The following is a 72,089-nucleotide window of genomic DNA, read 5'->3' as shown; positions in this document are numbered from 1 at the left end:
ATGAATAACTTGAACTCTCCTGAATAATTTTTCTTTTTTGACCAGGAAATAGATGTGGAGGTAGCTTCCCTGTAACCAAATAGTTAGCAATATCTGCATACCAAGGAGTCTTATTAGTTACTACAAACAAATAGTCATCTGGAAACTTATCCTCTACAGGAGAATCTTCGTTAGTATTTTGGATTCTAGACAAGAAATCAGCTACTGTATTTTGTTTCCCTGGTCTATCCAACACAGTAATATTGAATTCTTGTAAGAGTGAGAGCCATCTTGTAACTCTGCCATTAGTAACATGTTTATTCATGAGATATCTAATTGCAGAATGATCAGTATGGACAAAAGTTTCATGGCCGATTATATAGTGTCTAAACTTATTGATTGCATGAACAACAACTAAGAACTCTTTCTTAGTCACAGTATAGTTTAACTCAGTGGGAGTCAAATTTTTACTGGTGTAGTAAATGGCATAAGGAACTAAATCCTTTTGTCCCAACACAACTCCTAGAGCTGTATATGAAGCATTTGTGGAAATATGGAAAGGAAGTTTCCAATTCAGACCTCTCAAAATGGGTGCTTCAGATATTCTTGTTTTAAAAGTTTCAAATGCAGATTGACAATCAGGATCCCATTTGAATTCACAATCTTTTTTAAGTAATTTGAAGAGTGGAGATGTTATTTTGGTGAAGTTTTCAATAAATCTTCTATAGTATCCAGTAAATCCAACAAAACTTCTAACTTCTTTTTGACAATTTGGAATAGGCAACTTGGAGATGACTTCAACTTTTGATCTATCAACTTTAATCCCATCTCTTGAAATATGATGTCCTAAAACAATCCCTTCAGTAAACATCATAAAGCATTTTTCATGACTTAATGATAGGTTTGTTTATTTACATCTTATAAGGACTTTTTCCAAATTCTCTAATGCCTCTTCAAACAAATTACCATAAACTGTAAAATCATCCATATAAACCTCTACACAATCATGGATTAGATCGGAAAAAATTCCTAGTACTGCCCTTTGAAATGTTGCGGGTGCATTACATAATCCAAAAGGAATTACTCGGTAAGAAAAAGTTCCCCATGGACAGGTAAATGTGGTCTTGTCCTGATCTTCAAGTGCTACCTGAATTTGATTGTAACCACTAAAACCATCCAAAAATGAAAAATACTCTTTGCCTGCTAAAGTATCTAATGCTTGATCGATAAAGGGTAAAGGAAAGTGATCCTTCAAAGTTGCTTTGTTCAATTCTCTGTAATCAATGCATACCCTCCATTTACCATTATTTTTAGGTACTATAACCAAAGGAGAAACCCATCGGCTATCTGAAATTGGATAAACGAAGTTCACATTAAGTAACTTTTGGAGCTCTTCTTTCACTATCTCCCTAAGGTTTGGATTCATCCTTCTCTGAGGTTGTCTGATTGGTCTATTGTTTTCCTCAATGTATATGTGATGAATGCAAGTCTTAGGGTCAATACCTTTCATATTGGTATACTCCCATGCAAATGCAGTAGAATGTTTTTGCAAGATTTTGGTTAGTTCTTCCTGTTGTGATCTTTCCAAATTTTTGTTGATATTAAATGTTTTCCTTGGAAAGATCTCAATGGCGGAACTACCAAATTCTTCCATAGAGAAAAGAGACATTTGTCTAGATGATAGATACTCAATGTCAGAATCTAACTGAAATTGTGTGTGGTCATATTCTGAAGATGTTTCAAAATTTTCTAATGTGTTCAGAATTTGACTATCTTCACTAACTTCAGAAATGGTAAAGACGGGTTGTTTAGTATCTTCATCATCAATCCACTCATTATCTCCTATTTCTGTAATTGCTTTTGCTGGAGGATACAGATTGAATTTCTTTGTCGAATTACCATCAGAAATATACATATCCCCAGACCTACGACTGATGAAAGCATCGGCTGTGGCTAGCCAAGGTCTTCCTAAGATGAGAGGATGTCCTCCTAAATTACTCTTGGGAGTTAAAATCATGAAATCCACTGGATATTCCCAAGAGTCTAAAGAGACTGAAATGTCTTCTAATACACCATCTGGTTTAATAATTGATCGATCTGCAAGTTGCAGTAAGGTAGGTGTAAAGAGAAGATTAGGAAGTTTCAGCTGTTCCATAGTCTGTCTACTCATAATGTTGATAGCAGCCCCTAAATCAATTAAAGTATTTGGAATTTTAACCCCATTGATATGTGTTTTGACAATTGGACTACCAGAATCTACATACTTCTGCATAGTAATTTTTCCCATCATGATGTCTGCAATTTTTCCTACCAAGTGGATTCTTCTTGTGTCTCTAGGTTTCCTTCCTGGTCTTTTAAGACTCAACTCCTTTATTGTTTTTGCTAGAATAGGAATCTCTTTAATGGCTTGTAACAAGGGAATCATGATACAGACATTCTTCAATTCATCTAGAAAATCATAGTCAGGCAACAAGATTTGTTTTTCCACCCCTTTTTCAATTTGTAATCTTTCAGGAAAAGGAGGTGTGGATGAAGATGCAGGTTGCTCAACTATAGGAGTTGTGGGGGTTAGCTCTTTTTCTTTTTCTTTCTGAGTGTTTGGGTTTTGAAGAGATGCTTTAGAACCCTTATTAGCTTCAAGAGATTCTTCCTCAGAAATGCTTTGATTTTGAGCATATATAGAAGGTTTATCTAGAATTCTACCAGATCTGAGTTGTACATCATTGAGAGGAACAATCATATAGGCAGGAAATTGTTGACCTTCTATCATGTAAGCATTTTGAGGGTTTTTATTATTTGGGTTTGGCAATGGCTGAGAAGGAAGCTGATTTGACTTCTGTTGGAATGGAAGCAAGAGTTGAGAATTTGGGTTTTGTTGAGAGAGTTGTTGTTGTTGAAATGGCAATGATAGTTGTGGGTTTTGATTTGGAAGTTGTGGAGCTTGTTGGTTTTGAAAAGATGGAGGATATTGATAAAATTGAGAAAATCTCCCATAAGGATTTTTCATACCTTGTACCCATGATTGAAAAGGATTTTGAGGTTGGGACCAAGGTTGTTGCCAAGGATTCCAATTTGGTGGGGGTTGAAAGCTGATAGAGTTGTTAAACCCTTGATTTTGTTGCCCCTGCCAAGGTCTCCTTGCAACAAAACAGAGAGACTCAATTGTATTTGGATCTTCTTGAAAGACAGCTTTGAGCCCAGGAATTGAAGGACAATCCTTGGTCTCATGATTTTCTGAACAAATCGCACATGTTTCTACAACTTTTGCATCCAAGGGACATTCCCTGAGAGCATGTTTTTTTCTACATTTTGGGCAAAATATGGCTAAAGCTTCAACTTCTGCTTTCTGCTTATTGTGGATCTTAAGAGTGTCTAGTTGCTCACTAAGACTCCCTAAGATATCAGTTTTGAATTCATCAAGAATGTTGCCAATCTCAGCCCTACTTACTGATCCAGTTGCAGATTTGTTTGCTCTGATGAGAGAAGGATCTCTAGGCCCTTTTCCAGTTTTAGATTTTCCTCTTGAATGATGGACACACAGTTCTGCTATGTCATGAAGTGGAAGTTGAGATATGTCTCCTTTTCCCATCATGTTCAAAATATCTATCCATTCATCTCTAATGGCTTTTAATAGAAGGGCTTTCAAGGTCTCCTCATCTAAGTTAGTCATTTTTTCTCTTTTCAGATTGTATTGGAATCTTTCAAGTAAATCCTCCAAGTTTTCATCTTCTTTTTGTACCATTTTAAATACTTCATCCTTGTGGTTGGTAGGCATACAATAATCCATGTATCTATCCAAAAATGTTTGTTTCATATCATTCCAAGTCCTAATGGGTTGAGTGAGTAATCCCATGAACCATTTCAAAGCAGCTCCTTTCAATGTTGAAGGAAACAATTTGAGTTTTTGAGAGTCTTCTAGATAATCATAGGTTCGACACACGACCTCAAACTCAAATAGAAATTTTTCAGGATCTTCATTTCATAACCCATGAAATTTTGGGAGGACAGATGGTGAAATATTTTTCATTGTTGCTCGAGAATCCTCGTCGACTATAGGAAATCCAAATGAGTTATCTCCATCCCTATTTCCCCCATTGTTACCTCTACCTCCTCCATTATTCCCTCCTCCCCTCCTCTACCTCTTCCTCTACCAAATCCATTAACTCCCTCTTCTGTCATGGCAGTTTTCTCAGAGATTTCAGAGTCCTCTGGTTCCTCTACTAATGGCGAATGAGGAGGAATTTCTCCCTCTTCTTCCTCAGATGATTCTACTTCTTCAATTACATTGTGTCTCCCTGTAAAAGAAAAGAAAGGATCTTTTCCTAATTCAGATTTGATGGATGGTGAGGAAGAGTCTCCTAACTCAACTGTTGTCTCTTGAATTCCAGGAATCCTAGGGCTAGGAGTATAGGTTGGAGATGATGGAGGTGTCTATTGCCTATTCCTTGAGGTAGAAGGAGTTTTAAAAATCGAACTCTTGGCTCTAGCTAAAAACCTTCCCCTAGAATCTCTTGCTCTATGCATGTCATTTTTTATTTTTCTTCAAGTCGGCCTAATAATTCTCTTTCTGATCTTCCAGGTCACTCTAGGTGCAAGAAGAGAGCATACTCAAGAAACTATTAAACCAATAGCTTTCTCTTTTCTGGTCCTCCAGATCACACTAAGTGCAAGAGGAGAGCATACTTTGAGAGGTTATCAATTTTCCTTCCTTGAAATTTTCTTGTTTTTTTTTTTTTTTAAGAAATTGGCTACCTAATTTCACTTCCCCGGAAACGACGCCAAAATATTTGGTCAATTTAGTGTGTTATAAATTGCTATTTAAAATGTCAATCCGAGATTCGTAAACTGACGAAATGAAGTGTACTATATGTACAAGATAACCATTTCCTTAGTCTTTTGTCGTTTTTGAGTTTTCTTTTAGTTTTTTTTTGGATTTATTTTTCCCTAATGTGTGATGGCAAAAATGAAAGTTAGTATGGATGGTAATGGTGGTTTCTACAGTGATTTTACCAAACTTAAAAGTGTTCAAAAAGAAAGCTTTAAAACAACTGTAATGAAATCAATTCTTAAGAGGAAGTAAATGTATCAAACAATGAACTAATGACAATGGCCCAGTATCCTTGTTGTTGAATGAAAAAGAAAGTAAAAACTGAACTTAAAGCAACTCAAACTAAAAGAAAAGCAACTAATTCACACTACTTCAACTCTTCTGATCCTTTACCCTTCAGCTCAATCTACTTTGTGGGAAGCAATCATGAACAAGTTAAGCAATATGATATCTAAATGACAACAAATTAAATTGCATAAAGGAAACTAATCACACTACTTCAACTCTTCTGATCCTTTACCCTTCAGCTCATTCTACCTTGTGGGAAGCAATCATGAACAATTTTAAGCAATATGATATCTAAATGGCAAGAAATTAAATTGCATAAAGGAAACTAATCACACTACTTCAACTCTTCTGATCCTTTACCCTTCAGCTCAATCTACCTTATGGGAAGCAATCATGAATAAGTTTAAGCAATATGATAATTAAATCACACTACAATAAGTAATATTCTGATTCCTTACTAATAGAGTCACTTGACTATAGAAAGAAACCATAAACAAATGAGTAGTATGATGTCTAAGTAGCAGAAAATAAATAAGCAAAACACAATTTGAAAAAGGACAGTGCTGGAATTAAACTTTAGAAAATGAAAATTAGCAGGAAGGACAAGATGATCTCATATGTCAATAGTTATCAAAAAGATGAAAATTTGCCCGGGCTGCCTAAGAAAACCTGCAGAAAAGCATTGATCAGCTGACAGCTATAAGGAAAACAGAAGTGAAAATGTAAACAGCAGTGGATTAAAAACATCAAAACAACATGTTATATACAAGCTAATGATTATGAAAACAGAAACATAATAAAATCAAATGAAAACTATACAGGGCTTTAGTGCACAGGGGCCCTCTGCCACCTCAGCCAGTCAACGAACAGTCACAAGATTGAACTCAGGAAAGTAATCTTCTCATGTATTAAAGCAACAACAACATATATAAAACAAAGTACAGTGGGGTGATAATAGCAACAGCTCAAAAATTACATCGCAAAAGCTTCTCCACAGCGTTCATCAACGCGCTATTTATAATGAAAAAGTGCTGAAACTAACTAACTGAATCCTATGCTATTAACTGCGTTGCCAGAGACACGTAGATCTCCTCAGCCGAGATCTAGCGTAATGGTCATCATATCTATTAAATCTTCGGAGTGGTAGCTGTTGGATTCAGGTTACAAGGATGATCTCCAGGTGTGCCGATGTCTCCATGGGCTGAGGACTATGCCACGTAAACTTTCACGTGCTCAAAACAGAGACGTGCCACTGCTAAATTCCTTGGTTGACTTTGCCTTTGACCCTTGTTGACCGTGACCTTCTATGGATGATTTGGCTGATTTGAAGGGACACGTTCCATGTACCCGTCACCTGTAGCTTTCCCATGTGGCTCGTTTCTTCATAGGACACTTGTAGCATAGCTTTTAACAAAATAGCTGCAGAATCCTGTGCTGGCTGCAAAAACCTGTGCTGGCTGCGGAAACTGACAAGTTTCCGCAGCTCCCTGAACAAAAATCTAAACCAAACAACAGTCATAAGCATAGTTATAAAACCATGTCAAAAGCTCTTTTTAGACTATAATGCAATGATTTAACAACTTGATGGATGAAGTAAGTGGAAAATGAAGGCTGAGAGGGTGTATAGGAAGGTGCCGGTTAGAGGCTCAACAATGTATTGGAACAAAAGAAAGGATTTGGAGGCTACCATGGTGCATTTGTCTTGTGTGGTGGCTTAATTTTTACATGAAATAATATTGTTTATAATGTATTTTCATGATTTTCTTGTTATTATAGGCCTTTGAAGAGGTATTGTGTTAATTTTACAATGTTTTATGCTTGAAACAATCACTTATTACAATTATTCTTCAATTAGAAATCACTTTATCCAATAAATATATCCTTCCAACAACAATAAAAAAATCTGGATATAAAGGTAAACCAAATGAATAATAGAATATAGCCAAGAACAATAGAGACACATTAATTTGGTGAAAGACCAGGGAAAAAACCCCACAAGGGGGAAAACCCTTTCCAATTTCTTCTTCTATTAGATTATCATCAAATATTCAGAAGAGAGATACAATTTACACGTACATCTAGAATGAGTCTAAGGGTCAAACCCTTGACTAACCAATTCAACTATACAATATCTAATCCAAAATTAGGAACATAGTCAAATATTGTTAAAATTGAAATTTGTAACTTCCAATTGTTCAAAATGTAACTAGTTTTAGTATTCATTATTGCTATTATACTCATTTCAATATGAATCCTATGTAACAAACAAAATAAGCAAATAAAAAATTATTAATATTAAAGCACGAGTTTCATGCTTCTTATTAATGGTATTTTAGGTCAAAGCATGTACTTCATGATTATATGGTTTTTTATCTCTTCAAATTTATTGTCATGAGTCAAAATAGTCAACATAATGTTTATAAGACTCTTCGCAGCAAAATGTAATTGGGAAAATAATTATTTTTGAGTCATGATAGTCTTGGAAACTCCAAAAGCAAAACCAAGCCCTAGCAACTTCAAGTCACCCTACATGAGGGAATTTGACCCCTTGGAAAGGCTACATAAAGGAGGAGAGTGATCTCATTTATCACTCACTCACCAAGAAGTTTGATCTCAAGGAAAAATTTTGATATATAGTTATGAAACTAGCTCACAAAAAGATAGAAAACATAGATCAACACCTTAGAAATGAGCCCCTTCAAGGGGCTAACCTCCTTTACCTTACACAAATGAACATTTATTGGATTATTCAAACGATTAAACCTCATTTATATATATAAGAGTATAAGGGGTCACGATATAATCAAAGACGACATAACAATAATAATATAATGGAAAAACAACAACAATGGTGGGCTTCTATGGGGTACACTAATAACAATATGGGAATAATAATGAGGGAATCACTAGTATTATAGGGACCTAACATGCCCCTCTCCTTAAAAAAAGTGTTTTCCTCAATGCTTGAGTAGTTCTGGATGCTTCTATATAAAATTCTCAACCTCCCATGTCGAATCTTTAGCAGGTAAGTTCTTCCACTTGATGAGATACTCTGAAATGATCGATTTGGTAGCTGTCAAGTTCTTGTTTATGTGAATTCTTCAGGTTCCAATATGATTTTCGTTCCTTGTCAAGTATTAGAAATATTGTTTGAACTCAGAGCTTTTCACCTATAACCCTCTTTAAACATGAAACATTGAAAACTGGGTGCACTTTGGAAGCTACAGGAAGCTCCAATTTGTATGCCATAGTACCAATCTTTTGCAACACCTTGTATGGACCATAATACATTAGTGATAATTTATTAGCCTTCTTAGTTTACTTAAGGGGAATTTTTTTATATGGTTGTAGCCATAGGAATGCCCAGTCACCTACATAAAAAATTCTTTTGTTGCGATGTTCATATGCCTGTTGTTTCATTCTATTCTATGCCAAAGTGAGGTTATCCTTTAAGAGTTGAAGAACTTGTTGTTGATGCTCGATGTGATCTTCAACTGCTTGAACCTTAGAATTTAGAATTTTCTCTTAAATATGATGTGATGGATGGTGGATGATATCCATAAAGTGCCATAAATGGGGTCATTTTTTCTGCAGTATGGAAGGAACTGTTATACCAGCATTCAGTGAGAGGCAACCATTTGACCCATTTTGTCTGTTTATCAAAGACAAAGAAACAAAATATCCTTCAAAACATTTGTTTACTATCTCAGTTCTCCCATAAGATTGAGGATGATAATATGAGCTATGAGCTAATTGAGTACAGAGACAAGAAAATAATTGTCCAAAAATTTCCAGTGAAAATGGAATCTTTGTCACTTACAATAATTTTTCGGTTTCCGTGTAGCTTTTGAATTGTTTCCATAAATGCAATAGAAACTGTATTGGATTTAAATGGATGAGATAATGCACAAAAGTGTGCTTACTTGGTAAGTATGTCAACTACCACAATGATGACATTCTTTCCTTCGGACTTTGGTAAACCTGTGAAAACATCCATTGAAACCTCCTCCAAACGTTGGCTTGGAGTGGATAAAGGTTGTAATAGACGTGGGGTCTTAATTGTTTCAACTTTATTTTGTTGGAAAAACAAACATTTTGCCTAAAAATTTTAATACCTGATTTAAGGCCATCCCAAAAGAATTCCTTCTTAACCCTGTCGTAAGTTTTTAAAAATCTTGAGTGTCATCCTAAGGGAGAAGTGTGCAATTCTATAAGAATCTTTTATTTGATTTGGGAATTTTTACATAGGTATAAGTGATATTTGTACCATAATGAATCATTTTCCATCTAAATGTATCAGATGTACTGGGATCTTGTTGTAACTTTTGAATGAGTGCCCACAATTCTTCTTCATTGTTCCATTCATACATTGCTTCGTTTATCCAATTTAGTTGGATAATAGAAATTGTGAAAAGCAATGGTTCCACATCCTCATCCTTTCTTGAGAGTGCATCTGCACAACATTTTTCTTACCTTTTTTCTAGATGACTTCAAAGTCATAACCCAAGATCTTTGTGACCAATTTTTCATTCTCTTTTGAAGATAATCTTTGTTCTCAAAATTATTTAATACTATCATGATTTTTTTTACCTTGAAGTGTCTTCCCATTACGTAGGGTCACCATTTCTTAAGTTCATGTAGTATTGGCAAAATTTCCTTCTCATAAATAGCTTTGTGTAAATACTTTCCTTTGATTGGACAACTTTCAAAAGTAATAGCTCTTTTTTCTTCCATTAAAACAACACCAATTCCATTTCCTAATGCATCACATTCCACAATAAAGGTTTTTTGGAGTCTGGCGTAGCTAAGACTGGTGCTTGGCACGTTGCCTCTTTAAGATGCTTAAAAGCCTTTGTTGATTCTGGAGTCCTTGAAAATGCATCTTTCTAAAAGGTGCTGCTATTCTCCCATAATTCTTAACAAACTTGCCATAATACCTCGTCAACCTGACAAATCCTCACAGATGCTTTATGGCTATGGGGATTTTCCATTCCTTAATGGGTTTAATTTTGTTAGGGTCTACCTTGACACCTTCATGAGATACAATATGACCTAGATATTCCACCTCTTCTACTCCAAAGAAACACTTCGATCTTTTTGCATATAATTGTTTCTCCTCCAATAGTTTGAGCACCCTCTCAACATGTTGAACATGATCCTTCCAAGATTTGTTGTAGATTAATATATTGTCAAAAAATACTAACACAAATTTTCTAAGGAAGGATCTGAAAATTGAATTCATCAAAGCTTGAAATGTAGAAGGTGAATTGGTAAGGCCAAAAGGCATGACCAGAAATTCATAATGACCCTCATGAGTTCTAAATGTTGTTTTTAGAATGTCTTCAATCTTCATTCTTATTTGATGATATCCTAAACGAAGATCCAACTTGGTGAAGTAAATTGATCCATGCAATTCATCAATGACAGGAATGGGAAATTTCTCTTTAATAGTGATCTTGATGAGATCCCTATAATCAAGGCACATGTGCCATGATCCATCCTTCTTGTCCACCAATACTACTGGAGCAGAGAAAGAACTTTGACTAGGTCAAATTATACCATCCTCTAGCATTTCGACAACCATATGTTCAATTTCACTCTTTTCGGTGTAGGGATATATGTAAGGACTGATGTTTGGAGGAACACTTCTTGGAATCAAATGAATAGCGTCATCACAATCACAAATAGCTGGCAGGCCTTTCGGAGTCTCAAATACCTTGGAATGATTGCCTAATATTTTTTGGAGTTCTAGAGAAATAAATGAATTCGTTGTGGAAAGCTCTAGTGAACATAATTGTGCAATTACACCTTGTCTTTCTTTCTTTAGAATCTTTGTCATTCCATTACAGCTGATTATCTTTCCTGGTTTCCCTACGATACTTGTTGATTCAAATTCCTTTCCTTCTTAAAAGAATTTCATGAAAAGCTCTTGAAAATTGAAATCTATTGTACCCAAGGATTGTAGCCATTAGACTCCTCGTACAACATCAGCACCACCCATTGGAATGGAAAGCATTAGGTTATTCAACACATATTCTCCCATGGATAGCTTGATATTATGGAACTTTCTTGAGAAATTTATGGTTCCTCTACTTTCAACCATCACTTGACACACTAATGCTAGATATAAGAAGCAATTCAATTACTTGGCTATCTTACAATATATAAAATTATTGGTACTACCCGAATCAATCAACATTATTAGATTTTTCTTGTTAACATGTATTTATATCTTGATAGTTTGAGGAGCGGTAATTCTAACCAATGCATTATAAGATATGGTCAAATTCATTTCTTCATTCTCTAGGGTTTTTTCTCGGTGTATATCCTCTTCTTTTGACATTTCTTATTCATTTTCTTCCTCCTGTTCACAATCTATGTAAAATAATTTCTTCTAAGCACACTTATGACCTTGATTGCATTTGCTATCATGACTGTAACAAAGCCCTTTTGATTTTTTTTCTCCCAATTTTTGTCATGTCAACCTTGTAGTTTATGGAAGGCTAGGGGAAACACCACTTCAATCTTTATAGTTGTGAGTGGTAGGCTTCTTTGTTGCCATAATTTTTCTTTCCATTTTTCTTTGCAACCTGAATGCCTTCTCCAATGAAGCAATATCCCAAAGGCAAACCTCATGTTGGATGTTATCCTTTAAAGTCCCTATGAACACATCAATCCGATGCTCCTCTGGAATATCTTTTACCCTTATATTCAATTTTGGAAGTCCTCATTGTGCTCCATCATTGAACCCTTTTGTTTGAGATTTATCAATTGGCTAAAAAATGTGTTGCTTTTTATATCCTCATAATGCGCTATGATTTCTTCCATAAATATTGCCCAAGTGATAATTTGTTTACGAGAGCAAAGCCATCGATACCATACAAATTGATATGGTTCCAAATATAAAGTTGCAATGCATACCTTTTTGTGTTTTTTGCATATTATGGGGATCAAAATGTTACTCCATCTGTAGTATCCATGTTACAGGATCCTTGCCATCAAAATTCCTCATATCGATCTTTGAAACAATGTGGGTCTTCAATCCAATGTTAGAGTCTCTGACATCATAATTAACATTTCTTTTGTTCTCATCATGAGTTTCCTTTACTACCCTTTCACCATTAATAGAAATTTCTTGTAGCAACTTTGTAAAATTTGTCTTCAAATCTTCCATTTTTCCTTCCATCTTAGCTTCTACATCATTTATCTTAGCTTCCATCCCTATATTTAAACCATCCACCATATCTTCCATGTCATTCGTCTTTGCTTCCATGTCATTCATCCTTGCTTCCACGTCATTCATCTTCGCTTCCATGCCTTTCTTTAAACCATGCATCTTATCTTCCATGCCTTTCTTTAAACTGTCCATCTTAGCTTCTGGTAATTTTTGTGAGAGTGAATTTTGTCGCAGTTGGTCTCATAATTTTCTTATATCATGTTTCATTTCTTCCTCTTCTTCATGATTCATGCTAGATATTTTAGGTTTCTTAATAGGTGTTTCCATTTTCTTTCTTCGAGGCATCAATTAAGGATAATTATGATCCACTATGCCCTTTGAATTCCTTCAAACTAATTTTTCAAACCAAACTTATGCAAAATTTAAAACACGACTACACACATTTTTCACTTTGTGTGAGCTCGATATTGAATCTGACATATCTCTAAAATTGTGGATCTCCAAGGTCTGAAATTGAAAACTGTGCTAGCCCTTTGAGTCCTCTTTCCAACTCTAGCAGTATGATCAAAATTACATTGTCAAAGAAAGAGTTATGCCAAATATCCCATTAAGACCTGATTATACACATTTTCAGTAGAGCGCACTTGTATGACGTGCCACGTGTCACTATTTCAACCTTCAGAGCTGAAAACAATGCACAAAAAACTACAGTCTATCCTATTTCTGTAAATTCTTATGAAATTTCAATTTGATACTAATAGAAAAGGTTATGATGATTTTTCCAAGTTTAACTATTTGGGATGTAATTCGGGAGCCTTCAAAAACCCTAACAACCTTAGATCATATCTCTGAAAATATAGCGAGGCAAGATTTGAAATTTGGATATTAGGATCATCTAGATTTTGGCTCAAATGGGTTTTGTTTTTAGCTTATCAAACATCACAGAAAAAAATATAGCGAAAATAGCATGATGGTCTGTTTGGAGCAGTGAAACCCTAGAATCCAAAGCTCTGATACAAAATATTATGAAACTAGCTCACAAAAAGATAGAAAACATAGATCAACGCCTTATAAATCAACCTCTTCGAGGGGACAACCTCCTTTAGCTTACACAAATGAATGATTCAAATGACTAAACCTCCTTTCTATAAATAGGAGTCTAAGGGGTCACAATATAATCAAAGCTGACATAACAATAATAATATAAGGGCACACAAATAACAATAGTGGGCTTCTATGGGGCACACTAATAACAATATGGGGACAATAGGGGCACAATAATAACAATAAGGGCTACAATGAAAATAATAATGATGGACTCACTAGTCTTATACGGACCTAACATATATACATGGCAAGAAATAATACAACAAGAAATAAGATATAGAAGAAGAAGAAGAATTTTTGTTATGAAACCAGCTCATAAAGAGATAGAAAAGACAGATCAATGCCTTAGAATTCAGCCTCTTCGAGGAGGCAACCTCCTTTACATTACACAAATGAACAATTCTTGGTCAATACAAATGACAAGACCTCCTTTCTATGTATAGGAGTCTCAGGTGTCATAATATAATCAGAGACGACATAACAATAATAATGTAAGGGCACCATAATAACAATAGTGGGCTTCTATGGGGCATAATAATAACAATATGGGGACTACATGGGCACAACAATATAATAAGGGGGTTGCACTAATAACAATAAGGGTTTACACTAGTATTATAGGGACCTAACATACCCCTCTCCTTCAAAAAGTGTTGTCCTCAACGCTTGAGTAGTTATGGATGCTTCAGTATAAAATTCTTGTCCTCCCATGTGGACTCTTCAGCAGCTATGTTCTTTCACATGATGAGATACTCTGAAATTGATCGATTTCATTACTATCGGGTTCTTGTTTTTGTGACTGCTCTAGGTTCTAATATGATTTTTCCTTCCTTGAAATATTTTTTGAACTGGGATCTTCTCATTATGTAAGGTCACCATTTATTAAGTGCATGCAGTCTTGCCAACATTTCTTCTCATAAATAGCTTTGTGTAAATACCTTCCTTTGATTGGATGACTTTCAAAAGCAATGGGTCTTTCTTCTTGCATTAAAACATCACCAATTCCATTTCCTAATGCATCATATTCAACAATAAAGGTTTTTGTGAAGTCTGGTGTAGCTAAGACCGGTGCTTGGCACATTGCCTCTTTAAGATATTCAAAGTCCTTCATTGCTTCTAGAGTCCATGGAAATGCATCTTTCTTCAATAATGTTGTTTTCAAAAAGTCTTCAGTCTTCATTCTTATTTGATGATATCCTAAACGAAGATCCAACTTGGTGAAGTAAATTAATCCATGCAATTCATCCAATACTTCTTCAATGATAGGAATGAGAAATTTATCTTTAATAGTGAGTTTGCTGAGCTCTCTATAATCCGAAAACATGTGCCATGACCCATCCTTCTTGTGCATCAATACTATTGGAGTAGAGAAAGAAATTTCACTAGGTTGAATTATACTAGCCTCTAGCATTTCTACAACCATACATTCAATTTCACTCTTTTGGGCATAGGGTTATCCGTAAGGTCTGATGTTTTGAGGAACACTTCTTGGAATCAAATGAATAGAATGATCATGATCACAAATAGGTGGCAGACCTTTGGGAGTCTCCAATACCTTGGAATGGTTGCCCAATATTTTTTGGAGATCTGGAGAAATAGATGAATTCGCTGTGGGAAGCTCTAGCAAACATAATTGTGCAATTACACCTCATTTTTCTTTCTTTAGAAGCTTTGTCATTCCATTACAGATGATTATCTTTCCCATTTTCCCTACGATACTCATTAATTCAAATTCCTTTCCTTCTTAACAAAATTTCATGAAAAGCTCTTGAAAATTGAAATCAATTGTACCCGAGGATTGTAGCCATTGGACACCTAGTATAACATCAGCACCGTGCATTGGAAGGGAAAGAATTAGGCTATTCAATACATATTCTGCCATGGACAGCTTAATATTATGGCACTTTCAAGAGAAATTTATCATTCCTCCACTTGCAACCATCACTTGACACACTGGTGCTAGATATAGGAAGAAATTGAATTCCTTGGCTATCTTACAATGAATAAAATTATGGGTACTGCCCGAATCAATCAACACTATTACCTTTGTCTTCTTGACATGTCCTTCTATCTTGATAGTTTGAGGAGTGATAATTTTGGCCAATGAATTACAAGATATGGTCAGATTCATTTCTTCTTTCTCGATGTGATCTTTCACTTCTTGAACCTTTTTCTTCTTGATATGTCCTTCTATCTTGATAGTTTCAGGAGTGGTAATTCTTTCCAATGCTTTACAATATATGGTTGGATTTATTTCTTCTTTCCCTGGTGTTGGTTCTTGGTGTATATCCTCTTCTTTTTATGTTTCTTGATCCTTTTATTCCTCCTCTTCACAATCTATGTAAAATAATTTCTTCTCAGCATACTTATGACCTTTATTTTATTTGTTATCACAATTGTAACAAAGTCCTTTTGCTCTTTTTTCTTCCAGTTGTTGTGGTGTCAAACTTGTAGGTTGTGGAAGGCTAGGAGAAACAAAACTTGCATATTTGTAGTTGTGAGGGGTAGACTTCCTTGTTGCCATAATTTTTCTTTCCACTTTTCTTGCCAACCTGAATGCCTTCTCCAATGAATTAGGTTCCCAAAGATGAGCCTCATGTTGAATTTTATCCTTTAAAGTCCCTATGGAGACATCAATCCTCAGCTTCTTTGGAATATCATTTTCCCTTATATTCAATTTTTAAAAGTCTTGAATGTGCTCTGCCATTGAACAGTTTTGTTTAATATTTATCGATTAGCTAAAGAAGGTGCTTCTCTTCGTATCCTCATAATGTGCTATCATTTCCTCCATGAAAATTGACCACATAACAAGTGGTTTCCGAGAAAAAAACCCTTTATACCATAAGAATTGATCCGTTTCTAAATATGATGTAATACATACCTTTTGTAACAGTGGCACCTCATGTAGACCAAAATATTGCTCCATCTGTAGTATCCAATTTACTAGATCCTTGCCATCAAACTTCCTCATATCACCTTTTCTTGATTTAAGGAGCTCGATCTTGAAATGACTGTAACTCTGTAATTTCAGATCACCAAGTTTTGAAATTACGTCTTGCAGTATCCCTCTAAGTGCTCTTTCTAACCCCACAAGTCTGATCAAGATTATATTCTACAAGGAAGAGTTATGTCAAATTTCCCACGATGACCTGATTATAGACTATATTGTTTCAATCTTAGGACCTAAAGTCGATAAAAAAAACTATATTGTTTCCTCTTTCTGTCACTTCTTACACAATTTTGATCCGATGCTCAGAGAGAAAGATATGGCAATTTTCCCAAGGTCACTTGTGTAGGATGTAATTCAGGATCCTGCAGAAACCCTAAATTTCTTGGACTGTATCTCTACAATAGTGAAACAAGATCTAACATTCGGGTCCAAGCTTCACAGAAATCTTGGCTCAAATGCGTTTTAATTTTAGGGTCTTAACCTTCACATAAAAACAATTATAGCGAAAAGTCCAGGATGACTTGTTTGAGATAGAATTCTGGAGTTTTAAAAAACCCTAACTTCCTCAGATCATATCTCTGAAAATATAGTGAGAGAAGATCTAAAATTTTGACTTGTGGTGTAGAACGATTTCATATCAAATGGGTTTTTGTTTTAGCTTCTGAAACTTTGTAGCGAAGAAGTTATAGCAAAAATTCCATGATGACCTGTTCGGAGCAACAAAACCCTAGAATCTAAACCTCTGATACCAAATGTTATGAAACTAGCTCACAAAGAGATAGAAAAGAGAGATGAACACCTTAGAATTCAGCCTATTCAAGGGGAAGCCTCCTTTACATTACACAAATTAATAATTCTCGGATGATACAAATGACAAGACCTCCTTTCTATATATAGGAGTCTAAGGGGTCATACTATAATCAAAGCCGACATAACAATAATAATGTAAGGCCACAATAATAAAAATAATGGGCTTCTATGGGGCATAATAATAACAATATGGGGACTACATGGGAACAAAAATATAATAAGGGGGTTGTACTAATAAAAATAAGGGTTTACACTAGTAGTATAAGGACCTAACATTTTTTTGGGCTATTACTCTCTCGCATGTGTGAAATTCTAGTGTTTTTATAGTGGAAAAGCAGTTTGAAATTACATATCTGAGTTGCAGGAGGATGAATTGTAGTATCTTTTTGCTGGAATGAATAACACACTATTATGACCTCCTTAACATTTGGAGGAGATATCTTACTCAAGGAAGGTCTCAAGACGAAGTTGGATTAAGGTTTTCACACTTCTTATAGGGCAAAACTAGTAGTATTGAAGTTGGGAGGTCAAAGTTACAACTTGAAGTGGGTTGGTGCTAGATCAAGGAAGTACTTGTTGAAAGGGATGACTTGGTAATTGAAGGAGGAATTTGTATAGGTTTGGATCTTTGTTGTATCATTGGAAGCAAACTCTATAAGAAGAGAAGAGTTTTCTCGATTTTCCCCTTGTAGGGGTTTTGCCCTGGATAATCACCTACCTTTTGTGTCCTTTTTCATTATTGTTTCTATTCTGAATATTTTTTGGATCAAAATATCTAAATGAATAACACAAGAAGAATAATTATGTTAAGAATAAATTATTAAGGCTAAGGAAAAATTGATATAGTAAGCTGCAACTTAGCATTTTCCAACATGGAATCGAAGCTAAGGTGAACAAGAAGCTAGCTAGAAGGATCATCTTGTAGACTCAAAGAATGGTTTTCTTGTCAAGGGGAATAAATTATGGAATAAAAGAAGTAGAAAACATATTTATCTGGAAGGATGGTTTCTACATTGAAGAAGATCATGACTACACAAAGCTCTCATCATTAGAAGACATGAGAGGAAAAACTATAATAAAGGTTGTCTCTTGGGAAAAGGAGATCTATTGAAAGGCATATTTGAAGGACATATCAAAAGGATCTTGGTATCATTCATCACTCTCAAAATTTTTTGTTAGAGGAATCCTAGGTAAAATCTTTCAAGGACAATATTGAAGTTTCTTCAAAGGTTTTGAAGGCATCAAGAAATTTGAAGACATCATCAAGCTATAGGAGAATATTGGATATCAAGTAAGTATCACATTATTAATCTATGTCTGAATCTATAGTTTATGTGTGTTCTTTGTACAAGGAGAGAAATAAGCTCACTACAGCAACAAATTTCCTAGCATGGAACAAAATGATTGGCCTGACACTTATAGTGCATGAGGTAATGGAATATTTAACTTGGGAAATTATTGAACTGAGAAAAGATAAGACTCAAGAACTAGAAAAATACAAGAAAGGGGAAGTAAGGGCACAAAGAATCATAGTTGAATCCTCTAAATATCCTCTTGTTTCATTTGCTGGAAATTTGAAAAATTCCAAGGCTATTTATGAAAAGCTAGTGAACTTGTACTTTGTAAGTACATTAGGAAAAACAAAACTTTCCATAATTAACTATACAATATGAATAAATCAAAGGATTAGGACATGGCATCATTTCTAATGAATATCTCCCAATTAAGAGATCACTTTTAGGGGCTAGGGGAGACAATTTCTGATTTGAAAATGACCATCTTTGTTTTAAATGCATTGCCATTAGAATGGAGTAGCCTTGTAACAAGAATCTACTCTAAGAAGGATTCAACTCCTTTTGATGAGTTGTGGGATAAATTCATTTTGGAAGAATCAAGGATAAAGGTAAAAGATGACATTAAATCAGATGAATAGTCTAAAGCCTTTCTAACTCGAGTTAAGAAGCTGAAGAAGGGAAAGTTTGGGAAGTCCAAGAACAAAGATATGTCCAAGATTCAATGCTTTAAGTGGAATGAAAAACTTTAAGAGGGATTTTCCAATTCAAAAAATTAACAAGATAAAGGAAAGAAGTGAGGCTCACATAGCTGAGGAAAGAAGAGATCCTGAGAAGAAGTTTAAGAAAGAAGATGTGAAGGATATTCACTATTGAAGAAGGCACATTGTTTGTTAAGTTCTTTATGAGGATTAATATTTCCTTTAATATAGAATGCATTGTTGTTTATGTTTAAAGGTATCATGATTTTTCATAACATCATAGAGAGAAGCATGTGGTAGTAGCATATGTAGAGTCTACTTGGCTAAGTTTCCCTTTACAAATCATCTACCCTTTAAGAGTAGATAGATAGGCCATTTTTCGTATCTTTCATCCAAGAATTATCTAAGATTATGTTATAGGTAGTCATATTTCTTAGATGGATCATCAAGATCCTGGAAGGACAATAATTTTGGAAGGTTCTAGGAAGATTCATTATGACAAGGCTATTATACATTCCATTGAATGTGGGAACAATATTCTTAAAGGGATGAAGGAATGCAACAGGTGAGCATGCATGATCATTATGAGACATATAGCTATATGATGGAATAAAAGGCATAATCATACTCATTGGAAGTGACCCTTGGTTAAGATTCATGTGTATAATCTTACAACATGTTTAGTATGATTGTATTATGTTTAAAAGAAATATTTTTACTTATGTATAAAATATTAAGAGTTTCTCTAGAATATGTAAAATAATGATTAAAAATCCAATATAATCTCCAGAAGATAAAGTTGTAACTTGGTAATCAAGTTCGATCCTTGGGCACTCTGATGCATGAAGGAAGATTCAAGTGGAGATGGAGCATAAGGATGTTGATATCTGGAAGAGAAAGTCATCATAAGGAGGTAAGTATATTTCAATTATTGTTGGTTATCTGGTTAACGTATTATTTTGCTACTTGGAAAAATGTTGCAGGAATACATGATGATAGTTGAGGCAAGTTCAACTGTATGGATGAAAATGTATGAAGAATGTTGAGGGAAGCTCAATATCTAGTACCTAAGAACTATGAAGTCAATATGTGTCCATGTTGGGATTGAAATGTAGCAGTGTGAGAAAATAACCTAAAGGTCAAAGGAAATCACCTTCATGAGCAACTTATGATAATCTTGATGTTTGAAAAGTCTCAAAGCAATGCCTTCATCTATGATGTTGAAGATAAAAGTGAAGAATAATAAAAATGACCTAGATCTTGTTACAAGATTGAAGAGTGAATATGGATCCATGATATCTCAAAAGGAGGTAGGCTTGATACGATGAGATGTAGAGAAAACAGGGAGTTAACCATTTATGAAGAACTGGTAGTTGATGCTTTTATAAAGACTATAAGGCTTGTGGTGTTGACTTGCCAAATTATAAAGGAAGTTAGAATCTCCTCTAGATTTTAGAGGGAGTTAAGGAGTCTCCTGAGATAGGAGCAAGGATCTATTCTCTAAATAGAATAGGGATACCATGTCTAGTTGAGAGGGAGTGATGTTGGAAATGAAATGTGTATTCTCTTATTTAGGTGATGAAAAGAGAATGGTGGAGGATTGGATAATCATTTGTGGTTTCCTTGAGGATATAGAATCCAAGAAAGGAAAGGTACTGACAATCTTTGAGAATAGGACAGGTATCCAAGAGAAGAGTGGTCGAAGAGGACTAATATTCTTTGAGGACTCAGGATTGGAGATCCAAGATAAGAATATTCCTAAAAGGACATACCTTGTGAACATTTAGTTGGGGTGTGTACCTTGTATAGGTAGTGAGGTATCACACGTAAAGCCTCCAAGCATAATTCTCTTGAATAAGGTGGATCTTGTCTAGTTAGGACTTGGAGACAGTTTTGGTGATAATGATGATGCTTACAATTAGCTTATCAATATGACACTTCTTATGAGAACTATTTAGGTTGAGAATGATGTTGTATTGGGGGTATAATTATGAATACCTCCCTAGTTAAGAGCGTGTGCTCAAAATGTAACTAGTTTCAGTCCTCATAGTTGTTATTGTACTCATTTCAATATGAATCCTATCATACAAGAAAAAGAAAAAAAGAAAAATTTATTATTATTAAATCATAAGTTTCATACTTTTTATTAATGGTCTTTTACGTAAAAGCATGTTCTTAATGCTTCTAGGATTTGTTAGGTCGAGATTTATTGTCATAAGTTAAAAGAGTAAGCACCATGTTTATAAGACCCTTATGGGAAAATTTTAATTGGAAAAAATATTATTTTTAAGTTTAGAAAGCCCTGGAAAGTCCAGAAGTACAAGCCAGCCTTGACAGCTTCAAGTCAGTCAAAAGGATGGAACTCAACTCCTTAGAAAGGCTATATAAAGGAGAATGTTTTCAATCTCAACAAAACAGTTTGATTTATTTCTATGTAGCAAGAATACAAGAAGAAAAAAGGTGTAGAAGAAGATGAATACCCTCTCTTGGGCTCTCTCTCTCTCGCACATGTGTAAGCCTGGGGTTTCTGCAACTACAAAGGAAGCTGAAATTGAAGATTTGTGTTGCAGTAGGGTGAAGTGTAGTCTCTTGTTGCTGGAAAGAAGAATACATTGTCTCAACTTCGTTGAACTTGGGAGGAGTTGTCTTGCTCAAGGAAGGTCTCAAGATTAAGTTGTATTAAGGTTTCTATAACTGTTACATGGCCAATGCAACAATATTGAAGCTAGCAGGTCATAGTTGCATTTTGAATATGGTTGGTTCCAGATCAAGGAAGGACTTGTGGAAAGGGATGAATTGGTACTTAGAGGGGGACTTGGTCTAGGCTTAGGTCTTTGTTGTTTAATTAGAAGTAGACTCTGTAGGAAGAGAAGAATTTTCTGGGTTTTCCCCTTCGAGTGGTTTGGCCCTAGCTAAGGGCCTAATTTATGTGTCCTCTGTTGTTATTGTTCATGTTCTTAATATTTTTTTGATGAAAATATCTAGATAAAGAACACAATAAGACTAATTAATCTCACAATAAATATTAATGTTAAGTAAAAATTTATATAATAAGCTAGCACTTTGAATTGGCCTAACTAGATTGATAAGCCAATTTGACTTTGACTAGCTTTTTATATAAGCCAATTCAAAGTTAATTGTCATTGGCCAATGGTCAAATCAACCTCCAAAGTGATTGGTAAAATATTCAAAAGATGCGGCCTCCTTCCTTTAGTCAAACCTATTCAAATGAGTCAAAATCTACCCACACAAATTCTAGTCAAAGTTAAACTTTGACCTACGAAAACCCTAGCAGAAATTTTGTAGTCAATGCTCGTCAAATAAGCTAGAAAATATCACTCAATGTTCTAGTCAACTCAGCCTTCCAAACTATTAATTTTAGGCAACAATGGTATTTTCTATTCCTTAGAGAAATTTTTACTTCAATTTATTTATTAGCCCAGTATCAATATTCAAATTAGAAATCACATCAACATGATAGTAAAACGTAGATAGAACATAAACATAAATAGTATAAGACAAGACAAGACAAGAGGACACAAGATGTGGCACCAGCTATGGACAAAACCTAATGTGGAGAACCCTTGATCAAATTTTCTTTTATTCTTCAATAGTTCAGCAGAGAGAGATACTACAATTTACAAATATGATAATTTATAACAACAAAAAAAGAGCCCTAATTAGAAAAGTCAATGCTCGTCAATAGGGCAGATTTGATCCTCAGAAAATTAGTCAACTTCAGTCAACTTCCACCTCCAAACAACATGATAAAATGACCCTCAAAATAATCAAATTCATCCCAGTCAAAGTCTAGTCAAACAACCCACCTACGGTTAGCCCTAGCTCCATTCAACATTGGTCAATAGTCAATGTTTAGCATCGATTTTTGTGTACATAAATGCGACCTCCCAAAACAGAGATAGCCCTCACAAAAATGCAGTGAAAACGAGGTCAATTCATTTTGGTCAATGCTTGGTCAAACTATCCAGAAATTCAATCTCGTGAAATTTCAGCCTCCTGAAATTTCACTCTCTTGAAATTTTGGCCACCTGAGATTTCGCTCTCCTAAAATTTTGGATGAGTGGACAGAGAGATAGGCCCAAAAATTCGTACCCAATCAATGAGGAGAGAGAGAGAGAGAAGTGCAAAGACGAGTGTGTCCAAATGAGGCTAAGTCACCTTCTATTTATATGCAACATTGAGGATGAATAGATGTGATTGTTTGGCTTTTGAGCCTACATAAGTTTGATGGCTGACCTTGAAAATTTGACCATAATCAAAATAAATTCATAACTTCATTTGTACATGTCATAATCGGATGATCCTTAGATCAATACTACACCTCTCAAAGAGAGGAATCCAAGAAAAATATCAACTTTCATAAATAAGATGACCTGTTAAGAAACCAACTCACAAAAAGATAGAAAATATGTATCAACGACTTCAAAATCGGCCTCTTCAAGGGTGAAACCTCCTTTACATTACAGAAATGAACAATTCTTGGATGATACAAATGAAAAAACCTCCTTTCTATATATATGAGTCTAAGGGGTCACAATATAATCAAAGTTGGCATAACAATAATAATATAAGGGCACCATAATAACAATAGTGGGCTTTTATGGGGCACAATAACAACAATATGGGGACAATAGGGGCACAATAATAACAATAAGCACTACAATGAAAATAGTAATGGGGGAATCATTAGTATTATAGGGATCTAACATTCTCGTCTCCTTTAAAAAAGTGTTGTCCTCAACACTTGAGTAGGTCTGGATGGTTCTGTAAAAAGTTATCATCCTCCCATGTGGAATCTTCAATGGGTAAGCTCTTCCACTTGATGAAATAATCCGAAATTGATCGATTTCATAGCTATCAAGTTCTTGTTTCTGTGACTACTTCAGGTTCCAATATGATTTTTCCTTCCTCATCAAGTTCTGGCAATATTGTTTGAACAAGGAGCTTGTCACATATAACTTTCGTTAAGCATGAAACATGGAAAATTGGGTGAAGCTCCAATTTGTATGCCATAGTACCAATATTTTGCAACACCTTGTATGAACCATAATACTTTGGTTATAATTTATTATCCTTCTTAGCTTGCTTGAGGGACATTTTTTTATAAGTTTGTAACTGTAGAAATACCTAGTCACCTACATCAGAACTTCTTTCACTGCGATGTTGATCTGCCTATTGTTTTATTCTATTATGTGCCAAAGTGAGGTTATCCTTTAAGAGTTGGAGAACCTTTTTTTGATGCTCGATGTGATCTTCCACTGCTTTAACCTTAAAATTTTCTCTTAAATATGATGTGATGGACGATGGTTGATATCCATAAAGTGCGATAAATGGGTTCATTTTTGCTGCTATATGGAAGGAAGCATTATACCACCATTCAACAAGAGGAAACCATTTGACCCATTGTGTTTGTTTATCAGATATAAAGCAACAAAGATATCCTTCCAAACATTTTTTTTACTATCTCAGTTTTCCCATCAAATTGAGGATGATAAGATGATCTATGAGCTAACTGAGTACCAAGAGAAGAAAATAATTATGTCCAAAAATTTCTAGTGAATATGGGATCTCTGTCACTTACAATAACCTTTGGGTTTCCATGTAGCTTTTGAATTGTTTCCATAAATACAGTAGAAACTATACTAGGTTTAAATGGATGAGATAATGCACAAAATTGTGCATACTTGGTAAGTGTGTCAACTACCATCATGATGACACTCTTTCCCTCGGACTTGGGTAAAACTGTGATAAAATCCATTAAAACCTCCTCCCAACATTGAGTTGGAATGTATAAAGGTTGTAATAGACCTGGGTATTAATTATTTCAACTTTATTTTGTTGGAAAAATAAAACTTCCACGACAAACTTTTGACTATCATATTTAAGGCCATCTCAAAAAAAATCCCTCTTAATGTTGTGGTAATTTTTTAAAAAGCTTGAGTACCCTCCTAAGGGAAAGGTGTGCAATTCCATAAGAATATTTTGCTTGAGTTGGGAATTCTTACATAGGTATAAGCGATCTTTGTACCATAATGAATCATTTTTCCAGCTAAATGTATAAGATGTACTATGAAATTTTTGTATCTTTTGAATGAGTTCCCACACTTGATCATCATTCTTCCATTCATACCTTGCTTATTTTATCCAATCTAGTTGGATAATAGAAATGGTGCAAAGCAATGCTTCCACATCCTCATCCTTTCTTGAGAGTGCATCTGCCACAACATTTTGATTCCCTTTTTTGTAGATGATTTCAGAGTCATAACCCAACAACTTTGTGACCCATTTTTTCTACTCTTATGAAGATAATGTTTGTTCTAAACATTATTTTAAGACTATCATGATTTTCTTTTACCTTCAAGTGTCTTCCCATTAGGTAGGGTCACCATTTCTTAAGTGCATGTAGTATTGAAAACATTTCCTTCTCATAAATAGCTTTGTGTAAATACTTTCATTTTATTGGATGACTTTCAAAACCAATGGGTCTTTCTTCTTGCATTAAAACAACCCCAGTTCTATTAATACTGGTGCTTGGCACATTGCCTCTTTAAGAGGTTCAAAGGCCTTCATTGCTTCTATAGTCCATGAAAATGCATCTTTCTTCAATAATGTGGTTAGAGGTGCTACTATTCTCCCATAATTCTCAACAAACTTACAATAATACCCTATCAACCCAAAAAATCCTCACAGATGCTTTATGGATGTGGGGATTTTCCATTCCTTAATGTCTTTAATTTTTCTATGATCTACCTTAACACCTTCATGAGATACAATATCACCGTGATATTTCACCTCTTGTACTCCAAAGAAACATTTGGATCTTTTTCAATATAATTTTTTTGCCTCCAATAGTTTGAGCACCCTGTCAACGTGTTGAACATGATCCTCCCAAGACTTTTTGTAGATTAGGATATCATAAAAAAAATACTAAGGCAAATTTACTAAGGAAGTGTTTGAAAATGGAATTCATCAAACCTTGAACTGTAGAAGGTGCATTGGTAAGGCCCAAAGGCATGACCAAAAGTTCGTAATGAGCCTCATGAGTTCTAAATGTTATTTTAGGAATGCCTTCATTCTTCATTCTGATTTGATGATATCCTGAATAGAGATCCAACTTGGTGAAGTAAATTGATCCATGCAAATCATCCAATAATTCATCAATGACAGGAATGGGAAATTTATCTTTAATAGTGAGCTTGTTGATCTTCCTATAATCCAAACAAATGCTCCATGATCCATCCTTCTTGTGCACTAATACTACTGGAGCAAAGAAAAAACTTTGACTAGGTTGAATTATAACAAACTCTAACATTTCTCCAACCATATGTTTAATTTTTAGGCATAGGGATACTTGTAAGGCATGATGTTTGGAGGAACACTTCCTAGAATCAAATGAATAGCATGACCATGATCACGAGAAGGTGTGAGGCCTTTGGGAGTCTCAAATACCTTGGAATGATTGCCCAAGATGTTTTAGAGATATGGAGAAATAGATGATTTTGATGTATGAACCTCTAGGAAACATAATGGTGCAATTACTCCTCGTTGTTATTTCTTTAGAAGCTTTGTCATTCCATTAGATCTTATTATCTTTATTGGTTTCCCTGTGATACCCCGTAATTCAACTTCCTTTCCTTCCGAATTTTTTTTCAAGAAAAGTTCTTGAAAATTAGAAGTTATCGTACCCAATGAATGTAGCCAGCTACCTTCTCGTACAACATCAGCACCACCCATTGTAATGGAAAGAATTGGACTATTCAATACATATTCTCCCGTGGATAGCTTGATATTATGACACTTTCAAGAGAAATTTATGGTTTGTCCACTTGCAACCATCACTTGACACTCTAGTGCTAGATATAGGAAGAAATTCAATTCCATGGCTATCTTACAATGAATAAAATTGTGGGTACTTCCCAAATCAATCAATAGTATTACCATTTTCTTCTTGCTATGTCCCTCTCTTGAGATTTTGAGGAGTGGTAATTTCGGCCAATACATTACAAGATATGGTCGAATTCATTTCTTATTTCTCTGGGATTTTTTCCTGTTGTATATCCTCTTCTTTTGACATTTCTTATTCTTTTTATTCTTCCTCTTCACAATCTAAGTAAAATAATTTCTTCTCAGCACACTTGTGACCTTTAGTGTATTTGCTATCACAATTTTAACAAAGCACTTTTACTCTTTTTTCTTCCAATTTTTGTGCTGTCAACCTTGTAGGTTGTGGAAGGCTAGCAGCAACAACATTTCCATCTTTATAGTTGTCAGTGGTAGGCTTCCTTGTTTCCATAATTTTTCTTTCCATTTTTCTTGCCGACTTGAATGCCTTCTCTACTGAATCAAGTTCCCAAAGGTGAACATCATGCTGGATGTTATCCTTTAAAGTCCCTATGAACACATCAATCCTATGCTCCTCTGGAATATCTTGTGCCCTTATATTCAATTTTTGGAAGCCCTCAATGTGCTCCATCATTGAACCATTTTATTTGAGATTTATCAATTGGCTAAAAAAGGTGTTTGGTTTTGTATCCTCATAATGTGCTACCATTTCTTCCGTAAAAATTGCCCAAGTGACAATTTGTTTACGAGAGAAAATCCATCAATACCATATGAACTTATTGGGTTCAAAATATGAAGTTGCAATGCATACCTTTTGTGTGTTTTACATATTATGGAGATTGAAATGTTGCTCCATTTGTAGTATCCATGTTACGGGATCCTTGCCATCAACTTCCTCATATCGATCTTTGAAATAATGTGGGTCTTAAATCCAACATTAGAGTCTATGACATCATGATTAACATTTCTTTTGTTCTCATCATGAGTTTCATTTACTACCCTTTCACCATTATTAAACATTTCTTGTAGCAACTTTGTCAAATTTGTCTTCAAATCTTCCATTTTTCCTTTGAGTTTTTCTTCTATTCCATCCATCCTAGCATCCACACCATTCATCTTAACTTCCATGCCATCCATCTTAATTTCCACACCATCCATCTTAACCTCCATACCATTCATGTTAGCTTCCATGCCATTCATCATAGCTTCCACACCTTTCTTTTAACCATCCATCTTAACTTCTGTTGCCTTTTGTTAGAGTGAAATTTGTTGCACTTGGTCTCGTAATTTTGATATATCACGTTGTATTTCTTCCTCTTCTTCATGAGTCATGATCGAGATTTTAGGTTTCTTACTAGGTGTTTCCGTTTTCTTTCTTCGAGGCATCAATTAATGATAATTATGCTTCACTGTGCCCTTTGAATCACTTCAAACTAATTTTTCAACCCAAACTTAAGAAAATTTTTAAAAAGACTACACACTGTTTTTCACTTTGTAGGATCTCAATATTGAATCTATTGTATCTTTGTAATTGCATATCTCCAAGGTTTGAAATTTCATCCTGCGGTAGCCCTTGGAGTCTTGTTTCCAATGCCACTAGTCAGATCCAAATTGGATTCTCCAAGAAATAGTTATGCCCATTCTCCAAAGATGACTTTATTATATACATTTTCAGTAGAGCAAAGTTGTACGAATTGCCATGTGTCATTGTTTCATCCTTGAGATCTGAAAATGATACAAAAAAAAATACAGTCCGTCCTCCTTTTGTAACTTCTTATGAAATTTCAATCTAATGCCCAGAGAGAAAGTTATGAGTATCTTCCCAAGGTCACCTGTTTGGGATGTAATTCAGGATCCTACAAAAACCCTAACTTCCTTGGATCATATCTCTGAAAATATAGCGTGAAACAATATGAAATTCAGAGCTGAGCTTCACTGAGATTTCAGTTCAAATGAATTATCATTTTATCTTCTGAAAAATCGTAGAAAAAATCTATAGTGAAAATTTCGCGATGATCTGTTTGGACCGGAGAAACCCTAGAATCCAAAGATCTGATACCAAATGTTAAGAAACTCACTCACAAAAATATAGAAAAGATAGATCAATGACTTCAAAATCAGTTTGTTCAAGGGGGTAACCTCCTTTACATTAAACAAATGAAAAATTCTTGGATGATACAAATGACAAAACATCCTTTCTATATATAGGAGTTTGAGGGGTCACAATATAATCAAAGACGACATAACAATAATAATATAAGGGAACAATAATAACAATAGTGGGATTTTATGGGGCCCAATAATAACAATATGGGGACAATATGGGCACAAAAATAACAATAAGGGCTACAATGACAAGAGTAATGGGGGAATCACTAGTATTATAGGGACCTAACATGACCCTTGTGGAGTTTGTCCATAGTTTCCAATTTTAACACTCCCTCTCAACTAGGGAGAACTCCATCTGCTAATCCATCTACCAATTTGTACTATCTCTGCTATCAATGCACTTCTTGCCTTTTCTAAACTATGAAGAAGAGGAAGTGATAGAGAATCTATCATACCATTCTCTACTAACCTGAAGTCAATCCCAATCAAAGGAGAGTGTGTCATACCACTCTTACTGACCCGAAGTTAGTTCCAATCAAAAGAGAGTGTCTCATACCACTCTCACCTACATGAAGTCAGTTCCAATTGATTTGAGATCAATATAGGTCATCCTAGCATAGGGATTATGATAGTACATGATGCATCCAACGGTAGTACTATGGTACCTATCCTCATTTCCCTACTCATTGACCAGATCAGAGGTACTTCCCATGAGTCCCAGACTGCATATGTAGGATGTGTCAGTAGGAGAAGGATGAGCCACTCATCCTTCCTACATGTCGCCAAGGGGTATCATAGGTGAAGGCTAAACCACTCATCCTATACATAGCAAACCATTAGGGGAAGGATGAACCATTCACCCTATGGTCATTCATTGCTCCAGGAAATACCCAAAGCCCTCCAGAGCTCCCATAGCTCAATTTCTGTCTCATACAGGACCGTCATAAGAGGGTCTCTCCATGACTCCATGTCATTGTCGAAAGGCCAAGAACTGGACCTTCCCCAGGTTCTTTGTTAGAATATGTCGACCTTCTCATCAGTCCCAATGTGATGGAGCCTTATTTCTCCTCGTTGTACCATATCCTAGATAATGTGGTACCTGATATCTATATGCTTGGAGTGATCATGAAACACGGGATTATTTGATAATTGGATCCCACTTTGGTTGTCATAAAGGATCATGGTGGTATCCATCACATGTCCAAATAGCTCACTAAAGAGCTTCCTCAACCAAACAGCTGCATAGGAGGCCATACTAGCAGTTATGTATTCAACCTCGATGGTGCTCAAGGCAACTGATTTCTACATTCTACTTATCCAGGATATTGAAGCAAAACCCAAAGAAAAATAACATCGAGAAATGATCTTGTGATCCACCACACTACCATTCCAATCAAAATCAGAATAACCATGTAGCCTCACATCTATGTCAATGTATCTCAGTGCATGAGTGATTGTGCCCCGAAGATATCTCAGAATATTATTGGCACCAATCCAATATATATGATGAGGCTCAACCATATATTGGCTCAATGTGTGAACTCTAAAACATATGTATGGATTAGAGTTCACCAAGAAAATCAGTGCTCCTATGAGTTGACAATACTTAGAATAATTTTCGAAGTCAGGGTCCAACAACACTACCATATAGCTTCTTAAAGTTAAGTTCCATTGGAGTAGTCATAGGCTTGTAGTCCACAAGGCCAAATCTTTCCAATATCTTCACAACATATTTTCCTTGAGAGGGGAAAATTTCACTTCGATTTTTCTAGAACTCCAACCCTAGGAAATAGTGTGTTGGTCCTAGGTCCATCTCAAATTGAGAAGCCAACTCCCTCTTGCATTTGTGAATGAGAGGGTCTGCCCTTCCATCAACTCCATGCTTAATTTTGTATAGCCACTTAGAGGTGACAGTCGATTTGTCTTGGGGTGTAAGGACCACATCCCATACATCATTCTTCATAGTTGAATCGTATTCTTCATTCATAGCATCCTTCCATACTTGATGCTTCATGGCTTCTTCGAATGATGAAGGCTGACACTTTGAATGATAGTGCTCATGGTGGTTAAATATCCTTGATACTTGCTCGACTTCTTTCTTTCATGGAAAGCTCCCCTTGGTGCAACATTTCTCTCAGCATCTTCGAGAGTCTTCCTAAGCTAGGAGTTTCTCCTTTTGGAGGAGGAGGTCTCATTAGGATGAGGATCAATAGGATCCATAGGTTTATCAACATCAGGCATCATTTAGTCTTCTTTTGCACACTGATTCCCTATGTCATCTTCTTCGTACTTCCTTAGGATAGGAAGATTGTTGATCTTCCTGAGGGCCATATCTTTGTTGAAGGTGACATCATGACTTATCTCAACTTCCTTTTGAATAGCCACATAAATTATATATCCCTTAGAATTTTCACTATAGCCCACAAAGACTCCTTTGTTCCCACATGCCCCCAATTTTCTTCCTTTCTCTTTCGGCACATGAAAATATATGAGACTTCCTGTTGGACACCTAATCCTCAATGGGGTAGTGTGGAAGCCGAATGGACAAAAGGAGTCCAAGAGACCTTGGGATGTGGAACCCAACGGTCACATATTGTACTATAAATGTAAATCATTTGTTAATAAAAAGGGTACTCTCCTAATTATCTTTCATATTGTTCTTGCTGCCCATGTGTGTTTAGCATGGTATCACAGCAGGCGTATTCCTGCCCTGCATAATTAATTTGAGCGATTTGTTTTATGGATTTTCTGTGCAAGTCAGTTATGCATTTCATGAATGTTTTTCTGTTTGCCATATACCATTTATAAAACCTGCGCCCTGCTCTTCTGATGCACTGTCATCTTGACCTGGTTTGAAACATTTGCACTGTCAGACTGTAAATAATTGAACGCTAGCCTAACATTGAAACATTTGAGCGCTGGCCTGACATTGAAATGTTTGAGCGCTGGCCTGACATTGAACGCTGGCCTGAAATTGAAACGTTTGAGCGCTACCTGACATTGAACGATGGCCTGACATTGAACCCTGGCCTAACATTGAAACGTTTGAATGCTATCCTGACATTGAAACATTGAACGCTGTATACCCTTCAACGCTGTGTGATTGAAGGTTGTCTATTGATTCAAGGGCGGAAGAGGTGAGCGAGTAGTATTGAATCTTCATTCAACAAGCTCTAAACTGGAGACCTCAAGTTAGCAGGAGTTAATTCATGTGTTATTTTTGGTTGTAAGTTTCAGATGAAAACTCCACATGTGTGGAATATTAACCATTTTTCGGAAAAGACGAACTTGGTATTCTATTCTCCTCTCATCTTTAATTGTTTCAATAAAGATGCATTTATTCTTAGTAAAAAAAAGGAGCACCATTATTTGTAACTGCATTTCTGTTATGCTTGAAGAAAACTAATGTCTTGACTCGGCATCATTGACAACGCTGTATTTATGCTTTGATACCTTAAGCTCGTCTCTTGAACGCTTAAGCTCTTTTGTACGCACAGCCCCATTCCTCTTGTTGTTTGCGGTGGAGGATTTTGGTACCAAAACGTAAGTTTTGGTTTACGCACCCCGACGTGACAGCCCGCTGGTGTTTAATTCATGTGTTACTTTTGGTCACCATTAATTATGTTGCCTCTGTTGTTCATTACGCCCTCAGGTGTAATACCGCTCGACAGTCACGGTTAATGATGTAGTTTCTGGTATTCACGCATAGCTCATATACAACCACATTGGAATATTCTCCCCATAAGTCGCGACGGTGTTAAAATCTCTGCTGCCATCAATATATGATACAAGTGTACAACAATTCTGGAAATTCCGCCGCAGATTCAAAAAAAAATACAGTAGTTTCCATGTTGAAATGCTGCACCCATATTTTGCAACCCAAAATCGAAGCCTTATACAGCCTTAATGAGTCTTTGTGTCGATTACAAGAAGTCTGCCGCTTCCAAATTCCATCCCGTGGAAATCTCGCCGTCAAAGGACATGTCTTGGCTCACAAAATCTCTGTTCATATAATATTGCAGCTCGCTTGCTTCACAGGCTCGTGAAACAAGTCGTGTGAATCTCCATAGTGCTCTTCTATCCATGTGAACTGGTGGTGGAAGCGATTTGAGTGCTCTATATCAAGATCCTGAGTGCCCTTTATCTAACTCCTCACTTTTTGCTCCCGTAATTGTTTTTTTTTAATGTTTCACATCCGTGCACCATACAACGTGTTATATTTGTGATATATTTCCATACAACGATGAGCTGCTGGCGACGTAGAGCATTGGGCTTTGGGCTGTCATTGTAAAGACGTTCCAGAACTTCCACCTGCTCTGCTATATACCGAATGTACTTGCCCGCTTCCATTCCAAAAGATTGCGTTGTGGTGATAGTCAGGGGACGACTTGCCCCTGGTGGGAAGAACATGCCCATTTCAGCTGTGGATCCCATTTTCTAGATTTTATTCACTGCTGAAATGGAGAAAGCCGAGATCTAATCTTTATCCAATAGGACCCTTTTTGGCCTGGTCTGCACGCACCCATCTGGTCGGCATTTTTTCATGGCTGCCATAAAATAAAGCCCTACTTTATCAGAGTCCTTGAGGTGCAATATCTTATTTCGACGCTGGTTTAATTTGCAGAAGGGTCTGTATTTTCTCTAGTTCGAATTCTTTAAGGAGAAGCTATTGAATGAGCTGATTGGTGGTTTCAAAGTATCCATTTCCTGTTCCATCTAGAACACAATCAGGTCCAAAAGTATCCATTTGGTGCTCTGAGCTTTGTATTTCCTTGTCAACAATTGTATTCGGCTGGAACTCCTCAAGTATATGAGCCTCTAAAGTGTTTTCAGGATCATTTCCAACTTCTTTTGTAGTTTCATCAACTGTTTCTGACTTTTCAGCATACACGGCTGCATGTTCAGATTTAGTTTCAACTAAAGTGACTGCAGTTTCATTTTGTACCAAGGGCCAAGATGTATTCATGACTACAGTTTCAATATTTTGATTTTGTAACTTTGAGGGACAAGATGTATCAGTGCTTTCAGTTTCAGCAATTTGATTTTGTATGTAAGAGGGGCAAGATGTATTGATGACTTCTGTTTCCACATTTATATTTTGTACGTTAGTGGGGTGCAATGTATTGACTGCAGTGCCAACATTTTGATTTTGTTCCTTGAAAAGGAAGGATGTATTTTCAGTATTTTGATTTTGTACAGTGGAGGAGCATGATGTATTAGCGGGTGCTGCTACAGTATTTTCATGTTGTATCTTTGATAAGAAAGACAATAATTGCGAAAATGCCATGAAGATGAAAATAATCTGTTCACATATATCTTTGATATTTCTTGTGAATTTGGATTGAGATAGCTTTGAAGATAAATTATTCTGCCTAATGGAGTATTAAAGTATATAGAAGTTATCATCTTATTCCAAAAGTTGTATGATTTTACCATTTAGCCAAAACTTGGTGCAAATTGAAAGAGGAGCCACTTCTAATATCTTTGAAAAAAAGAGAGGTTAAAATAAGTGTATTTAACAGAGTTTGATTTGTTGATAAAATGGGAAGACTTTATGGAGTATTAGAGTTAATGAACACATTAATACATTCTAGTGTCGAAAACATAGTCAACATCAACAAAGACACTCTCTGTGACATTCAGAGCTGCCTACATAATGCACAGGAAAATATCGATTTTTTGTAGCTTGAACCACAGCTACAACAAGAAGAGCTACATCAAAATAGACATCATTTTGAACCTGTTTCTGTTCAGAACGTTGAGACTGCAACTCATCAGCAACAAGTCAATAATGTTATAGTTCATTCAGATTTACTACCCAATAAAGCAACAGTTGTACATGCAGATGCAGAAACTCAGTCTGCACTTCCCAAGCCCATCATCAGACCTTGGGAACAGCTTGTCCACAACAAGCACAGAACTTGTCTTCGATATGACAACGACTTGTCCTTTCATATTCCAGACTACGCAAAGCCCATTCAGTTTCAGAGTGCTAGATTCATTCATGATAGTTCACCTGCTCCTCATGACAGTTCACCTCCAGCTATTCCAGACTCTGCCTCTCTTCCACAGCAACAACAACAGCAACAGATTGTGAAATGCCAACACTATGGCCGAGTTGGCCATCTGAAAGATCATTGTTTTGATCTTCATCCATGTAAGCACTATCATAAAACCAGTCATTGTTCAAACAGATGCTTCAAAAACAGACGTCCTGCAAGAACAAAGATTCATCTTGGATGGATCGCTTCTTGGCAATGGGCATCAACAGCCAAGAAGATATTCCAAACACATGTCAGAACTTGTTCTAGAGTATTGAATAGTCTTGCAGTTGAGTTCTCTCCATCATCTCACCTTGTATCTGACAAGGGGGGAAATGATGGTGATCTACAAGCTTCAAAGTCACATCAAGCGAGCTTGAGCCACAACCTGCCACACCAGTTTCAGAGTTGTAGCCAGAAACAAAGATGCTCATAAACATGCCTTTAGTTGGCAATCTGGGACACTTCCTCTAGCAGAAGACTTCAACTTCTTGCCAGCTTCGGAAGAATTCCAGGAACAAAATTTGAGAAAACTTCCTCTAGTAGAATACTCCTACTTCTTGCCAGTTTTGGAAGAGTTCCAGGAATTTCATTAAGCATTCGAGAGTTTTTGGTCATCCTTAAACCATCACAGGTTGAGACTTCCCTTTTAAGGTTGAAGTTCTCCCTTTTATGCAGGGTGAGACCTCCCTTTCATGGTTGAAGGTTTCCCTCTTTAAAACAATAGGAGCACTTCCTCTAGCAGAAGAATTTAGTTTCTTGCCAGTTTTGGAAGAGTTTCGAGAACTGCACTAAGCATTCCAGTGTTGGTGGTCATCCTTAAACCACCGTCCTTTATACCAACATTTCATAGAGCACATTCAGCCTAGTGCTGCCATGCACATTTTCACATTTTGTATTACAGCTCTCTTCTTGGACTCATACATAACCCTTCAGATTAAGGGGGGGAATGTTGGACACCTAATCCTCAATGGGTTAGTGTGGAAGCCAAATGGACAAAAGGAGTCCAATAGACCTTGGGATGTGGAACCCAACGGTCACATATTGTACTATAAATGTAAATAATTTGTTAATAAAAAGGGTGCTCTCCTGATTATCTTTCATATTGTTCTTGCTGCCCATGTGTTTTTAACACTTCCAAAAATTTGAAAATGAGAGACATCAAGTTTCTTACTACTGAACATTTCTTTGGGAGTCATGGAGTCCAATTCTTGATGAAGGCATCAGTTTTGAACATACACGACAATATTTGCGGCTTTAGCCCATAGGAACTTTAGAAGGCCTTAATCACGAAGCATGACACGAATTGCTTCTAAAATAGAATGATTCCTCCTTTGAGCCTTACCATTATGCTCAAGAGTGTATGGGATTGTAGTCTCCCTCTTAATGCCAACTTCTATACAATAATCTTGGAATTCATTAGATTCGTATTTGGTCCCATTATTAGTCCTCAATATCTTGATTTTATTCTCAGATTGGTTTTCGATCAAGGCTTGGAAGTGTCGGAACTAGGTGAACACTTCATCCTTCTTCTTTGAAAAGTAGATCTAGGTCTTAGGAGAACAATCTTTTGTAAAGGTGAGATAATATAATTATCCTCCAAAAGGGTTTACGGGCATCATACGAGATGTTTCAGAGTGGATCAATTGTAATATATCTGTGGTCTTGCTATTACTTGAGGGGAATGGTCCCCTTGTAAGTTTTCCTTCGACAGATTTCAAACATACACCTTCATGCTCTACTTTAAACTTAGGCGTATCTGTCACCATCTATCTCACATCAGGTAGGGCCTTATAATGAAGATGGGAAAACCTCCCGTGCCATAGTTCAGATTGTAGAGATGTGTCGCAAGACCTAGCACCCAATGGAGTACCTCCAACTTGATAAAAAGTGTCAAACCTGAACCCAAGAGTAAAATCATCTTTAAAATTTCATTTCCAAACATGTACCTTTCCAACGATGAATGCCATCTTGAATCCGTTGTCTTCCATGGGTGAAATTGTTAGGATATTCTGACACATAGGAAATAGTTAAGTATATCTTAGTCTAGTGTAGAGTTAGGTAAAGTGTGTTACTTTACTATGTACTTTTGTAACTTACAATCCGACGGTCATGATATGTAGTGATATGACGGTTCATTCTCTCCTCTGTATTACCGCCAATTGATCCGTGTCTTAACACCTGATTGGTTCATGATCTCTATTTAAAGAGCATGGAGGGTCATTTCTAGGGTAACCGTTCATGAGAGAAGCTTATGTAAATTTTCATTCTTTTATTAATAAATTGCCTGAAGTGGTCACGTTGGCTCAGGTCGTCAACTGTTTCCCTCCTTGAGGGTTTTAACCACGTCAACAATATTGGTGTATTGATCTATGATCTATTTGTGAATGTTTTCCTTTGGTGTTCTATATGAGGAACTTACCTTGTAAATTTCTACATGGTATCAGAGCCAAGTTGAGGGCCGCATCCTTTGGTGATCCAAATCTAAAGCTGGTAGAACTGCATCCGACTGTCATTCCCTATATCTAATGTTTCTTATTGCTTTCGGACTGAGAGGACTGCTCTATTGTGTTAGGAGCATCTGTTCCAGTGATGAACCCCTTTCGTTTCACGCGAAAAGGTTTCTGGTATCCCTAGCTACGTCATTTTTAAGATTTAGAGGTATACAATGTTTATTTTCAGCTTCTAGTTATTTTCTGTCTGTTTATTTTGGTTTATTTATCTCTTTGTTTTTTATTACCAGATCTACACTTTTCATTTCTGCATATCTGTTGGGATTCAGAAATTTCATATTTTCATCCACCTTTTTCTTCACTATTCCTTACATTTCATCATCCCATTAACCTTTTATCATATCATTTTCATACATACATTTGGGTTTCACCTTCTTATTTTCCATTTTATTCATTTTTGTATTACAAGTGAATTTATGATTAAATATTAGAAAATATACATATTTTTATATATATCTCAAGAATATGTGAGTTTTGTGATGTGTAGGAAATATGTGAAGAATTAATATCTCCTCCACCATATTAAGGAGATAATTATGCAAGCCTATTCCTAAGGAGAAAATCATGGAGGATTTGGTTGGCATATCTTATCCAATTCCTAAGGAGAAAATCATGGAGGATTTGGTTGGCATATCTTATCCAATTCCTAAGGAGAAAATCATGGAGGATTTGGTTGGCATATCTTATCCAAGATATGTGAGAGATTTATGGAGGATTCAAAGGGATCATATTTTGTAATAATGGGAAAGTAGTTAAAAATGCTTGAGAGATTTGTGGGATCATATCTTGTAATAATGGGAAATTAGTTGAGAGTGCTTGAGAGAATATTGGATATGTAATTATGAGAAGGTTATCTTCCTCATGTATATAAGAGAGTGCTCTCTCTTCATTTTAATAAGGAAGAATGGATAATGAATAATAGAGAATGGAGATTAACTTTGATTCATATTATTTTATTGTTATGCTTTCATGATTTGTAATTTGGTTCTTGTAATATAATTTAAGATATTTTTATTGTTGTGAGCTCACATATGTTGTTTGTCATTCAATTCTTCACATGTTGTATTGCTTTTCCTTTATGCAATTTCCTACTTTCCTAGTTAGTGTTTCAATGCTTTTCTAGATTAATTTGATTTCAGTAATTTAGATTAGATTAGATTAGTTCCACTTTAGTCCTGCATATATAGTGCATGTGTCTCGTAAGTCTACGGACCTCGGATTGACAAACTAAATAGTTGGGCAAGTACTACAACAGAATTAAACGGACATATTTTCACCCAACAATATCCTCTTTACCCCACGACTCTGTGCGATCAGGGAAAATCAGAACCAGAAAGGAAGTTTTTTTTCTCATGCATATGCTCTTTTCCGCTGCGCCTTAGTGTGATCTTGGAAAATCAAAAACATTGAGGAAAATTTATAGTTTCCGGGTAAAGCTAACTTCAAACCATAAGGTTTGTTTTTTTTGTATGTCCATTTTGGGTTTTCTGGTTTTTTGTTTTGTAGGCAAAAAAGAGCTTTCTCAAGAAAGCACGCACCTCAAAGCTTCGGTGACTAAAAAAAAAAGAAACCCTTCCTCTTTTCCAAAAATTAGCTCACTTGGTCCAAAGTTACTTTATGAGAATAGAGGTCTTAAGTTCAATTTTTTCCTTTTGTTGAGTTACTTTTTCAAAAAGCACATGTAACTCATGTTTTAAAGTTACTTTATGTAAAAGTGTTCTCACCCATTATAAAAAGTGAGTCACTTATAATTCTAAAGTCTCTTTATCTTTGATTTAAGTTACAATTTAGTGGGTAGCTCATAAACTACCATTGTAAAAGTGACTTTCACTTATTTATAAAAGTGAGTCATATAATGTTTTTTAAAAAGTGTACTAATTAGATTAAGTTTGGAAAGGGGGCAGATTTTTTTTTTAAATATAACATTATCATTCATTTCCACACATTCCCGCACTTTGTCAACATCTTCAACAACTTTTCTTCAAAAAGCCATAACTTCTTTATCTAGAAGCCGTTTTCAGAGCTATTTTTTTTTAATCAGCCTAATTTTTCGATATATTTCCATTGGAACACTTAGTTTCAACATCTATAGCTTCAATTTATGTTAAAATGGAAAGTTCATGCCAATTTGTTCTTGACAACACCAACTACTTCCAATCGTTGTCCTACATTGTGGATTTACTTAGAAGTAAAGGTCTTTACAGAATAGTCTCAGGCCAAGAAACCAAACCGAAAGATGAAGATAATGTAGCCAAATGGGAAAATAGGAAAGATCAAGCACGTGGGTTGATAGGGATGTATATTTCTCCAGACCTTAGATTTCATATCGCAGAACTTGATACTCCTAATGAAGCAATGAAACAAATCTCTAAAGTTTTTGGAATTAAAAATGAACTTAGAGCCCATCAACTCGAAAATGAGTTGCTTACATTGGACCCCAATAATTTTTCTTCCATTGAAGATTTTTTGTCCAAGTTCAAGACTCTTAGATTTTTCTTGGAAGGTGTTAAGGTTAAGAAATAAGATAGTAAGCTTTTCTATTCCATTCTTAATAAGTTGGGACTAGCCTACTCCGTGTTTGTTTCCACCTTCCATTCTACAAGAGAAGCCTTCATTTCTCAAGGACAAGACTACAAGTCCCCTTCCTGTAATGCCTTTTGTGATTCTTTCATAAGAGAACAAGAAAAACTCTTACACCTTGGTATTATTAATCTTGGAAACTCTTCTAAGAAAGCCTTAGCCGCCCAACAGCAGCCAAATTCAAAGAATCCTAAGGATTCGTAACGAAAAAAGAATGGTCCTAAACCAAACAAGGCTCCTAAGCAATTTCAGTCGAAAAATCATTTCAACAAAATGATAAGGCAAATAAAAACAAAGGGAATAAGACTGATAGACATTGCCACTTTTGTAATCGAGATGGCCACTTAGAATCCAAATTCTTTAAGGAGATGGAAGCCTTGGAAGCAGCAATGAAGAAGCATAACATCCATTTGGAGCACTCTTCAACTTCAACTTCATCTTCAGGAATAACACTTTCTACATGTGGTTGTCAAACATCTCGATCTGTATATGCACTAAATGTATCTTCTTCTTCTAATTCTTATGACTCGCTCATTGACTCTAGAGCTTCTTATCACATGGCAAAAAACAAAGCCATGTTTTCTTCTTTAAATGACTGTAACATCAAACATATATATGTTGGTGATGATAGATCTCTTAGTGTTATAGGAACTAGAACTGTTCATATAGACAATGGTCAATAATAATGTATTATGTGTTCCAACCTTATCCTACAACCTTCTATTTGTATATCAGATAACTCATTCAGATGAAGGTAAAATCGTTGAATTTTCACCTCATGATGTTGTAAGTAAGGACCTAAGAGATCCTAGACAAATTTTAGCTACTAGCATTGTTGATGACTCTACAAGGTTGTACAAGTTTAACAACTTTGGGTCATCAAATCTTCCCTCGGTATTTGTTGCTCACAATGATGAAGTGAGCAAACTTTGGCATGAGTGATTTGGTCACTTAAACTATTGCTCCCTTCAGAACCTATGTAAAGAAAATATGGTGATAGATCTTCCAATGGTATCTTGCAAAGATGGTTTTTGTTCCGGATGTATACTCGGAAAACATCATGGGTATAGTTTTGGAAAACATTCCTCAGCCCCTTTACAGCTTGTGCATAGTGATTTATGTGGTCACTTCCAGTTGTTTCATTCTTTGGCTACAAGTATTTCTCAACTTTCATTGATGATTCCTCCAGATGCACTTGTGTATACTTCTTAAAACTCAAGAGTGAAGTGTTTAACATGTTCTTGGCCTTTAAGGCCTTTGTTGAAAAACAATCTGGACATCAAATTCTTAAGCTAAGATCTGATAATGGCAGAGAATATGTTAAAAAAAAATCATCAAATTTTGCACTGAGAATAGAATTCAAATGCAACATACTGTTCCATATACTCCACAACAAAATGGTGTAGCTGAAAGGAAGAATCGAACCTTAAAGGAAATGGCTAATTGTATGCTTCAATCTAAAGGACTCAGTCTTAATTTTTGGGCAGAAGTAATTAACTATGAAAATTACATAGTAAATCACACTCCTACTAAGGTATTAAAGAATATCATTCCAAAAGAAGCATGGAGCTTAATTAAACCAGATGTAAGTCAATCTCATGTTTTTAGAAGTGAAGCATGGGCCCATATTCCAAATGAGAAACATAAATCTTTAGAACCTAAGAGTGAAAAATGTATTTTTGTTGGATATTCTGAAGATGTCAAAGTATATATACTTATTCCACTTTATTCCAAAAATGTTATCATTAGAAGAGATGTAAAGTTTGCTGAAAATATATCGGCCTACGAGCCTAGTTCGACGGATGTGCCACCTCTCTCTATCCCTTCTACTTTTGAAAATATTTCTTCTTCAGATGGTGACAGCGAGGATGAAAATCCTCCCCAACCTTCTCAAGATCCTCCTTTAGCTCCTCATCTTCCAAAATGGGTTCGTGCTACTCGAGATGTAGCAGGTGCTCTTGTCGATGATCCTACAGATCAGCAACGTACACGTTCTTAGTTCGATAGAGCCTCTTATTATTGGCTCAAGCTTCAGCTAATTATGATCCTGACACCTTTGCAGAAGCTTCAGGCCATCCAGATTGGGACGTAGCTATGAATGAAGAATATCGTTTTTTATTGGCAAATGATACATGGGATCTTGTTCCCCTTCCAAAGGGACGAAAACTTGTTAGATGAAAATGGGTTTATAAAACCAAGTATGGAACAGATGTAAAAGTTGATAAACATAAAGCTCGTCTTGTTTCTAAGGGTTTTTCACAAGTTGAAGCCATTGACTATACTAAAACCTTCCCCCCTGTTGCCAAAATTAACTCTATCAGCCTTGTTCTTTCCCTTGCTACCTCTTTCAAATGGGAAGTCCATCAGATGGATGTTAAATCTACGTTCTTGCATGGGGACTTGCATGAAGAAATCTATAGGGGACAACCTACTGGCTTTATAAAAATAGACTCCAGCCTTGTATGTCAGTTTAAGAAATCCCTTTATGGTCTCAAGCAAGCCCCTCGAGCTTGGTATCCCAAAATGGATAGCTTTCTTTCAAAAAATGGATTTTCTAGGTGTCATTCTGACAATACCGTTTACACCATGAAAGTGGGCAAGTCTCTTATCATTCTTGTTCTTTATGTTGATGATCTTATCCTTATTGGTAGTGATCCCAACCTTATAAACCATGTGAAGTCTAGCCTTAAAAAGAAGTTTGAAATGACAGACATAAGACACTTGCATTATTTTCTTGGTCTTCAAGTCTTGCAATCCAAGGAAGGTATTTCCCTTTCCCAGTCCAAGTATGCATGTGATCTACTATGCCATTTTCACATGGAAGACTGTAAACCAGCCCCTTCTCCTTTTTAGTCTAGAGCTAAACTTTCAGACACTTTACTTCCCCTGAAGTTGATTCTACCTTATACTATAACCTTGTTGGAAAACTTTCGTATCTGACCCATACTCGTCCTGACCTTTCCTTTGTTGTTGGCTTTATTGCTCGGTTTATGCAAAACCCACATGAAAGTCTTTGGAAAGCTGCTAAAATAATACTTTTTTATGTTCGAGGTTATGTGTTCACTCTTGGTTCAGGACCTATTACATGGGCTTGCAAGAAACAAAGTACCATTTCTCTTTCTTCAGCAAAAGCAGAGTATCGTGGTGCCATAGAAGCTAGTAAGGAAGCCTTGTGGCTTCGTCAGATCCTGTAAGAGTTTGGCTTTCAGCAGCAGCATCCAACTGCACTTTGGTGTGATAATCAAAGTGCCATTCAACTATGCAAAGATCTAGTCCAACATCAGCACAACAAACACATTGAACTGCACATGGAATTCATCATAAAGCTCATTCACGACCATGTTCTTGAAGTGCAATACTGTTCAACAGATGATCAAGTTGTAGACATCTTTACAAAGGCTCTCATAGAGGCGAAGTTTACTAAACTTCAATTTATGGTTGGAGTTCATGAAGTTGTCACTAAGGGGGGATAGGCTCTAATGCCTCCTTCCTTCTCCTATTGTGAAGTTGTTCTAATGGGGATGTTAGGATATTCCGATACATAGGAAATAGTTAAGTATAACTTGGTCTAGTATATAGTTAGGTACAGTGTGTTTCTTTACTATGTACTTTCATAACTTACAATCTGATGGTCATGATATGTAGTGATCCGACGGTTAATTCTCTCCTTGGTATTACCGACACTTGATCTATGGCTTAACACCTGACTGGTCCATGATCTCTATTTAAAGAGCATGGATGGTCATTTGCAGGGTAACCATTCATGAGAGAAGCTTATGTAAATTTTCATTATTTTATTAATAAATTTCCTGAAGTGGCCGCGTTGGCTCAGGCCATGGACTGTTTCCCTCCTTGAGGGTTTTAACCACATCAACAATACTGGTGTAGTGATTTGTGATCAGTTTGTGAGCGGTGTCCTTTGGTGTTTTGTTTGAGTAACTTACCTTGTAAAAATCTACAGAAATGGACACCAGGTTCTTCTTGAGATCAGGTACACATAATACTTCTTACAAATGAATAGTGTTACCTTGATTCAAATGAAGGGTAACATTCCCTATTCCTGCCATGGGATAGGTGGCATCATCTCCAAGTATCATCTCAAAGTTTGTCTCCTTTTCCATCAGAATATAGAGGGCTTCCTTGTATCTTGTGAAGTGCCTTGAGGCACCACTATCAATCAGACAATTTTCCAAAGTGTCCGGAGGAGAGGTAGTGAAGAGGGTCGATATAAGATAGTATTGTTTTTGCTTATTGTTAACAACATTTGATTCTTCATACCTGGAGTTCCTTGATTTCTTGGAGGGTCGACCATTTTGTTCATATCCCACATTCCATTTTCATTTTTCATTGGATGTGCCATTCCATTAATCGTTGTAGTTGAAGTTTCCCGTTGAATGATTATGATCATCATTATGCAATGTGTGTCTTCCATTTGGACACTCCATTGCATAGCGGCCAAACTTATTGCAAACAAAGCACCTACCCTTCCTTCCTCCCTTAGATCCAAGCTTTCCATGGAAATGATCTTTAGAACCTACATTATTTCTCCTTTTGGCATGAGTGGAGAATGCAATGGGCTTGCTTCTATTAGAAGGCATTTCTTGCTCCACCATTCTCGTTTTGTTGAAATTTGGTACCGGAGGACAGGTGGTTCCCTTAGGCTTTGATCTTTGGCCTAGGGAAAAGTGTCCAAAAGAATTTAATTTTTCTCCTAAAGTGACTTTATAATTTTATAAAGTTAAAGCTAATTTAAAAGTGACTTTAAGTGATAAAGTTATTAATTCTAATTTTAAAGTGACTTTTATAAAGTCAATGAAAAATTAGAAAGGGAAAGTGACTTTGGAAATAAATGACTAAGTGGGTCTTTATTAAAGTGGGGTGAACTAAAAAATAGAAAGTGAGATTTAAATGAGCATTTAATCTCAACCATTGATCTAAATCTATTTCAGCCATTGGATTTAGAGATCACCTAAAAGTCACTTGGATCACCCAAAAGTCACTTGGAGTTATATTAAAGGAGGAAAAGGAGGAAAAGGTCATTCATTCTTTCATGAGCAGATTGGGAGAAGGAGAGCAAGAGAGAAAGAGAGATTTCTGAGCAGGGAGGAGAAGGAGACAGCAGCTTGGCACACATTCCAAGGCAGCAGTTGAGCAGATTTGTACAGCTGATTCAGGACATAGTGAAAGGAAGATTTTTGCACAAAAATCGAGGAGCAGTTTGCTGATTTTTCTGCACAAAAAACGGAGGCCGTACAACATTTATTGTTGTCCTGTTTGCTGTAATTTCCAGATTGTTGTGAGGCACGGGAAAGGAGATAAGTTGTAAATTTGCTTGCTGATTTTTTGCTAAATAATTCTCATTGTAAAAAGGCAATTTTCAGAAATAAAGAAGAGCTCTCAAACTGGTTTTTACCAAGAGTTGTAGGGGTTTTTCCAGGGTCAAGTTGACCAAAAATATCAGTGTTTTAATGTGTTTTAATGGCTGTTTTTGATTGCTATTTTTAATTCTGCAATTTCCAGCATTCTGAAAAATTTTGAGAATTTGTGTTTTCAGCAATATTTATTTTTTTTCAGTCTGTTAAATGTATGGTTATAGGAATGGGCATTTAACTACATGGGAAAAATAAGGAGAAACTGAAAACCGGGGTGGGAAAACAGAAATTTTTACATGGTATCAGAGCTTGAGTGTTGAAGGGCAGTTTGGGACAGCAAAAGGAAAAATTACAGTTGCTGATTTTTCACTCAGAAAATTCCAACAAGATGATTTTTTCATAAACAATAGTTTTATCTTTACTACAGCAGTGCTATTTTTTCAGTTTTAGGACAACAGGATGTCATTGGGATTGAGGGTGGAGGATAGGCTGGATGGGCATATAAATTACAGCGTTTGGAAGGAGAGAATGCAGAGTATCTTTGAGGAGGCAGAAGTCTGGGATATCATGGTGCATACCGCACAGAACTTTGTTGTTGTGCCCACTGATGTTACTCAATTGGCTGAGTATAAAAAGAAGAACAATAAGGGTAAGAGGCTGATTCTAGACGGAATCAAAGACCATTGCATTCCTCATGTGAGAGGAAAGAGCAATGCCCATGAGATGTGGACAGCATTGTCCAATCTCTACTAGAATACCAATGAGAACCGAAAGATGGTCCTGAAGGAGAAGCTAAAGAACATTAAGATGGGGAATGATAGTGCAGCTGGATATCTCACAAAGATTACCAATGTGAGAGATGAGTTGGCAGCGATTGGAGAGGCCATTCCATCCACTGAGTTGGTGCGTATTGCAGTGAATGGCCTCCCTCGTTCATGGTTGAACTTTGCTGATGGGGTTTGTGCACATGAGACCCTTCCCACATGGGAGAGGTTTTGGGATGATTGCATTCAGACAGAGATCAGTAAAGGAAAGCTTGGGGCAGCCAAGCAAGTTAAGCAGGATGAGGACGTAGCACTGGTGGCAGGAGGCAAGAAAGGCAAAGGGAAGAAGCAGGCTTCCACAAGCGATGGTGGGGGAAAAGGCAAAGGTAAAGGTAAACAGGGGAACACACAGAAGGACTATTCCAAGGTGAAGTGTTGGAATTGTCAAAAGATGGGACACTATGCAGTTGTGTGTCCGGAGAAGAAGAAGAAGAAGGGGAAGAACCAAGACGTGGCAGCTTCAGCAGAGATTGAGGACTTTGCTGGTCGTTTTGACCGAGAGTTTGTGTTCACTACGTGTGAGTCCTCTAGTGCAGGATCACCTGCCACACAAGTTCAGAGGGAGCATGCTTTTCCCTCGATTAGCGGAGCATCTACAGGTATCTGGTATGTGGACAGTGGGGCTTCACGTCACATGACAGGAGTCCGTGAGTACTTCTCAGAGCTTTCAGAGAGTGGCACTGATATCGAGGTAGTACTCGGTGATGACAGAGTTGTTAGAGCAGTCGGGGTGGGGACAGTGACATTTCAGAGGGAGTCCAAACCTCCCTTGAAGGTGTCAGAGGTTCTTTATGTGCCAGGGATGAGGAAGAACCTCATATCTGTCTCAGCTTTGGAGGACAGAGGATATGAGGTACTGTTCAGGGGAGGACAGGTGTTGATGTATCCCAGGGGCACTCCAGCTGATTCAGCTAGAGTGATAGGTGTACGCCATGCAAAGGTGTACAAGTTTGCATTCCAACCCCTTTTGGCATTGAGCAGTTGTACTGACAGCAGAGCTAGCAGTTCTGAGCTGTGTGAGATTTGGCACCGCAGGATGGGACATATGTATCATGGAGCCTTGAGGACATTGCGGGAGATCACTACAGGGTGCCAGATTTCAGTACTGATCACTTTGATACTTGCAGAGGTTGTGCGATGGGCAAGTTTGCCAAATCCCCTTTTCCCAGCAGTGACAGCAAAGCGACGAGGATACTTGATTTGATTCATTCTGATGTGAGCGGTCAGATGTCTCATGTTTCCTTGAGTGGATATGAGTACTATGTCTTATTCATTGATGATCACTCCAGGAGGACCTGGATTTATTTTTTGAAGACCAAGAGTGAGGCCTTCAAGTGGTTTCAGGAGTTCAGAGCTCTTGTGGAGACTCAGACAAGTCGAAAGATCAAGTCCTTGAGGTCGGACAATGGAGGAGAGTACACCCTTGAAGAGTTTGTTGACTATTGTGCGGAGGCAGGCATTAGGAGGGAGTTCACTGTTCCTTACAACCCTCAGCAGAACGGGGTTGCGGAGAGGAAGAACAGATCCATCATAGGGGCTGACAAAGCCATGTTACATGATCAGGGGTTGCCATTGTTCTTGTGAGCAGAGGCCTGCAACACAGCTGTTTACTTGCAGAACAGGAGTCCGCATCGTGCCTTGGGGCACATGACTCCGGAGGAGGCTTTCTCTAGGAAGAAGCCTGATCTTGGTCATCTTCATATCTTTGGATGCATAACATACTCCTATATGCCCAAGGAGAAGAGGACCAAACTAGAGCCCACCGCAGAGAAGGGTATCTTTGTGGGCTAGAGTAGGACCTCAAAGGCCTTTCGGATTTACATTCCTGCACAAAGGAGAGTTGTTGTCAGACGGGATGTGAAGTTCGAGGAGGACAAGGCCTTTAGGGGGTCACAGGAGTTAGAGTATCTGGATCAGCCAGACCCTCAACAGCAGTTGAGTCAGTCGCAGGGATTGAGTGGGCAGGGATTAGGAGGATCCGAAGGTACATCTATGAGGATGTCAGGTCCGTCAGTGAGCAGTGGCGCGCCGAGCCAGAGGGGTCGTGCTCCGGGCAGCATGCAGAGCAGTTCACTAGGGAGTCCATTGATGGACAGTTCACACGGTACCTCAGCTTCTACAGGTTCAGGTGCAGGCAGGAGGACAACAGACAGACAGTTAGGAGTTCAGGCTACTGATGATGATGAGGAGGAGGAGTTTCATTCTCCGGTGGGAGAAGTGCGCTTAGGGAAGAGGAAGCCCAAGTGGCTTCAGGACACCTTGAGAGATGCCACATCTGTTGCTGAGCTGAAGAGGCCAGTCAGAGAGAGTAGACCACCTGAGAGGTTTTGTAGCTATATGGCGATGGTTACCAGCATCCTTGACTCTGAGCCTTCTAGCTATGAGGAGGCAGCTAGCCAGCGGGTCTGGAGAGAGGCCATGCAGGAGGAGTATTCTTCTATCATGAAGAATGATGTTTGGGAGGTGGTGCCGAGGCCTGAGGGCTAATCCGTGGTTACTTCCAGATGGCTTTACAAGGTAAAGCATGCTGCAGATGGCAGCATTGAGAAATTCAAAGCGAGGTTTGTGGCTAGAGGGTTCTCCCAGGTAGAGGGAGTTGATTATGAGGAGACCTTCGCTCCCGTGGCTCGATAGACTTCGATCCACTCCATTATATTGATAGCAACAGAGATGGGTTGGAAGATCCACCAGATGGATGTGAAGACCGCATTTCTCAATGGCTTCATACAGGAGGAGGTGTACATTGAGCAGCCACAGGGCTTTGAGGTGCATGGGAATGAGTCCCATGTGTGCAGACTGAAGAAGGCCCTTTATGGCCTGAAGCAAGCTCCCAGAGCTTGGTACTACTCCAGGATAGATGCATACTTGCAGGGGATGGGTTTCACAAAGAGTGAGGCAGATCCGAACCTTTACTTTATTGTGATTGGTGAGGAGCCTCTCATTCTGGTGTTGTATGTGGATGACTTGATCATTACAGGTGCAGAGAGACTCATAGAGCACTGCAAGAGAGATCTTGCGGCGGAGTTTGAGATGAAGGACATCGGCTTGATGCATTACTTTTTGGGTTTGGAGGTGTGGTAGGAGGAGGGGCATTTCTTCCTGGGGCAGGGGAAGTATATTGTGGACATCCTTAGCAAATTCCACATGGAGGATTGTAGACCCATGTCGACACCGATGATCACCAACTAGAAGAAGCTTCATGCTTCGGATTCCGAGTTGGTGGATCCCACATTGTACAGGCAGCTGATTGGTTCCTTGATGTATTTGGTCAACACTAGACCAGACATCTGTTTTGCAGTCAACACGATGAGTCAGTTTATGTGTGAGCCTAGGAAGGTTCACTAGGTGGCTGCAAAACACATTTTGCGGTACTTGCAGGGGACAGTGGATTATGGTCTGGACTACAGGTAGGGAGATGGAGTGAGATTGGCAGGGTACACTGATTCTGATTGGGCAGGTTGTGCTTCTGATAGGAAGAGCACTTCAGGGTGTTGTTTTGGTTGGGTTCAGCAGTAGTGTCATGGTTCAGCCGGAAGCATCAGTCAGTAGCACTGAGTTCAGCGGAAGCAGAGTATATGGCCGCCAGTCTAGCTAGTTGTGAGGCTATCTGGCTTCGCAAGATGTTGTTTGGCTTATTTCGTTAGCCGTTGAGACCTTCAGAGATTTACTGTGATAATCAGAGTTACATTAAAGTCACGGAGAATCCCGTATTTCATGACAGGTCAAAGCATATTGGGATCAGATATCATTTCATCAGAGACTATGTTCAGAAGGGAGTTGTGAAGCTTGAGTATATTTCCACTGATGAGCAGGTTGCAGATATCCTTACCAAAGCCTTACCACGGGGCAAGCATGTCTACTTCAGAGACAAGATGGGTGTGGTGAGGAACACCTTCCTCGGTAAGAGGGAGTGTTGAAATTTGGTACCGGAGGATAGGTGGTTCTCTTAGGCTTTGATCTTTGGCCTAGGGAAAAGTGTCCAAAAGAATTTAATTTTTTCCTAAAGTGACTTTATAATTTTATAAAGTTAAATCTAATTTAAAAGCGACTTTAAGTGATAAAGTTATTAAGTCTAATTTTAAAGTGACTTTTATAAAGTCAATGAAAAATTAGAAAGGAAACGTGACTTTGGAAATAAATGACTAAGTGGGTCTTTATTAAAGTGGGGTGAATTAAAAAATAGAAAGTGAGATTTAAATGAGCATTTAATCTCAACCATTGATCTAAATCTATTTCAGCCATTGGATTTAGAGATCACCCAAAAGTCACTTGGATCACCCAAAAGTCACTTGGAGTTATATTAAAGGAGGAAAAGGTCATTCATTCTTTCATGAGCAGATTGGGAGAAGGAGAGCAAGAGAGCAAGAGAGATTTCTGAGCAGGGAGGAGAAGGAGACAGCAGCTTGGCACACATTCTAAGACAGCAGTTGAGCAGATTTGTACAGCTGATTCAGCACATAGTGAAAGGCAGATTTTTGCACAAAAATCGAGGAGCCGTTTGCTGATTTTTCTGCACACAAAACGGAGGCCGTACAACATTTATTGTTGTCCTGTTTGCTGTAATTTCCAGATTGCTGTGAGGCTTGGGAAATGAGATAAGTTGTAAATTTGCTTGCTGATTTTTTGCTGAATAATTCTCACTGTAGAAATGCAATTTTCAGAAATAAAGAAGAGCTCTCAAACTGGTTTTCCCCAAGAGTTGTAGGGGGTTTTTCCAGGGTCAAGTTGACCAAAAATATTAGTGTTTTAATGGCTGTTTTTGATTTCTGATTTTTAATTCTGCAATTTCCAGCATTCTGAAAAATTTCCAGAATTTGTGTTTTCAGCAATATTTATTTTTTTCAGTCTGTTAAATGTATGGTTATGGGAATGGGCATTTAACTACATGGGAAAAATAAGGAGAAACTGAAAACCGAGGTGGGAAAACAGAAAGTTTTACACGTTTGTTCTTGAATGCATCTCAACATAAATTCTTCAAACCCTAGAATTCGATCACTATTTAGGATGGTTGTTCTAAATACATACCACTTAGGTGGGATTTCTCCAAGGGTGGTGAGAGTAAGCTCCCTGTCAGGAATGACTTCTCCAATCAAGAGTATATCGTTTTTGATCTCAGTAATCCTCAAGAAATAGGATTTAATATCCTTGTCCTTTCCCTTCTTAATATCATTCAACTTACTCTTGAGAAATAGAATTTGATAAATATTACTAACGTTGAACACAATGACCAACCTCTCATACATCTCCTTGGAGGTCTTCAATTCAGAGATTTAGGCGACCAGATGCTTTTCAATGGAATCCTTGATAATCCTCTTTTCTTTGACTTCAACCCTATTGTACTTGGTCTTTGCAGTAGTCGGTGCATTTGAAGGAGGTTCAAGGATTTTACCCTGCATATAGTCCACTTATTTTTCTTCCAAGGTCAAATCCAGGGACATCTTCCATCCATGATAGTGGTATTTATCATGGAGCTTGTCTTCAGCCGGTAAGTATGACATGCAACCCATTCAACCTTTTATCCTTGTTCAACTATCTTTGGTGATTTCTCCTTCACTCTTCCTTGAGCTTTGCCTTCACCTCAGCTTTGATACCATGTTAATTTTACACAACAATGGTATGTTCTATGCTTTAGAGCAATTTTTACCTCAATTTATTTATTAGTCAAATATCAATATTCAGATTAGAAATCACATCATTGTGATAGTAAAATGCAGATGGAACATAAACATAAACAATAGAAGACATGCCAAGACAAGAGGAAACAAGATGTGGCACCAGCCATGGACAAACCCCAATGTGGGGAAATCCTTGATCAAATCTTCTTTTAGTCTTCAATAGTTCAGCAAAGATAGATAGTACAATTTACAAATATGATAATTTATAACAACAACAAAATAGCCCTCACGAGAAAAGCAAATGTTGGTCAATAGGGTAGATTTGACCCTCCGTAAATCGGTTAACTTTAGTCAACTTCGGTCTCCAAACAATAAGATAAAATAGCCCTCAAAATAGTCAAATTCAGCCCAGTCAAAGTTTGGTCAAAAAACCCACCTGTGGTCAACCTTAGCTGCAGTCAACACTGGTCGACAATCAATGTTTAGCCTCGATTTCTATGCCCATAAATGTGGCCTCCCCAAATAGAGATATCCATCACAAAAACACATTCAAAGGAGGTCAATGAATGCTAGTCAACGCTTTCTCAAATTGTCTAGAAATTCAGTCTCCTGAAATTTCAGCCTCCTGATATTTCACTCCTAAAATTTTGGACGAGTGGAGAGAGAGAGAGGGCCAAAAATCCATAACCAATCAGTGAGGAGAGAGAGAGAGAGAAGTGTGAAGATGAGTGTGTCCAAATGGGGCTAGGTCACCTTCTATTTATATGCAACATTGAGAATAAATAGACATGATTGTTAAGCTTCTGAGCCTAAATAAGTTTGATGGTCGACCTTGATAATTTTCCAATAATCAAAATAAATTCATAAATTCATTTCTAAATGTCATAACCAGATGATATTTATATCAATCCTACACCTCTCGAAGGGAGGAATTATCATCTATCATAAATAAGATGAATCATGTGGAGTTTGGCCCTAGTTGGCAATTTTAACATCAGCAGATCCAAAATCCAAAGTCAAATGAAGTCAAACAATGCTAAAAAAGCTCAAAAGTCAACACTCATCAAAGGCTCAAAATAGATGTCAAACTTCGTGAACAAAAAAATACTCTCTCTCCTTTTCACATGTCATGTGAGACCCATAATTTTATATATGTACAGGAAAATCAAGAGAAGATGTGAAGCGTTGATGATGTTTCCAGGTCATGTGACATAAGTTCTATTTATATGTGGCTAAGGACGTTGAATTTCCTTGCTTAGGAAAACTTGAACTTTTGTGTAGTTGAGGTTCATCTACTCAGTCTCTCTCTATCCCTCCCCTTATTTTTCTCTCCCTCTCTCTTCCCTCTATCCTCTCCCTCTTAATCTATCCTGCTCTCCCTCTCCCCCATCTATTTGTCCCCTACTATCTCTCTTCCACCACTCTATCTCTATCTCTCTCTCTCTCTCTCTCTCTCTCTCAACCTTTAGCTCTCTCAACATGGATCTCCCTCTCCCTCTCCATCTCCCCCCTCTATCTCCCTCTCCTTCCCTCTATCTCTCCCCCTATATCTCCCTCTCCCTCCCTCTATTTCTCACCCACTCCCTATCTCCCTCAATATATCTCCCCCACTCTCTTTGTCCCCCTCACCCCTCTTTCCCTCCATCCCCCACTCTCTCTTTACCATCCCTCTCTTTCTCCCCCTCTCCTTGCTCTATTTTTTCATCCGATCTCTCTCCTTGACTCTCTTTCTCTCTCTCCCGCCCCCTCTCTCTCTCACTCTATTTCGTCCCTCTCAAAATCTCCATCTCTATATCACATTTCCTCCCCTTATCCTTTCCTCTCTCTCTCCGTCATCTCCCCCCTCTTCATCCCCCTCTCACTCTTGAACACTTTCCCTATCTCTTGCTCTCTTTGTCCCATAGTATATTTCTTCCATCACTCTGAATCTATGCACATCTCTCCCTCTCCCTCTTCATCTACCTTTGGTCGTGTATCTCCCCCTCTCCCTTACTCAATACCTATAGCTCTCTTTTTTGCTTCCTCTCTCCCCCCCTCACCCCCCCCCTTATCTCTCCCCCCCCCCTCTCTCACTTAATCTCCCCCTCTCCCCCTCCTCTCTCCACTTTCTCTCTCTCTCCCTCCCTCCCCCACTCTCCCTCCCTCCCCCCCAATCTCTCTCTCTCTCTCCCTCCCATTCTCTCTCTTTCCCTCCACAACTCACTCCCTCCCTCCCCAACTCACTCCCTCCCTCCCTCCCCAACTCACTCCCTTTCTCACTTACTCCCTCTCTCTCCCTCTCTCTCACTCCCTCTCTCTCCCTCCACCTCTATCTCACATACTCTCTTTTTCTCTCTCTCCCTAGATCTCCCCTTCGCACTCATTTTCTCTCTCTCGTCACTCCCCTATTCCATAACTTCCATCTCTCTGTCCTGCAACTCTCCCCCTCCTTCCATCCCTATCTCTCCCTCCCCTTGTATCTCCTCTCTCCAAATTTATCTCACTCTTGAACACTTTCCCTATCTCTTGCTCTCTTTGTCCCATAGTATATTTCTTCCATCACTCTGAATCTATGCGCATCTCTCCCTCTCCCTCTTCATCTACCTTTGTCGTGTATCTCCCCCTCTCGCTTAATCAATACCTATAGCTCTCTTTTTTGCTTCCTCTCTCCCCCTCTCTCTCCCCCCCCCCTTCTCTCTCCCCCCCCCCTCTGTCACTTAATCTCCCCCTCTCCCTCCTCTCTCCACTTTCTCTGTCTCTCCCTCCCTCCCCCACTCTCCCTCCCTCCCCCCCAATCTCTCTATCTCTCCCTCCCCATTCTCTCTCTTTCCCTCTCTCCCTCCACAACTCACTCCGTCCCTCACTCACTCCCTCCCTCCCCAACTCACTCCCTTTCTCACTTACTCCCTCTCTCTCCCTCTCTCTCCCTCCACCTCTATCTCACATACTCTCTATTTCTCTCTCTCCCTAGATCTCCCCTTTCGCACTCATTTTCTCTCTCTCATCACTCCCCTATTCCATAACTTCCATCTCTCTGTCCCGCAACTCTCCCCCTCCTTCCATCCCTATCTCTCCCTTCCCTTCTATCTCCTCTCTCCAAATTTGTCTCTCTATCTCTCCCTTTCTCTCTCTCCCTCCCACCACTCTCTTTAAATCTCTCTCCTCTCACTCACTCACTCTCTATCCCTTCGTATCTCTATGTCCCTTTCAATTTGTCTCTGTCTATCTGTATGTGTGTGTGTGTGTGTGTGTGTGTGTGTATTTCCTGCCCATTCCCCCCTCTCTCTCGCTTTCCCCCACCTATCTTTCCCTCTCTCTCCTTCTCTCCCTGTCCCTGAATTTCTCTTGGTTCCTCCCCATACTCAGTCCTCTGTTTGTCATTGTCGCTCCCCCACAATCTATCTCTGTGAATCTCTCTATTTTTCCCCCATCTCTCCCTCTCTCCCTCACTTTCCATCTCTCCCACTCGTTCCATCCTTATCTCTCCCTGCCTCTCTCTCTCCATATCCATCACTCTATCTCCCACTTTATCTCTTTGTCTCTCTATCTCTCTATATCTTTACCCCCCACTCTTTCTCATCTTCTCTCTCCCTTCATCTCTGCCCCTTCATATCTCTCTATTCCTTTCCCTCCCTTTCTTTCTATCTCTCCCCCTCGATCTCCCCCTCTCCCGCTCCTCAAATTTCTCTTTTCCCTCCCCCCATTCTCTCTCTCTCTCTCCCCCATATGTCCTCTCTATCTCACTCCCTCTCTCTCCCCAACTCTCCCTCTCTCTCTACCCTCCTCTATCTCTCTTTCCCTCCCCTTCTCTCACTCTCTCCCTATCTCCCCCACTCGCACCCTCTCTCTCTTTGTCTCTCTCTCTCTCTCCCTCTCCCTCACCCCATGTCCCTCCCTGTCTCTCCCTATCACAATCTCTCCCACTATCTCTCCCTCTCCCTCTGCCACCCCTCTCTCTCCATCTCCTTATCTCCCTGTCAGACTCTCTCTGACCCTCTCCCTCTCCAGTATCTCTCTCCCTCACACTCTTTCACCCCTCCTTCCCTCCCTTTATCTCATCCCTAACCTTACACTCACACTTTCTCCCCCCTCCCTCTATTACCCCCTCATGTTTCTCTATATCCCTCTCCTTGTCTCCCCATCTTTCTCTCTCCCCCTCACCCTTCTTTATCTCTCTCTCCCTTCCCTACTTTTACTCTCTCCTTGTCCCCCCCCTCTCCCTCTCTTTCTCTCTCTCCTTGTTGTACTCTCTCCATCTCTCCCCCTCTCCGTCACTGCCCCTTTCTCCTTCTCTCCCTATCACGCTCTCTCCGACTCTCTCTCCCTCTCCCTATACCTCTCTTCATTTCCTTCTTTCCCTGTCACACTCTCTTATTCTCTCCCTCTCCCTCTCCACTCTCTCTCCCCTGCTTCCACCTCTCTCTCTCTCTCAATCGCCTCCTCTCTCCCCCTCACCTTGCACTCACTCTATCTCTCTCTCCCTCTCCCTCTCTCCCCCACCTTGCACTCTCTCTCTCTCTTCCTACCTCCCTCCCCCTCTCTCTCCTTCTCCTTCACCCCTCTACCTTTCACTCTCTATCTCTTTGTCTCTCTCTTCCCCTCCCTCTCTCTTCCTCCTCCCCTCTCTTCCTCTTTCTCTTTCTCCCTCCCCTGGTCTAACTCTCTCTTCATCCTACTCTCTCACTCTCACTCATTATATAACATTAAAAAAAAAATCTGCAAGTAAAAAAACAAAAAATTTAAAAATTTACAATTTAATCTTCTTTAAAACTTTGTGCAGGAATTGAATCACCTCCCATATAAAAATACCTCTTATTTTATTTTTAGTTTTTAATTTTAATAACAAAATAAAAAATTTACATCTATTATACAATAAAATTAAAAAATAAAATAGAAACTCTAACCATAAAAAAGCAGAAATTAACCCAACTTAAATGCGATACAATTGAATATGATAAAATTCTCATATAATATGATAATAGTTTCATATTCTTTCTTTTCGGAAAGAGTAAATGAAATATTTTACTTTTTAATATATAATATATATATATATATATATATATATATAATATATATATATATATATATATATATATATATATATAATATATATATAGATATATATATATCTTCAATAATATAAAAAAATTACATAAATATATGATGATGATGATGATGATGGTTAACGTCCGCTGAGACCAAATAATGATCTATCGGACCTAAAAAGACAAATTATTTATTTTGATTTAAGATTTTATTCCTATGCTCAAAAAGCTTGGAGAGAAGCCTCCCGAGTTCACTATAATTTTGGCATTGTAAAAGGCTAGGAAGGTCAGTATTGTAACAAAGGTTGTGAAATTGAGATCTAATGTGGTTGTATGCAAGGCACTCTAAGAGGAAGTGGTTTTCATCCTCGATGCTCCTATTCTCACAAATATGGCAGATCCTTTATGGTTTTCATCCTCGATGCTCCTATACAAGGTGTTTAAAATTTAAATAATTTTAAAAATAAATAAAATTAAATATAATAAAATTTATTAAAAATTCAATTCCTCATTACATTTTAAATTTCATTAACCTCATCTTAAATCCATATAAACCAGTTTCAATCCAAAAACATACCAATTCAAACTTCAATAACTTAAAAATATATCAGTGGATAATTAACGTGTCCAAAGTGTGTAGTTATAATTCGAATTAAAACTAATGACGAATTCCTTAATACTAAAAGAAACACAATAATTAAATTAGAATGTCAAACTAATTTTATATATATATCGGTTAGATTCCTAAAAACAACATTGTTCATGAAATCCGTTTACATATTTGCACGGAATAGTAGATCCACCTATCCCAATTACCGGTATGCGACCCATCTGAGATTCAGTTTGATAGCTTTTTTTTAGTTTTTTATTTTTCCAACGACAAATTTAAATTTAATGTAAGATATTTACTATATACGATATTTTTTGCGTTTCGAATTTTTCATTTTGCATAAGAGGAAATTTCATTCGATGGATTTTCATGCATATTTTATAGGATGAGATTGCTGGTAATTAAAAAGGGAGCAGCCAATTTCAAATAACGAAAAAATTCAAGAAGGTCGTTGCCTTTCAAGGGTATGTTAGGGTTCAAAATCAAGGAATACAATGTGATGGGTTAGGGGCAAAAATAGAAAATAAATTTGATTATAGACATAGATCTAATCTAGGAAGAACACATGATAAAGACAAGAATGAAGAATAGAAAATATAGATGTCTATTATTCATGGAAGGCCTTGCCTTTGCTTTCATTCTAAGGCTGAGGTAAATACAAATTTATAGATGAAGAAAGAAGATCTAGAATTTAGCATGTGAAATTCATGGACACAATGAGGTTAAAAGTCAAATGATGGTGGGCGGCAGTCGGTGGTAGTTGGTTCAATGTTGGCGTGCTTGTCAAAGAGTCAGTTGTGGATGACGAGATCGGTGCCGAAGTCTTTCAATTCAGTTTCACATTTAACATTCTTCCACTTGAATTCAAATAAAGAATCTTCAATCAAGTCACACCGAGTCCTGCCATGCCTCTAAATGACTCATGTTTATTTCTTGGTAGAATCTTAGTGAACATATCAACAAGGTTCTTATCTATATTGATATTTTCAAAAGGAAACTTTCCTTCCTCCAACACATGCCGAATCCAATGGTACCTTAAGTCAATGTGCTTGGTTTGAGTGAAATGTTGGGGTTTTCGCCAAGTGAATGACACTCTTACTATCACAATATAACACATACTTGTCCTTTATTCCTATCTCTCCTAGGAATCCTTGCATCCACAACATCTCTTTACAAGCTTCTCTTGTAGCTATGTACTCTGCTTCTATTGTAGAGAGATCTACTATTCCTTGTAGCCTTGACACCCAGGATACAATTGCACCTGCAAATGTGTACAAATAACTTGTAGTGGAATTTCTAGTGTCGATATCTCTAGCCATATCTGCATCTATAAATAGTTCAAGCACTGTCTCATTATGACTAAAACATAAACAATAATGAATAATACCCTTAAGATACCTCACAATCCATTTTACTGTTTGCCAATGTTTTTCTTGGATTGGCAAGAAACCTGCTCACTACTCCCACTAAATATGAAATGTCTCTTCGTGTACATACCATGGCATACATCAAGCTTGCAACTGCTGAAGCATAAGGAATCTTATTCATTCCTTCCTTCTCCTTTCTATCACTAGGACATAAATCAATACTCAACATGAAGTGCGATGCAAGGGGTCTACAAATTGGCTTGGAATCCTTCATATTAAACTTGTCAAGCACCTTCTTGATATATTTTTCTTGTGACAACCACAACCTTTTGTTTTTCCGGTCACGCATGATCCTCATGCCCAATATCTGTTGTGATGGAACCACATCCTTCATTGTATATTTTCTTCCCAAATCCTTCTTTAACCTATTGATCATATTCTTATCATGCCCAAAAATCAACATGTCACCCACATATAATAGTAATATAATATACTTTCCTTGATCATATCTCTTGATATAAACACAATGGTCAGCTTCCAACCTATGAAAACCATGTTCCAACATGAATGAACAAAATTTCTTGTGCCATTGTCGAGGTGCCTATTTCAACCCATAGAGGCTCTTCTTCAACCTGCAATCTAGGTTTTCCTTGCCTTTTTCTATGAAGCCTTCTCGCTGCTCCATATAAATTTCTTCTTCTAATTCACCATGAAGGAAAGTAGTTTTTACATCTAATTGTTCACATTCTACGTCTAAAGAAGAAAGAAGACCAAGAATGACTCTAATGGATGACATTTTAACAATAGGTTGAGAAAAATTGAGTAAATTCAATACCTTCTTTTTGGGAAAATCCCTTCACCACCTGCCTTGCTTTATACCTCTCGTCCTTTTCATCACCTTCATGCTTAATCCTGTAAACCCATTTATTTTGTAGAGCCTTTCTACCCTTTGGGAGCTTAACCAACTCCCAAGTTTTATTTTCTATCAAAGAGTTCATTTCTTCTTCCATTTCTTTCTTCGATTCTTTACTGTGCTCAACTTTAAAAGCTTCTTTAAAACAATTAGGCTCACCTTCATCAATTAATAAGATATAGTTTGAAGGAGGATAACATTGTGAAGGCTTATGAGGCTTAGAATAAATGTGAACCAACTGTGGTGGTGCATTATTAGGTTGTATCTCCTGTGAATGTTCCTGCAAGATTCCTTCTTCTTGATGTTCATCACTTTCCACTTGCTGTCCTTCCTGCTCTTGATTTTCTTGTCCATTTTCTTGCATTGGTGGGATGTTTTCATGCTCCTCTTCAAACCTGTCAATATCTTTCATGAAATCCACCTCACCTATAATGCTCTTAAAATTTTCTGACTCATTAAATATAACATCCCTGCTTCTAATAATTTTATGTTTGACTGGATCCAATAGACGATAATAAAATTCTTCATCCACATATCCCAGAAAAATGCATTTCATAGTTTTATCATCTAGCTTAGTTCTATTTTCTTTGGGAATATGTACAAATGCTTCACATCCAAATGTTTTCAAAAAAGAATAGTTCAACTTATTACCAGTCCAAACTTCTTCACGGATGTTGCCATCCAAGGACATAGTGGGAGATCAATTTATATGGCAGCAAGTTGTCCTTACAACTTCTACCCAAAAATTCTTCTCCAAACCAGAATTGGGCAACATACTCCTTACTTTCTCCTTAATGGCATGATTCATCCTTTCTATGACACCATTTTGTTGAGGAGTACAAGGCACAATCTTCTCATGTTTTATGCCAAACTTGTTACAATATTCCTTAAATGATTTTGAGCAATATTCTCCACCATTATCTATTCTCAACCACTTGAGAAACTTGTTAGTTTCTATTTCAACAACATGGAATTTTTGAAATATTTGAAATACTTCACTTTTACTTTTCATAGGGTAGGCCCAAACCTTCCTAGATGCATCATTTATAAATGTTACAAAATATGATGCTCCTCCTAATGACTTGATGTTAACAGGCCCAAACACATATGAGTGTATCAATTCTAACAATTTTTTCTTTCTATCATGGCCACCTCTAAGGAATGGAAACATTCTTTGCCTACCATATATACAATTATCACAAAGATCAAGATTGTATGATTTCAAACCCGACAATAAATTTTTACCAACAATGATTTTTAAGCCCTTCTCATTCATGTAACCAAAGAAATTATGTCATAAATGAGTTGAGCTTCCTTTTTGTGACAACATCCAAATCTGATTTTCCTATCATTCCCCTCAACGTGTATAATGTTCCTCTCTTGTGTCCTTTGGCCACGACCAATTCTCCTTTACCAATTGTCCAGCCTCCTTTTCCAAAGCTTGTGGAATACCCTTCATCATCTAATCGTCCCATAAAGATCAAACTCATGCGCATTTCTGGTACATTTTTGACATGTTTAACCAATATATCTTTACCATCCTTCATCTTGATCTGGACATCTCCCACTCCAACAATACTGCAAAAATGATTATTACCCAAACACACTCTACCATAATCACCAGGATTATATGCAACAAAACCTTATTTGCATGGGGTTACATGGTGAGATGCCCCAAAGTCAAGGATCTAATCAAAGCTAATGTTAGATGTATATAAACATGCATCCTCTACTAAAAAGGTAAACTAGATATCATCATGTATTACTACAACAGTAGTCACATGTTCATTTGTGTTGGATGACTTGTGATTTATACTCGCCAGACTCTAATCATTTTTTCCTTTCCTCTAGACTTGACATTCTTTCTTCATGTGCTTGAGTTTTCCACATTGAAAGAAGATGATCCTACCGCTCAATCAATTGTCCTACCACAATCAGCTAGAGCTAGAGTTTCTCCTCCCTAGTTTTCCGCAATTGACTTACGTCGCAACACCTCATTCATTAAAATGCTGCTGACATTATCAAACTTGAGGGTTCTTAGAGGTGTTGAAGTGTTCATAGACACAATAAATTTTCCCGATTGTCTCGCATAAAACACATTAACAAGATAACTCTAATTTTGTCATCTAGAATAATTTTTACAAAGGCAATCTGACTACTAGTAATATTGAATTCATTCAAGTTCTCATCAATTGAAGCACCATCCTTTGTCTTGAGGTTGTAAACCTTCTTAATCAAGAATACTTTGTTTGATTCCACGTTCTTCTCATATAGATCATGAAGCTTCTTCCATAATCCTTCTGTTGTATTTTCTCCAGGCACATTGAAATACAGATTCTTTGCTAGATATTGGTGGATTGTTGCAATTACCTTTCCATCTAGCTTATTCCACTCTTCATCCACCATCAATGAGGGTTTCTTTTTTATGCCCTCAATCGAAAAATACTTATGTTTTAAAATCAGTATATCCTCCATCTACGATTTTCATACGACAAAATTAGCCTTGCTCAACCTCTTCATATCAGCGATTGTTTCTATCTCCATAATAAAATGCACACCCAAGAACAAAACTCCACTTATAAAATAAAACTTTAATGATTACACTTTACCAAATTTTAAACAAAAGGTTAAAAAAAAAACTCTCTTTAATAAAAAAATTATATAACAAACTAGGAATCCACTAGGATGTTACTACAAACCATATCCAATGCATAGCTCAGTTCAATACACAATAAGGAAATTTAAAAAAAATATCAAATGGAGTTGTGGCATACTGAATGGAAATCAAGAACTGTAAAATTCATGACATGCTTTATTTGACCTTCTCATAGCATATTCAAAATCCCCTTCTCGAGCACAAATTTCTCCAAAACCTTCTCTTCAACAAAATCCTTCACTCTGCATCTGTTTATTGAGATCCCTCCTCGATGGCCACAAGAATACATTGAATCCATCATTATGGGCTCATCAATGAGTGATGCTAGCTTGATGGGTGATGCTAAGGGGATTGTGAAAGGAACAACGGTGAGGGTGTAACTTAGCTCTGATATGAGTTGATGGGTTCAAAGGGAAACAACAAAAAATAAATTCGATTACAGACATAGATCTAATGAGACAACATAATTAGGAAGAACACAAGACAGAGATAAGAATGGAGAACATAAAACACAAATGTCTATTATTAATGGAAGGCCTTGCCTTTGGTTTCATTCTAAGGCTCACGAAAATACAAATTTATAGATGAAGAAGGAAGATCTAGAATTTTGCATGTGAAATTCATGGACACAGTGAGGTTAAAAGTCAAATGATGGTGGGGGTAATATGTGGTAGTCAGTTTAGCATTGGCATGATTTTGGATTGAGAGGATGGCACCAAAGTCTTTCAATTCAGTTTCACATTTAACACAATGCAATGTGATTTTTTGTGACTAGTTTGTAAATAATCGTATGTTAATAATTATAACTGGAGCACAATCTATATCCGCAAAATTTATATTTAGATTTCTATTATATGAGAATGCTATATAAATTTGAAAAGTACTCTAGTTTTCCCCTCATTGAATATATGCTGCAAATTTTCATATACAAGCATATATAAGCCAATTTTCCTATAAACCAATTTGAAAAATAAAGGGAAAAGGAAAGTATAAAAGTAGACTACCCTCGACAATATGGAGACAAAAGTAGTCCATCAGTGCATAGATCTTCCCGTAAGGAAGATCAAATTGGTGATTAATGATATTTATATCCAGGTATATTAGAAATTTAAAAATTATTTCCCTCATTCTCCCATGAAAATAGAAAAAATATTGTAACGTCAATGATTCAATGGAAATGAATGTTAATTATACCTTACAGAGCTTTAAATTATTGGAACAAAATAAGACATGGTGAACTGAACTTGCAGTGCGGTGGTATTATTATTGGACCTCTAAGCCATGGGCATGGTCAGATAACAAGAACAACACCAAAAAATACCAATGTCAATCATTTTGTGTCCTGCACTTCCCATAATTCGAAATGTTGATGAAGGGATGGAGCTAAACTAGTAAAGTGGGTCCATCCATGTCGAACGTTGTGATGTTCAAATTTCACCTATATAACTTTGACATTTGTCCCCATACCTATACCATTTCGGCCGGAGCACCTTAGAGACACTTATAATCAGTCTGGGAAAAAAATATTTATCCTCTAACTGTTATCTGTCAGAACACTTGGATGATGTTCTTGTAATCAATCGTTCCTTTCTTATAATCACCCTCCATACTCAGTTTAATTACAATTTATTTATGGTTTACAAAACCATCACCGAACACAGTTTTGAAATGTTAAATCATGCTTCCCATTAAAAATTAAACTTACTACATATTTTTGAATAAATATTTAAATTCAAGTTATATTATATGATGATTTTTAAGTCCACTTAAGCTATGACGTAACCGATATCTAAGTAAATTAAAATGTTTAATTAGATAAACTAATATTTACTTAATTATATGTAATTGTGAATTTTATAATTTATTTTAATATATTTGATATTTGATATTTTTTTATAAAGATTTTTTTTTCTTTCCTTTGTAATACTATTCTATTGATATGAAAGAAAATAAAAATACAACAAGGTGTTGGCCTCAGCGGTGCTAAATAGAGTTTGTCAATAAATATCACAAACATAAATGTTATTGCCCGATCAAAGGGGAAACCAGTCCGTGAGACCAGAAGAAAAGACCCACACAGGGGTCTCAAGTTTTAACATAAAAAAACACTCACACAGGGGACCTAGATTGAAAGCTAGTGAATCAAACCAGAAGGAATGTTTTCAAAACAAAACATAGCAAAAAACCTCAGACAACAGCATATGAAACCTCCAGCTAGCAGTAAGGCGACACCTGGCAACCTAGTCGTCAGTCAGGATGGACCCCTTGGAGGTCGTTTGTAGCAGGTTCTTCAAAAATTCGACACGCATACTTGTACCACTCCTCTTCCTCTACTGATGTGCCACGCAATATACCTCGAACTGTTTGAGTGCCAGCAGAACTACCCTCTGCTGCATGCTTGTCTAACATGTTGCCCTGGATGTCACCAATTACCTTCGTGTCTCCTTCTCTGCCATCGGTGGCATGTTGGCTACCAACCAACTCCTCGCCATGTGGGGTGGTAGAGTTCTCAACCATCTACTACTTTCCTAGATCTTGGTCATTCCTGTTCCGCTAAGCGACCCTCTGCTACTCACCGTTATTTCTTGTCTAAGCTTCCTACCGGTCAATTTCCTCAGTGAAGGTTATGGTAATAGTGGTAGTGATGACGGGTCGGGGTAGAGAACTATGGAAGCAGAATTGAGTCATATGAGGAGAGGGATGAGGGGGAAGGGGAAAATTGGCAATACAGATGATTGCGTTCATTCTGCGGTCACCCTGGAGCTGAGACCGCCCTCTACCACTGCGTGTGTCTGGGTATCTGCCGGAAAAGGTGCCATGGGAATGAGAAGCAGATTCAAGGCTAGGCGTAGCGGGAGGACAAATTCTCCCTCCACGACTGCCCCTCTTCTACTACGCATGCAGTGTCAAATGCACGCCATGACTGAATTAATCTCAGAGCTAACACTTGGGGAAGCAGAGGAATTACTGGGACTAGAATGGCTATTCAGAGGGAAACCAAAGGGGTTTTGAGCATGATTCAACTTACAGTGGGTCGTTTGGGAGAAATGATACCCATTGCCCACATCCACGCAGCTGAGCAACCAACATCTTCTGCCAGTGATGGTGCGAGAGCTTGGCTCCATAGCCTGAGGAGGGCAAGAGCTGTTTATCAGGGGAGGGAAGAATGAATTATGGTCTGTGGAGGCCATATCCTTATGCTCGTTACAGATTTCTTGACTTGAGCACCATAGTAATGGTGCCTGCAAGTCACCATGAATTTGCCATAATTTGGCCTAGGAGAGGACGCGGGTGGCCATGTGGCCAAGCCACCTGTTGTCCTTCAATCTAATCACCATTAATTGCATTATGATCACCCACATCCGAGTTTTTATAAAGAAATTTTAAATAATCAAGTAAAATGTTATTATATTTTTAATGTAACATGTTAAACTCATAATAAATATAGATTTGGAATGCTTGGTGAATATACCCTTTTAAGTTTCATTCTGAATATAAAATATAAAATATATTTGTTCTTAATATAGTTTCTTGATATTTTGTTTCCGTTTTAATAATAAGGCTGAATAATTTCCATTAAAACTATGAAATCATAAAAGCTAAAAAACTAAAAAAATAAAATACTTTAACTAACTAAATGATTTTATAAAATAATTATCATAATATTTCTTGGAACTGTTGGGGTTTTCCATGGAACAAAGGCCCCAAGCTAAGTTGGATCTCAAATGATGTTGATATTATTTTTCTTGTTGAAACTTTGGAGCATAAAGAATCTAAGGTCCCTAACATAGATGGCTTTATGCTATGGTCTGCTTGGAACAAGCGATTCTCCTGTAGAGGCATTGGGGGAATAGCTTGTTACATTAAGAAGAACATCACCCCCCATGCTAGGATTTATAAAAACGACCCTTAAAACCAATATAGTTAGATAGAGATCACTAAAATTAATAATAAAAATACCTACATAGAAATATGTTATTTTCCCCCCATCAATTCTAACTTCTATAAGAAGAAGAATCTAGATAAAAAATAGTCCTTACAATGGTTTAGAGAATGATAGTTCTAGCCTAAGGAATCAAGGCAATATCCTTTTAATGGGTGAATTTAATGCTCGAACTTCAAGAAACCAAGCTATTATTCTAAGAAATCATTCCAATGCTAATCCTCTTTGGTTAGACAAAGACCCTACTCTAGCTAGTAGGTACAAAATGAGCTCTGAAGACCTCAGGGAAAATTTGTTTGGGTCAGAGCTAGTCAAGCTCTATAGTGCTCAGGATCTCATAATTTGTAATGGTCTAAAGAAGTGGCCCAATTCTAGCCAGATGACCTGCATCCACAGGCTTGGTAGCAACGTGGTAGACTATGTTATTTCCGATATCCCTTTATACAACGAAATAATAAATTTTGACATATTAAATGACCATGAACCTAACTCTGATCATAGGCCTTTACTTATAACTCTCAATTTTGTCATGCATAGAGATCCCATAGAAAATAATCCTTATAGCCAAAAGAACTTAATATTTGATAGAAATAAAAATGATCTCTTTCTAAATGAATTAAAAACTAATTTTCTTCCTTTATCTAGTATAGACAACATAGAAGACCTCTATCATAATTTTACTACAACCATCTCATATTCTATTAACAAGTTCTCAATTGAAGTTTCAAATAATAAAAGAAATACCAAAACCAACCCATTGTATGACAAAGATTGTAAAAGTGTGAGGAGAGCAATTAAGGAAGTTGTTGATGAATCTCTTCAAATGGGCAAGATAAAAATATACAAAGCCCTAACTAAAAGGAAGAACAGGCAGTACATTCGTAAAAGACAAGAGAATCTCTTACACCTCTCTAAGGTAGCTCCTAAGAAATTTTGGGGGCAAATTTTGACTAGGAAACTAAAGATAATAATAAAATTGCTTTACACGATTGGAATTCCTACCTTAAAAAGCTTTATGAATCTCCAAATTTCATGGATAACTTTGAAACCCTGTTCACAGTGAAAGAAGTTTTCTCATCAGAAGACATTGATTTTGTGGCTAAACACCTAGAAAATGGGAAAGCTAAGGACATTGAAGGTTACTAGGTAGAAATCTTAAAAATTGGAGGTCCTGTCCTCATCCCCCACATCCACAAGCTTTTCAATCAATCAATCAAGCAAGGGTTCCCTAAACCATGGACTGAGAGCCTCATAATCCCTTTTTTAAAAGGGGGGATACAAATAACCCCTCTAATTATCGGACAATTATGATCAACCCTCTCTTAGCCAAGTTATATGGTATTATTTTGGAAAATAAGTTGAGCATATGGCTTGAAAGTGAAGGTAAACATGCTAAAGGCCAAGCAGGTTTTAAAAGGCATCACTCAACAATAGACCACCTCGTTATGCTTAGGATCATTATAGAGGAATTTCGTAATGATAAACCTTATCTCTTTTGTTTCTTTGTGGACTTTAGAAAGGCTTTCGATACGGTTCCTAGAAACAACCTTTGGAATAGATTAGAAGAGCTAAAGGTTCCTTCCGAGTTGAGGGTTGCCGCTATAAGGTTATACAAGAATGTAATTGCCAAGCTAAAAGGCAATGAGGGGTGGTCGAAAGATATTAAATGTAATATCGGAGTTAAACAAAGTTTCCCCCTCTCCCCTACCCTATTTGGCATTTACATAGAAAAGCTTGAAGGTTATTTAGAGGAAGAAGGATGTGCTGGCACGATCTTAGCTGGGATAGTAATCATCCTTCTTCTCTATGTTGACGTTATTGTTCTTCTCACAAGGTGCTCATTTGATCTTGATAAGCAACTTAGGCTTCTTAAGGATTTCTGCTCTACCATGGGTATGACTGTTAACATTGACAAAACAAAAGTTATGATTATCAAATCCAATAAGGACACTTACACTAATTTTGTGTATGACAATAGTAACTTGGAGGAAGTGTATTCTTACAAGTACCTAGGAATTGACATTCATCACAAGCTCAACTAGAAGAATAGCATTGAGAAAAGGAATAATGAGGGGTGGAAAGCATATTTTGGTCTTGAAAATAATTGTAAAATGGAAAACCTCGTAATGTGGGATAAAAATAAGTTCCTCTTTGAAAGTTTAGTCACTCCTATTATCTTATATGGATGTGAGGTTTAGGGTTGCATTATCTCTAGAGAATCTTGGAGAAATATTCACCGAATCCAGAAGCATTTTATAACGTATAACTTGAAAATTAAAAGCAATACACCCTTTCCTATTCTCCTTATAGAAGTAGGTCTTTCCCCTATCGAGATCCTAGCTATGACTAGGCTTCTGTTGTACAAGCACAAACTCAATAACATAGGATACCATAGACTTCCTAAGCTAGCTTTAAATTCTAGCCAAAACCACCTAAGGCTCAAGCGGGGCTGGTATAAAGACACGAGGGCCTGGTTAAACCATTGGGAGATCGATCAACGAGAATGATGCATTGCAAAACATTAATAACATTAAAAATATTGTTACTTCTAAGTTCAAAGAAAAAATGTCGTGTGAGAAAGATTTAGCAGCTAAAAGAAAATTAAGTTATTATAATAAGGTCATCAACCCCACCCTAGAAGATCAAAAGTATCTCTCTATTTTAACTAGCCCAAAGAAAAAAAATTAATATAGCGAAGATTAGAACGAACTCTCATGAGCTCTATAGTGAAACAGGTCATTGGGTAGTTCCTAAAACGCCATGGATGGAAAGGGTCTACCATCTCTGTGAGAATAGGAACATTGAGGATGAAAACCACTTCCTATTAGAGTGCCCTGCATCTAACCACATTAGATCTCAATTTCATAATCTTTGTCGCAATACTGACCTTCCTAGCCTTTTACGATGTCAAAATTATAGTGAACTCGGGAGGCTCCTCTCCAAGCTTTTTGAGCATAGGAATAAAATCTTAAATCAAACTAAATAATTTGTTTCTTGAGGTCTGATAGATCAAAGTTTGGTCTCAGTGGATGTTAACCACCACCACCATCATCATCATCATAAAATTTGAATCAAATTAAATTAAATTAAAATATTTTTACTATTGAATTAAATTTGCTACGGGTTTCTGGATAAATGATAAATTTGTTACATTTTCTCATATGTTTAAACAAAAACCAATTCCCTATCTTTAAGAATCTTCAAAAGTTAATCTACTAACCTTTAGCATGTCTTACATTGGCTAGTATCTTTAAACCAAAACAAATTCCCTATCTTCAAAACTCAATCTACCAACATTTAACATATCTAATAATTTAATGAAAGTTGTGCAAACAAATATGTCATTATATTTCATATTATTACAAATTTTGTCCAAGGAAAGTTAAATTTCCTTCTTCATTTATTAATTTATTTTATATTAATTACTTACAATTTTTTAAATTTGTTACATTTTCTCATATGCTAAAACAAAAACCAATTCCCTATTTTTAAGAATCTTCAAAAGTTAATCTACTAACCTTTAGCATGTCTAATAATTTTAATTTTCCTTCTTTATTTATTAAATTTATTTCACATTAATTACTTACATTTTTAAAATTTAATATATTTTATAATATAATTTTAGATTTTAAATTTGTTACATTTTCTCATATTCTTAAAGAAAAACCACCCTATCTTTAAGAATCTTCAAAAGTTAATCTACTAACCTTTAACATGTCTAATAATTTAATGGAAGTTATTGAATAGTGTGCAAACAAATATGTTAGTATATTTGACATTATTACAAATAGGAGAAGTTAATTTTCCTTATTTTATTATTCAATTTTTTTTATATTATTTTTTTTTCCAATTATATTGGGCTATTATAAAATTTTATAACTTCTATCAAATAGCATTTAATAATTACAATAATAAAATAAATTTATGAATATTCATATTAAAAATTTAAGTTTAATTATAATTATAATCATTTTTATTTTGTTTGCTAAGTGGTGTGAGTATTTAACATGGATGGATTTTCATGCAGTTTTGAACTTGTGATATCCACATCATGGAGTGCTTTAACAATACATCTCACCACCATCTATTATACTCCCTATGGGAACTAATTATGTTCATTTAATAATAGTAACATAATTTAGTACTGGGGGTTTTCGCAACGCATTATACTAGATATAATTTTGGGATTCAACTGCGTTATGTAAGTCATTCATCTATGACCATTTCCATGAGAGGTAGTCATAACTGACTAATTCCTTATGGTTTTTGAATAGTCCACTTAGCACTCATTGAATCAAGTGATGCTCACAGGGGTGAAGAAGTGGGATTGAAACTAGTGAAGTGAATCACATAGCGTCAATCATCACTTCTGGGGCTTGTACCCGGTAACCAGGACTTCCCGGGAGGTCACCCATCCCAAATCGCCTCTGGCTCAAGTGCACTTAACTGTGGAGTTTTCCCCATAATTTGTTATATTTATTGAAAATTATTCACTCATAAATTTATTTTGTAAATTAGATATTGATGTGTTACTAAAAATACGTTAAAAATGACAAAGTCATAGAATAGACATTGACAAGGTGTTGGATTTGTTAACACTAGTGACTAATGACAATCGACTCACAATCTCCCTCTCCACTTCCTCCTCCCCTCCCCCTTTATCTCCCCTAACTCTCTCGTTACACCCCTTCATCCCTTTCTCTCCCTCTATATCTCTCTCCACCTCTCACTCACTCCCTCCCTAGCCTCTTACTCTTGTAATCCAACTCCCTCTCCCTCTCCCTCTTACACTCCTCCTTTCTGCATCCTCTCTTTGTTCCCTGATATCTTTCTCCCACTACTCTCTTTGTGCCACCTTCCCTCCCTCTCCCTCTCTATATACCTTTGAATCTCTATTACTCCCCCTTTTCCACTCTATCTACCCCTAGCTCCCTCTCCCTAACACCTTATATCCCTCTATCTCCCCCTCTCATTCTCTCTCTCTCCCCTTCTCCCTCTACCTCCCTCACTCTTCCCTCTCTTCCCATCACTTTTTCTATCTTCCCCACTCTTTGTCTTTCTCCATTCCCCTAGTCTCTCTCCCTCTCTCTCTCTCTCCCTCTCTCACTCACTCTTGCTATCTCTATCTCTCTCTCTCACTCCATCCCCACTTTCTCTCTCTACCTCCCTCTATCCCTCTCTCCTCCTATCTTTCTCTCTATCACTCCCTCCACACCTCCCTTTCACACTCCCTCTCCTTATGTCTCTCTACCTCCCTCTCCCCTCTCTCCCTCCTTCCATAACTCGCTCTGTCTCCCTCTCCCTCTCTCCCACTCTGTCTTCATCTTCCCCTCTCTTTACCTCTCCATATTACCACTTTCTCCCTCTCCATCACTCTCACCCTTCCTCCTTCTCTCGCCCTTCAGATATGTCTCTCCCTCTCCCCCTCTCTCTCCTACCTTTCTATCCCCACATTTTTCTACTTCCTCTCTTTCCATGACACTCTCACCCTCTCCCCCCACTCTCTCTCTCTTTCCCCTCCTCCCCC

This window comes from Pinus tabuliformis, chromosome 7 (assembly GCF_031772625.1).
Source record: "Pinus tabuliformis cultivar Carrire ecotype Pingquan chromosome 7, CPIR1, whole genome shotgun sequence".
Lineage (NCBI taxonomy): Eukaryota > Viridiplantae > Streptophyta > Pinopsida > Pinales > Pinaceae > Pinus > Pinus tabuliformis.
The sequence above is the reverse complement of the archived record's forward strand: the minus strand, read 5'-3'. Positions refer to the sequence as shown.